At 39.3% G+C, this 69,972-nt stretch overlaps 4 protein-coding genes across 7 annotated transcripts in view; 3 read left to right on the forward strand and 1 right to left on the reverse strand.

Annotated features, from left to right (window-relative positions):
* Positions 1-39,856: 39,856 nt before the first annotated feature.
* Positions 39,857-43,982, forward strand: LOC133463690 (catechol O-methyltransferase domain-containing protein 1-like). The gene is made up of 7 exons (XM_061745371.1): positions 39,857-39,996; positions 40,096-40,214; positions 42,141-42,246; positions 42,854-42,972; positions 43,359-43,413; positions 43,489-43,622; positions 43,701-43,982. The coding sequence occupies exons 1-7, from the start codon at positions 39,942-39,944 to the stop codon at positions 43,851-43,853; spliced, it is 741 nt and encodes a 246-aa protein (XP_061601355.1). The 5' UTR covers positions 39,857-39,941; the 3' UTR covers positions 43,854-43,982.
* A 3,605-nt stretch (positions 43,983-47,587) lies between these two features.
* Positions 47,588-52,316, forward strand: LOC133463515 (neurofilament medium polypeptide-like). Its single transcript, XM_061745083.1, has 4 exons — positions 47,588-48,475; positions 49,223-49,543; positions 50,117-50,241; positions 50,642-52,316. Exons 1-4 carry the CDS (start codon positions 47,849-47,851, stop codon positions 51,891-51,893), a joined length of 2,325 nt encoding a protein of 774 aa, XP_061601067.1. The 5' UTR covers positions 47,588-47,848; the 3' UTR covers positions 51,894-52,316.
* Positions 52,317-55,030: 2,714 nt separating this feature from the next.
* Positions 55,031-60,543, reverse strand: vdac2 (voltage-dependent anion channel 2). The gene is made up of 9 exons (XM_061745932.1): positions 60,391-60,543; positions 59,028-59,099; positions 58,854-58,903; positions 58,200-58,352; positions 58,030-58,082; positions 57,016-57,243; positions 56,447-56,597; positions 56,305-56,362; positions 55,031-56,057 (listed from the first exon to the last, which is right to left on the reverse strand). The coding sequence occupies exons 2-9, from the start codon at positions 59,092-59,094 to the stop codon at positions 55,966-55,968; spliced, it is 852 nt and encodes a 283-aa protein (XP_061601916.1). The 5' UTR covers positions 59,095-59,099; positions 60,391-60,543; the 3' UTR covers positions 55,031-55,965.
* Positions 60,544-65,232: 4,689 nt separating this feature from the next.
* Positions 65,233-69,972, forward strand: part of LOC133464015 (histone-lysine N-methyltransferase SETDB1-B-like) — a 16,499-nt gene continuing 11,759 nt past the window's right edge. For all 4 annotated transcript variants that reach the window (XM_061745928.1, XM_061745931.1, XM_061745929.1 and 1 more), the window contains exon 1: positions 65,233-65,371. The gene's annotated coding sequence lies outside the window, so the exon portion shown is untranslated. The remainder of the gene's footprint in view (positions 65,372-69,972) is intronic.

Below are 69,972 nucleotides of genomic sequence, written 5' to 3' on the forward strand. Positions count from 1 at the left end.
CAGAATTGCATTTTCTCTCCAGTCAAGAAAGGGAACATTTAGCTTTTCAGCTTTCAGCTATTCTGATAAGAAGTACTCCTTTAAGTCACTAGCTGATTCAAATAAATCAAACAAGAAATGTCAGTAACCTGATTTGGATTTCAGGCTCTTAATTATTGTGTCACATTCTCACAATCTCAAGTCTCAAATCTCAAATCAAACTTTATTCATATAGCACTTTGTTCATCAATAAAATGCAGCACGGAGTGCCTAACAGTAAACACAAAGTCAATTCAACCCATCCATCCACCCTTTCCCATCAACCTTAATCCCTATTAATGATAAAACATGATCAAAGAGTAAAAGAAATAATAATGTGTAAAACAAATGGAATCTCTTGGGATTTGTAAAATGTCCTGAGATAAATTATGTTGTAAACCAAAAATCATCACATTTGAAGACGATTACAAACTCTAGCACAGAGTTTGTAATCGTCTTCAATATGGAGGTAGATTTGTGTCTAAATTATTCAATAAAAAATAAATAAATTCTTCAATCAAAAAATATATTTTCAATCCAAAAAAAAGTGTTCAAATGCAATTTTTTGGGTCTCAAATAATTTTTTGCATTCAAACACTTTTTCTTTGATTGAAAAGTTTTTTTTTATTGAAGTGATTTTTTTTCATTGAAAATATTTTTTTTTCTTTTTGAAGCAACTTCTTTTTTGATTGAATAATTAAGACACAAATCTACCTACTTCAACTGTAATACCATGACGAGCTGCAACATCAGCTTTACCAACACCATGTTGTTACTGTTTGCTTTAAAATCACCTCAACACCTCAAATCCAACCACATGCCTATTTGTTTGAGTCAGAGTTGGATTCAGAATATGGACGATACAATGAACTGCAACAACAAAAATTACAGCTGGAGTTCACTCTTCAATAAACTCAAATTCTATTCACCTGCTGCTGTATAAAAGTACAGACTATGCTGTCTTTCAGTCTCTCACGATGTGTACAGTTTACAGTTTGTAGGTTTTTCTGCATATCCCCCAATGTTAATGGGTTTAGATGGAGGAGGTCCAGTCACAAAGCTCAGTGACTCAGAACAGAGGCCAAATATCTGCAGCCAGGAAACAGAAAAGCTAAGAATGTCTCCACAGTTGTCAAAACCATAGAGACACATGATGACATGATAATGAAATCAAATGTGTGACAATGACGATTGTTTTTGTTTTATTTTCATGAAATTTATTGGAATGAATAGATTATTTTTCCTTGCTAGTTTGAGGCAGAGCGGAGAAGTGTTAAATGTCTACTACTATGGTCAGTGCACTGCAAATCTTCAACTATTTTTGCACTAAAATGGCCAGACATGTTGTTGCCAGCACAGCACAGAGGGTTTGCTTACCACTTGCAGGTAAAACGTGCAAGCTTCTAGAGCAGCAGTGGTCGTAGTCTTGGAATTACATACAACTTTTAGCTTTAGTCTACCTGAAAGTCCAGGGGCATACCAAGGCGTTGGTCATTAAACAGCCCTCCACGAAGTGTCAAGAAAAGAACAAATATGTTCACTCTGCTGCTGGCCTGGAAAAACAAACTGCTTCCACTTAGCCATGGTTGGCCAACTTCCCAAGCAAAAACACATTTCTTTGGACATTTCTTGGACGCAAAAGCAAAAACCCTTGAGAAGAAGTAAGAGTATTTTGTGTATAGAAATATGACAACATACTTATCCCTTTTTTGAGCCAACGTTCACTTTTAAGATAATTCAACACTGCAGGAAAGTAAAAAAAAAAACATGGTCCCATTTATAACATGACATTTGTTTAATAAATGGTGAATAATCACCAAAAAGAGATAATCACTTGCAACAGCAAGAAGTATGGTCATTTTTCAAAACAAATAAATAATTACATAACTAAAGAACAGAAAAAAATACAACCTCACATTTTATTTTCATATTTCATCTCATCCATCACTACTTTATATTTTTATGCACGTTCATTATAGGGAGTTGAAATGCAGTGTAATAAATAGTTTTAAAGTCCTATCACAGTCCTGCTGATACGTACTGTATGAAGCAAATAAATCTCTGGTCTAGTATGTGTAGCAGTGACTGTTATCCCATTATTCCCCATCTAATGATCTACCAGAACCACTATGGGTGATGTAAAGCCATACATCAAAGCAGCAATAAAACGAAGCGCTTCACAGGTCTTTTAATTTCAAAGTGCAAACCTGCATTTGGAAAAAGGAAGCAGGAGTCCAACACACACACATACCCACCTAGTCGTTTTAGGGCAGCTATTTGTTAGTCGTGTACATATCGATAAGAAAACTCGGTGTGAAGAGGATAGTTAGTATTCTGGAAAGTGCTCTTGGAAAAATTGGCTTTTTCTTTCTTTCTTTTTTGTTTTTTATCCCTCCCATGAAACACCACGGCCCACACCATTGCCACGACTCCAGTTAACTTCTACACCTCATTCATATTACTCTCCTATGTAAGTGCAACATTTTCTAATTGTATTCATCACGGAAAGCCTCACTTTAGGTTCCCTGAGTATATTTATTATCACGCTAACTGGGTCTAAATTATTAAACCTTAACGCTGTGGGCTCTGAAAATATGTTGTCCTTTATTTTCCCCATAGAGAATCAATGTTATACATTAGCAGTATAAATTAAGTAATACTTTACCTAGGCATGTTGCTGCCTATACTATTCCCTCTCACTAAAATGTATTGTCACACTCCAATGGCTTGAGGGTGCCTCTGGGGAGGGGATGATATAGCTCATTCTAATGAAAGAGCTAGGTGCTGCTAATGGTTTAAATGATGCATTTGTGCAAGAACAGCAGAGAAAATACATATAAGAGATCTGGCGAAAACAAGATAATTCACACTCCCGTGGGGATATGATGTCATCGGACGGAGAGTGCATGCTGGGGCTCCTAGGAGGCCCTGCATACAAGGAGTGTCTGCATATTCTGCTTTGATATATGTGGGTCAGTAATAGAAATGGGAAATATACGATGAAGTCCATCATACTTAAAGGTTAATTACAATAGCTATAGTAGTCCTACCTCTTTATGATGAAATTGGTTGTTATTAATCAATTTTAGAGTGCCTTGAACAAAGAGAGGCATAATAGTCTGACATAATGTAATCTAAGTCTTTTTTTTAGGAGACTCAGATAAGTAATTTATTTGAAATTATTGCAGAGAAAGTGCCAATTAGCCAGCGACGGAAAAAAACCTCAAATAAGCTGCTAAAGTCATTTTGTATTCCTTTGAATAATCAGCACAGTTAAAAGTGATTGAACCGAAATGTCATTTGAAATCAGTCTCCATGTCTTTCATTTAAACCCTTCTTTATTATTATCTTTTCAACAAACCTGAATGGATTTCTTTGATACCGCTCCTTTTCAGGGTGGGAAGTAGCTTCAAGATAAACGGAGATTAGGGTGCATTGTCTCATTGCAACAGCATCATCCATAACACCTTCCCTCAGAGTGACTTCAATTACATTAACAAGCTAAATGGAACTGTGAGGGGGCATTTAGAGGTAAAAACACAGAGAGCCACTACAAAGGTAAAGCCTGTGACTGATGACCCACGAGCCGAGGATACGCAGAAGAGAGAGCACCTCTGATCGAGGTAGCCTTGATATTTGCCAGGCAGAGAAAAGGACTAAGCTCCTCCTGCCTTCTGTCTCTTGCTACCAGGATAAATCCCCAATGATCGCTAATTGTGTGATTCTTCTTGTCTACATCAACTTCAGCCCGACAGCTTATTTCAGCTTGTTATCGGGAAAACATTTATCCACTTGAAATTATTACTGTGCCGGGGCCTCTGGTGAAACACAAACAGTAGTGAATCTTTTAGAGTTATGGTAAGGCCTCTCCTCATTAGATGGCCAATCGACTGGCGGAGTGGAGGGCCCAATCCAGGCCCTTTATTGAGTGTTAAGGAGACACAGACTGACATTTACATCTCTTGCTTCTTCATGACTGGCTAGAGCGAAAATGGCTGCCATAGATCCTAGCTCTGAAGAGCGGCACATAAGGTCAGAGAGTGAGATGCATCTTCATCTCTGTGCAATGCTTCATGGACGAGATGGCACATTTGGCTTACAGAAGAAAATAGGATGAAGGCAGAGAACAGAATAGAGCCGATGCTGGAAAAGTAATATGTCATTTTTTTATGAGTTCACAAGTTGGTTTCACAGAAAAAACTCTGTACTCTCAGGGCGACCGAACTCCTAAGAAAAAGCGAAAAACAAATTTAAAGGATGTAAACAAGACATGTCGCCCAATTTCATCTCCCGTGAATTGACTTATTGAGCAAAAACAAAGGAAAACAGAGTTGTGGATAGAGCACCCTGGTATCCATAATAAACCCACTATGTTCCTCCACTTCTGAGGTGCTCTTTTCATTCAGTGGCAATTACTACCCACACCTGGCAACACAGAAGACATCCCAGTGCCTAACAATGTCGCAGAGGAACTCTCTTCCAAACTACCTCCCCAAATTGGCTCTGTAGCTTCGACCCAATTAGGACTGAAATATGGTAACTGCATCAGCCATTAAAGAGCTGTAGAGACTGTATAGGGAGAACTCTTGAAGGTTAGGAGGAGGTATGCTTCAGCAGTGATGTGCAGTGTGGACTTGTGCTTACACAGCAGAAAAGAGCACCGTGATGAGGGGACGGCTGAAAGAAACGGGTGAAGGAGGGCTGGTAAATAAACACCAGCAGATAGATACTGCATATACATATATAGTAGGAATATTAGTTTATTGTTGGTCTCATATTTGTTCATGCAAACATTTCCACTATTGGTAATTCAATTTACAGAGACCTTAGTTAAAACCTAATACCGTCTGCACTTTGCCTAATGTAATGATCTATAGAGTTAACATGAGGATACTATAGTTGCAATATAACCTGCAATTGCCAATTTATAATGAAGGATTTTGGTCTTAAATTTTCATGCCTATTATGGTTACTTTATGTAAAAAAAAGAAAAAAGAAGCCAGGGCTTTAGTTACTGTTTGGTTTATATTATCTCATTAATATCTCTATACATTTTAGGTGACCTGTGCAGAATAACAAACCACCCTCTTCTTTTCCTGGATGGCTGGCTGTGGCCTACATGTGCTCTAGACGCCAGAGTAACTAATGTTCTCTGTGCTAGCAGAGGATCCTGATTTGATATAAGCATTCAAACCTGTCTGCCTTGAGATATGGCGTCTGTCATTCGTCGCTACGATTGATCACCCCTTGCCCTTAAATGCAGTGCTTGCAATGCACGCCAAGGACACTCGCCTGCCTGGTCAAGTAATGACAATCGTCTTTAAGGAATAATGGCCCAAATGCTGCTTTTGAAAAGTTACCAGGCTGCATCCAATAATGAATTCCCAGGCAATGACACCTTGATAGATTCCAATGCTTCAAATGGGACACTGTGGCTGCACTTTAATTGACAAGAAATGAATTCAGCAGGTTGGGAAGGAAATGTAGAGACAATATGACAGTAGGGAGGAAGTAAGAGGGGGACTAAATTCTGTGTGATCAGCAAGGTTTCAAACAATCATTGGCGAAGTGAAGTCTCGCCATATCTATAAGTCATCATGTTTTATAGGCCATTAGGATCTCCAGAGAAGGGCCGTGCGGAGACCGTGGCTTTTTGTCGGAATTAAAATGTCAGAGAGGAAAGAAATAGAACAAAACAGGGAATCTGCAATTAATTACCTGGCCATAAAAATTCAATAATCGGGAGGCAATGCTGTTTTCTGTACAGCACTATTCCCGATCACAGCAAAATGGAATAGAATACATTTATGCCTTCAAACTACATACCTAATCTAAAAGGGCAAAAAAAAATATGAGGGCCTAATGTGGACAAACCTGTGCATAAATCCAAAATACACGCAGAACTGCAATACCAGGTGTGGTGTATTAACATGTACTGTATGCAATATACTTTATCTATCTATCTATCTATCTATCTATCTATCTATCTATCTATCTATCTATCTATCTATCTATCTATCTATCTATCTATCTATCTATCTATCTATCTATCTATCTATCTATCTATCTATCTATCTATCTATCTATCTATCTATCTATCTATCTATCTATCTATCTATCTATCTATCTATATATATATATATACATATACACATACACATAAGCATAAGATCAAACCATTGGTTTAGGTTCAGATATTTTCAAATATCTCAGTTCTCAGTATGACCGGTATGTATATGGGTGAATAAAATATGAAAGACATTAGCCTTAGGAAATTCCTCTAATGATTTTCCAAATGGTACATGCCATCAGAATATGCCAATGGAAAGTCAATATTACAAGTGATGTTAATGTGAGCAGAGATACAACGTAATGAAAGTTTCATTGGTTTATTTGTGAACTGAAATGCTTAGAAAACTACGGCTACCATGATTCTCAAACAGGGCAGTACACTGTAAAAAAATGCAAATTGAAAAAATAAATATATTTTTATACTTGTTTTGAACTTATGTTAATACTACATATTACAGACCGTATGGACCTAACATATTTCATGTTTTTTCTCTTTCATGCCATATCACTTTTCAATATACTTTCATGCATGACTTTTATGTATTTGTACTCCTGTTTTGTGGCTTGCCTTATTTCCGTTTTTTATTTTGAAAACACTTTCCCTGATTTGTGACTTCATCTGTGCTCCCCTGTTGTAATTGTCTACACCTGCGTTTCATTATCCCTTGAGTGTTTGTCAGTATCTATAATATATTCTCTTGTTTCTCATTTCTCCCTCGCTGGATCATCACCATGTTGTCAGTCTGGCTCCCCTTGTAGTGTCTCCTGTGTTCCTTATGTTTTTTTATATCCTGTCACCAGATTCTTTTTTATTTTCACTTTGACTTCTTAAAGTTGTATAAACTATTTGCATGAAAATGTTCAACTTACAAACTAACTTTAAATCTAATAATTTAGAAGACAAGGTGAAGGGAACATAAGTGGTCTACAAGCATGCAGCAGCAACACCATATTTCTGGTTTGTTTGGTTCTTGAGGTGAAAACTTACCATACAGAGGCAGTATAGTGTAAAAAGGTGAACTATGGCAGTGAGACAATATACCAATACCAATACTATACCAATTGTAACTGAAGGTAACGCTGCACTTAAACATGAACAGTTTTAGTAATATTGTAATCTAACATGTTATATAGACTATGGGTTAAAAAAAACTCAGTATAGGTTAATTAAAATGATACAGAACCATTTATTTCTTGAATTATTAGGAATTTTAGACCATGTAACACAGATGTGACTATTCTTTTGGATTAAATATTTACATTCAAAGAAGAAAGAATATTTTGGACTGAATGCCTTCCACTGTTGTCTTTTCTTCTTTAAGTCCCGTACTTCTTTAACTATTTTATGGGGAATTCTGTCATACTATCACCTATAGCCATCAGGTCTTTAAACTCAGTAGTGGAAACACAAACAACAAGATTTACTATTCCAAATAGTACCAGCAATAACAAAGCTGCATAAGTCAGTGGAAATTACACTTTAAAGTTGATTTCTAGGTTTTGTTAAGTTTTAAGTAAGATCTAACTTACTAATTGTGCAGCTGTGATGAAAAATGAACAATAATAGATGCTTCAGATATATTATCTATCAGCATTTTGTCCCTTTTCAAAAGTTCATTATGCATCAAGGTGACAGAAGGGTGAGGACACAGTCTTAAGGGCTCCTTGTCGACATAAAACACAGCTGCCACAGCAGAGGGTGGTCTGATGAGGAGGAGGGGTGGTTTTAATTTAAGCAATGCAGTGGTGCTATATTTCATTCTCTGCTGTTGTCTCACATTATCTTGGTAAACATCCCAGGTACTAATATGATATATTTTCAAGCAGGCAGTGTTTCATCCTGCTCTCTGCATGATTGATGAATGATGAAGGGATGAAACAGGGACAAAGATTTATGGCACCCTGGCGCACAGAATATGTATGATTATCAGCTACGTGGTGGTGAGAGCAGCTCAGTTTGAATGATAGGACAGAAATCTTCTAAATGACTCCATTTTGCCTGAAAAAGTCGCAGGAGGAAGGTTTTTCTCTGTTTCTGTCGCTTTCTTAGATATTGATAGGCATGCTTTAAAAAGAATGCTGCAACTCAAAATCTAGACAATGGTGCAGAACATATATAATCGTGTGCATGTTATGCAATATAGTTCAGGTGTGACATGAATAATATGCTTTTTTTTTTTATTTGGAGACATAGATTGTGTATTTAAAAACAGATGTTACATAAAAAGATGCTCTTTGTTGAGACAAAAACAAAATGACTGTGTATCAGCATAAGGTGCCAGATCTGACTGCATTTACCTACAGTTATCGTCCTGTAAAAAAGGTGTGATAGTTACTGTCAGAGTGAAAATCCATAGTTTATCCTCTGTTATGCAGCAATTCTGTCTAACGTCTGATTTAGTTATGATACCTATTGGCATCTCTGAGTGCCTCAAACAGTCAGCCACTAAATGATCAATAGGATGTCATCATAAATCCCAAATCCTATGCACTTTATTGATCCTTGCAGAGCACATGCTGCTTCTCTGCATATGCGATTGTCGCAGCCCACACACATGCCAAGTAACAGCCATATTTTATCCTCAGGAAGCATTATCATATGCAGACTGCATTGTCTTCTGCATTGAGAATTACTGCTTGCCAGCATGACTTAAATGACACCCTTGAGAGGGCTTCATTTTCTATTCACCTCAATTTATATTTGCAAGAGGGTCATAAATAACCCAAATGCACTGAGGCAGTTCGGTCAGAGCAATTGTTTATTTGCTTCCTACCATACTTGCTTGACAATATTGCTAATGAACGCTAGAATATTGTATTTAGCCCTGGAATATGACACTAAGAAGTCGACTGAGACCTTCTGATATTCAACCTTTTATTCATTGCCTGTGGGATTATAGTTTTCTTCTCCCAATTTGTCAAGATTATTTTCCATCCATCGATCCATCATTTATACCAGTTCAGGTTCATCAGCTGTCGCATATCCCAGTTCTATTTGGGCAGCATATAAAATTGGAGAGATTTTATTGTCACTGTAGCAACGAAACATTGTATGACAAAATTAGGGTCCTGACTTATTAAATAAAAATAAATCCTAAAGATTTAAAGAGTGAAAAAGTCACACTATTATAAAGATAAAATTAAAGCTGCAAGCAGCGATGAATGGGCCCTCCCACCCTTGTGCACGTTCAGGCTGCAGTGGAAGCGCTTGTATGACTTGCATGTAGATTCTTCAGGCCTGGACATTTAGCGGATGAAACCACCCACGACTCTCTATATCAAACCATTCAAAAGTTATGGCAGAAAGTAGGAACTATCAGATATCGACCAATCAGAAGAAGGGGCGGGGCTAATTCATGCCAATGAAGGTCAAGTACTTAAAACCGAGTCAGATGACACCACCCACTCAAGATACTTAAACTCCTCCACTTGAGGCAGCACCTTATTCTCAACTCGGAAAGAAAGAATTCCACCTTTTTTCTGACTGAAAACCATGGTCATAGATTTGGAGGTGATGATTCTCATCCCTGTTGCTTCAGACTCTGCTGTGGAACGAGATCGTGACCCAATAGCATCTGCAATAACATCCTCTGCAAAAACCAAAGATGCAATCCTGAGGTCACAAAACCAGACCCCCTGTGATCCTTGGTTGTGCCTAGAAATTCTGTCCATAAAAGTTATGAAGAGAATCGATGACAAAAGGCAGCCTTGACAGAGTCCAACCCTCACTGGAAATGAGTCAACTTACGACCAGAAATGTGAAACAAACTCTCACTCCCCTTGTGCAGGGACGGAGTAGCCGGTAACAAGGCACCCAGTTACCCATGCTCCCAGAGGAACCCCCAAAGGACATCCCGAGGAACACAGTCAAATGCTTTCTCCAAGTCCACAAAGCACATTGGGCAAACTTTCAAAGTCTCCAGGGAGGGTGTCGACCTGGATAGAAACTGCACTGTTCTTCCTTTTTTTTTTAAATATATTTTTAACCCGATTATTTCCCCATTATATCACTCAGTACTCCTACCTAAGTGACGGTCCTGGGCATTGCCATCCTCTGCCAACCCAGGGAGGGCCCTGCACTGAGCTCAGGTCTCGTTCTTAACCTGAGGAGTGAGCAGGCCGCTTCTTTTCACCAGACAGGGTGGGGTTGGGGCTTCTCTGGCCGGACTTAGCGCGTGGAAGGATCACGTTATTCCGGCCAGATCCTCCCCACCCCATCTGGCGCCCCGGTTGGCCAGAGGGGGCATGTATAGCCCAGGACTGTTGCATGTTTTTGTGAGGGTAGCTCACATTGCTACCCAAGGGAACATGGGGAGAACATGCAAACTCCACACAGAAAGGCCCTTTCGCCAACCCCACCCAGGGTGTGGGCGCTAGTCATGGGGGAACCGTGCCCCCTTAAATTGGATGTTTGTCAATCAGTCAGACTCTTCTCTCCAATACTCCTGCTTAGACCTTACCAAGGAAGCTGAGCAGAGTGATTCCCCTGTACTTGGAGCATACCCTCCGGTCCCCCTTCTTAAAAGGGGAACCACAACCCCAGTTTGCAAAGCCAGAGATACATTTCACATGTAAGTGAACCAGTTGTGGCGAAAAAAATGTAAAGTCCCTGATGCTCTACACAAAATGGCATTCAGAATAGTGAACACAATCTATTTAATCAAAAAACATTACAGTCAGGAACCTATATATGGCCTTTTTCTTTTGTCACATCTTTAAAGCAGCAGTTTGTAACTTTTCCACCTTAATATCATATTTCCAGAGACATTGTGATGGTACATCAACTTACAACAGGTTTAATGACACCTCTGTCATGGTCTGAGGGGGTCTGTGTCACCTTCACTGGCACTATGTAACTTCGAGGTGCATTGTAGGAACCCTTCCACACTAAAAAACTACACATTTTTACGGCTTTGACTGCTTTACGGCATACGGCTTACGGTATACTTATTTATTGAAACACATGGCGAGTCAAACATTTACCAAAGCAGCTGCCAAACAATCCTAAACAAGGTAGCCTAAGACGTGGGTTGTGCAGAACTGCGGCAGTAAGTCCTCATCGGAGCTCCACTCTTTGATAGGGATTTCATATGAACCCAAACCGTTAATAATCATTATTTTCTCCATATACCGCTCCCTGGCTTTTTTTGCGTTCCGTCTGTTCACTTGGTGAAACAGAAAAGTAGTTTTGAAAGTCCGTCCCGTCTTCATTCGCTATCAAAACAAATGCACGCGACGGGGACAGGAGTTTTCCGGCAGTACGCGGTGGTGCTCATGGGAAATGTAGTGTTCTTTCTGGTAAAGCACTACCGCTTTTGTCCAAAGGAGCCGCCAAACTCAACAAAAGCTGAAAGTTACATTGTGCTGCTTTAAGCCAAGCTGTGAAGATACCTTTCTTTTGATAGGAAACAATATAAATACATTGACGTGTCTTTCTTCACCATGATCCTGAAGAGGGGTTCAAAGGACATTGGAGAGACCCAATGACACTGACATTGCCCTTTGGCTCGGTTGTAGAAAAGAAAACCAGTTCTTGAAACACTGAACCAGCTCTGAACTGTCTTCTAGTACTAACCCAGAATCAGCACCTGGTTCAAGTTGTTCAAAAATGAGTGTATGTTGATTTGCAATGCCAAGGGATAGGGATCCTGACAAAAATATTCTCTCTCTCTCTCTATGTATGTGTATATATATATATATACATATATATATATATATATATATATATATATATATATATATATATATATATATATATATATACATACATACATACATACATTGTAGCCTATGTATATTCCTGCTATATCAAGTCAAAAAAAGTTGATGATGATGATGTGAAAGTCAAACACACACTAACATGAACAAAAATGTTTGATAAAATTGACTCATATTCAACATTGCATGAACTCTTAATGATTTCCACCTGGTCTTTGTTGCTATGGAAAACAGGATTCTTGGGCTGTAAAGGCCCATTTTTGAGAAGTGAGTCAATCGGTATTCATGTGACAGTGGCACATATCCAAGCACATATAGGCTGAATAAAAAAAAAAAGGAATTTTCATGTCATACACGTAATTTAATGAGGATGTCGTGCGGTGTCACACAGCCTGGCGGCCTGTGCTTGTTGATGCAGTTGTTCTGGAAAGTTAGGTGACAGGTAGCAGACCTCATGGATGCTTCCCAAAAAGCTCAGACAAGGCCTGGATATGGACCAGGAAACGCCTTCCCTTGTGGTTTTGTTGTCTGGTTGAAAGTCATACTTATAGCATCCAAGTAAGAGATATGATTCAAAGGGAGGATTTACGGATTTGATTTTGTGGAGGGCTATCAGGCAGTCTGGGTTTGTTTACACTCATACTCAAGTTACTGAGAAGCATCGCAGTCTCATTAAAAATTATACACAAAAGATAAGTAAGTCTAGATAATTGTGATCTATTCTATATACAAAAAAAAATATGAGGTGTTGACAATTTGATAGGAACGATTTCCAAAATGGACGCTCTTGAGGATTAAACAATGCGTTTTCCTGACACTGACTACTCCACCTTCCCTCTGCTGCTTGTGTTTCAACTCCCTTTCAGCGCTGATGTATGGATAATGTGTGACAGGGTGAGCTCCAGTAAAACCTTGCATACATGCCAAAATACATTTTACAAGTACTGCTGTAATCAGGCTGCAGCCAGAGGCTCATAAATTACCTCAGTATGTCTGGTTCTGGGGAACAAACACAGCTTACTGGTCACTGCTGAGGGCTGGAGAGACAGCAGGCCACGATCCTTGAGCTGAACCAACTGTGAGTGGCTCTCGTGATGTTTGTGAATCAGTTTAACAGAGAAAGGAACAACCAGAGATGTGTTTTATATATATATATATATATATATATATATATATATATATATATATATATAAATAATTTTTTTTTTATATATTTTTATATATCTTTTTTTTCTTTTTTTTATGATAGGAAAATTATGATAGAAATAATTCATGCACCTGTTTCATCAGCTGAATGCATGAAGGCAAATACTTGCATCCTACTGCATGTTTTAAGTTTAAGTGTCTGCATATGCCTTGATGCTCCAACTCTCCTGGCAAGTATATAACATGTTTAATGCTGACATTATACATATTTAGGATACACTGAAGGATTCATCAAGGTTTCAAACACTCCTGCTCCTGTGAATTATCCAAATGATTTGGAGTGCTCCAGCAGGTCTCATCATTCAAGTCAGGAGCCTGTTTTGTTCTTTTTAATCTCAGCCATAACCTTCAGTGTCGTCCTCTAGCAGGAAATGCAGTTTATCAACTGGGGATGTCACTGGTGGAGATGATACATGTGGACTGCACTTCCCCAGATAATTCTAATAACGTGAAGCCCTGTTCCTGCTCTGTTTCTTGTTTTCAAACTAACAAGGAAATTCCTGAACTGAGAGAGGTTGATCAAATGAGATAACATTTTGAAGTGTGCAGTTGAATCCCTGGGTGACAGACCAGTATTGAATAAAAGCACCTTGTAATTTCAGTCAGGGAGAGGAGAGGCAGCTTTTGTCTCTTTTCGTTGTTTTCTTTTTTTAAATATGATGTCTATTTTGCACACACTTGCTGGGTAAACATGGACTGAAATAATATGTGAGTGCTGTTTCATAAACATTAAGCCACGGTGTGGGTTATAAGTGTTGTGCAGAGAGGGTGAGAACATGATGGCAGCATATATTACTGTAAATATATGTAAATTTCAAAGTACAGTGCCATTTGTTTTTGTTTTTTCATTTACAGACACATTTAATCTAAGGTCCATGGGATGGCAGCACTGAGCATGACCTAAATGTTGAGACAATTCCACAAAACAAGTACTTGCAAAAGAAGTGTTTGGTTTTCACAAATCAAATCTGAAAGGGAAGGAATTTAGGTTCTAAGTAGCCCCCAGCTTGCCCCGACAAGGAATGAAAAGTCAACAGTTTTCTGTCATGCATGATGCAATTTCAATTCTGCCTGTAGCCGAACACTGAAACAAAGCAGATTTTGTGTTTAACAATGTGCAGAACACACACTCTTTTGATGATAAATTTACAACAGTCCTCACCTTCAACATCTTCTCATTTTTTACATAGCTGTCAAATAAAACCTCTGCAGAGGAAAGCTCATAACTGCTTTTAGAGTGCAGCCTGTATCTATGAAATCCAAGATATGTTGCTTTTTGTTCTGGGAGAGAATGAAGTTGAGTTTATACAGTGTATACACACAAACACAAAGACACCATCGCCTGCTTGTGAAGCCAATAAGCAGGCTGTGGCTTTGGCAGTGCTCTATCTTATTAACAGGGCGTTTGTTGCACTTGACATTTATTGTGGCTCCAGGGCCGTGAACTTCATGCAAACGCCATCGAAGCATTCAATGCCAAGGGCTTAGGGCCTCCTGTTCCGGCGTCATCACAAGTCTTTTCACGCTAAGATAAATCACTTCCACTGGACCCCAAGCACAGGGAGTAATAGCATTGGAGGAGGGGGATGAGAGAACAGAGATGAACGAAGCATGAGGATGGGCATTCAGAAGAAAAAGATGAGGTTCAAGGAGAGGGGTGTTAACATCCACAGAATACCCAGAGGTTAATGCCAGCCCCATTTCTCCCTTGTTAATTGTTGGGTGCATTTACAGAAATATCACTAACCATTATGAGGGGGGCGTATGGTTTGGTTAAATGCATTTTACATCTCAGGGGGATCTAAATGCTGTCACTACATGACATGATGACAGCTTTACTCATTGCTTCAGGACATTAGAGTTCCAGTTCTTTACCAAGCGCTCTTGGCCTATAGGCTTTCATGGGGAAGTGGGTTCTCTGCCTGTGGAAATTGTCTGTATCGCTGTCAAGGTAGACAGCACAGATTACTGAACATGTTCATCTAACTCGTGGATGGGTATTTACAGTGGTTTTGGATAAGTTGTATAAAATGGATGGATGGATGGATGGATGGATGGATGGATGGATGGATGGATGGATGGATGGATGGATCAGAAAAAAGTAGGCATTCCATGTTTCTGTTTTTGCATATAACCAATTCACTACAATTCAATATAACTTCCAACTTGAAAGCAAAACTCATCTTTTTCTGAATATTTCCAGGACCATGAAAGGTTTTAAGCTACACCTTAAAAAAAATAACTTTGGTTCATAAACCCAATGAAAGAGCAAAGAGTGACTGAGAACTAAACTAAAAATAAACAAGGGAATGGTCTCACCTGGGACTCAAGACTTGAAAGTGGTGTCCAAATGAAAAACTAACTCTAAAAATGGACCAAAACTTAATTTTGCTGGGCAATTATCACAACAACTCTCTTGAGGATGCTGTTTTTTGTTTTTCTTTTTTTCCTTTTTGAGAAATTATGACAACTGCATTAAATAGACAAGAATGTCTGAGTTGGCTCAGAAACATGTGTGAATTGTAGAAATAGTTCTGATGTTCTGATATCACAACAGCAGAATACTACTATCTGTAGTCCTGTCTGACTTCAGAAACCACGCAGACTGACAGAAAGCAATTCAATTTCAAACAAATATACAGGAATGAAATTGATGTTCACAAAAAGAAGAAAGAAATTCTATATTTTAGATTTTTTTCTCAGTATTTCATTTTTACATATACAAAGTAATAGGCTTACATTAAAGTCTAATTAACCAATACCACAGAGTGTTTATCATGTAAAAATATTAGTTTCACTTACATGTGAAGGAATATTGGATTATTTGGTAGATGTGCTATCTAGCTCCTGAGGTCTCCCGTCCCTGCTATTGGAAAAACTATCCAACCTCAGTCTCCTGTCCTGGTTGTCTCTTATGACAAATGCATTACACTTTACAGCAGTCTACCATGTATCAACAATGATGGAGCGAGCTCACAGAGCTACAGTGGGCATCGTGGCAGAGGAGACTGAGAGACTTAAAGAGTAATTAAAGCTGCAAGCAGCGATGAACGGGCCCTCGCACTCATGGCCACCGCCCCCCATAAGCATATCAGAAATGACACCACCCACGACTTCCTATGTCAAAACATTCAAAAGTTATAGCAGAATAAGGGACAACCAATCAGAAGAAGGGCGGGGCTAATTCAAGCCAATGAAGGTCAAGGACTCCATACAAAGTCTGATGACACCACCCACGACTCTCTATGTCAAACCATTCAAAAGTTATAGCAGGAAATAGGGACAACCAATCAAAAGAAGGGGCGGGGCTAATTTTCACTAATTATGGTTAAGGACTCAATACCGAGTCCCATGACACCACCCACAACTCTTTATGTCAAACCATTCAAAAGTTATGGCAGAGAAAAGTATTCTAGGGGGCGCTGTTGAGCCATTTTGCCACGCCCATTAATGCAAACCATGAAATATCAAATTTATCGCCAGGCCTGGCTTGCATGCCAAATTTGGTGACTTTTGGGGAACTATCAAATATGGACCAATCAGATGAAGGGGGGGGCGCGCTTTTTGGCGTCTAGCGTCGCCACGGTAACAGTTTTGAAAGAGAAAAGTAATGCGCGTAGTCGCAGAATGGAGACGCATATTTTGATGTATAACACACCTGGGTGCACGTTACGGTTCGGGCCGTATTAATTCTCGAAGGAATGGCATATATTGCTCCAAAATTACGTGATTAATGCAGAATGTTCAAAATGGCCGACTTCCTGTTCGGTTTCGGCCATGGCGCCAAGAGACTTTTCTTTAAGTTGCGACATGATACAGGTGTGTACCGATTTTTGTTCATGTACGTCAAAGCGTATTATGGGGCTTGAGGCACAAAGTTTTTTCTGTCTGAACCAATCAGATGAAGGGTGGGCGCGCTTTTTGGCGTCTAGCGTCGCCACGGTAACGCTTTTGAAAGAGAAAAGTAATGCGTGGTGTCGGAGGATGTAGACGCACATTTTGATGTATAACACACTTGGGGGCACGTTACGGTTCGGGCCGTATTAACTGCCGAAGGAATGGCATGAATTTCGCCAAAATGACACGATTAATTCAAAATGGCCGACATCCTGTTCGGTTTCGGGCATGACCCCAAGAGGCTTTTCTTTAAGTTGTGCCATGATACAGGTGTGTACCGATTTTCGTGCATGTACGTCAAACCGTATTGTGGGGCTAGAGGCACAAAGTTTTCCAGGGGGCGCTGTTGAGCCATTTTGCCACGCCCATTAATGCAAACCATAAAATATCAAATTTTTCGCCAGGCCTGGTTTGCATGCCAAATTTGGTGACTTTTTGGGCACGTTTAGGGGGGCAAAAAGGCCCTCCTTTCGTCAGAAGAAAAAAGAAAGAAAGAAAGAAAAAAAATTCCTACAGATACAATAGGGCCTTCGCACTGCAAGTGCTCGGGCCCTAACTACAGAAGCAGAAACAAGGGAGTGACCAACAATACTGTAAACGTAATTTAACTTCCACGCCTGTTGGGGGCATATTACTTTGAATAAAGTTCCAAATATGCACTGTTACAATTAAGCTTGAGTTTCAAAACTTAATCATATTTAAACCACTGATTTTATCTGATTTTATCTATTGTTCTTTTTTCTTTCTTTTTTGTTTAAACTTTAAATCATGCTTTTTTCCCTACTATGTGATGTTTTAATATCTCTGTAAAGCAATTTGAATCACCTTGTTGTGCTATATTGTGCTATACAAATAAACTTGCCTTGGCTTGCCTTATAGCCTCAAGTATAATGGTAGGTGAGATGACTCAGTCTGAGGGTTGCAAGCTTCTGTTGTGCTTTCAGACTTCAACAAATGACATCCTGTCTTCTAACTGACACGACAGCCATTAATGGATAAGCTGCAGAAAACTTTGATGACAGTAATGGGAGGAACATGTCAACACACAGTGCATTGTGCACCACTATTTATGGGGCTTTGCAACAAACTGGATAGCTCCTGCTTACTGTTACTTGTCAACAAAAGAGGTGTGCAGACTGTAGAAGTCCCATGTCCTTCACAAACAGAAAAACTATGACTATGTATCTTGTCTTATAGGGAAACAAGAACAAACTGGAAAAAGCCTTGATAGGCTGCAAATCTGGGCATATGTAACTGGCAAACAGTATCTGAAAAGTATAGAAACTAAAGAGAGAGTCTGAAATTCACAAGCTAGTGTATGGTCTTATTATGAGTATAACAGAACAAGCCCTAATAGTGGTACGCATTAAAAATGGCTCCAGTGCAGAATGATGAATGTTCCCATGGAGCCCACCACATCCTCCCAGCAGCTTTCAGGGACAATTCATCTACACGCAGTCAGCCCTGAATTGTAAATCAAACTTCTTGCAGATCCAAATGATTCACTGCAATTTATTGACAATAATTTACGCAAGTGTTTTTCAGATGCTTTTAACTCTGCTCTGGCAGTAATTTACAAACCCAGAAAGAAAAAAAAAAGAAAAGAAAAACAAGGCCGCTGTATTTCTTCTGCTTGACTGGCAGAGCAGTTGCTAAGTGATATGGAAAAAAAAAGGCTGATAAAAGCTCATGAATTTAAAAAAGCTGATGTTCTTGGAAAGGCAAAAGGAGGATACTGAAGAATTTTCTTTGGGCTACCTTCTGACCATTGTGCAGTGTGTTTTCATAGGTTTGACTCAGACCCGAAACAAAAATGCTGCTAATCATTTGAACAAAAATATACCAAAGGTGAAATGCTAACAGACAGTGGAATGCACACAACCTTATTCGGGGTGTTTTCTATCATTATTTAAACCAAAAAACATATTTTTTTATTGTGTCACATAGGAACAATCGTGAAAGTTATAATTGAGTGATATACTATGATATATGCTTTATTGATTGCCATGCCATATAAAGTCGATGTCGCTGATGTTTGACCTGTTATGTGGATTTTCCATCACAACTTGCACCTTTTGTAAGGGATCATTATGTGCTGTTCTTACAAAGGTAACACTGATCTCATCAGATGCTGTGTGACACTGACAATGCTGACAGCAATCACCTTCCCACATCCCGCCACCTCAAAGGTCATCGCAAATGAGGGAGATGTGTGAGGAAGGTCCGTTCTCCTGCCACAACCTGATGTGGCCTCTGGCACACTGGCTGATGAGACCTAAACATCATCATACGGTCATTATTTCAACGAGAGAGGCTTCTCTACTCACTGTCTCTGCGGATGTGGCTGCAGCCAGGTGGATATGAGAGAGAGAGAGAGAGAGAGAGAGAGAGAGAGAGAGAGAGAGAGAGAGAGAGAGAGAGAGAGAGAGAGAGAGAGAGAGAGAGAGAGAGAGAGAGAGAGAGAGAGAGAGAGAGAGAGAGAGAGAGAGAGACAGAGAGAGAGAGAGAGAGTTTTCTCCCCGAAGTATGAAGTACTACTTTTTTTTTCTTCCTCTCTTGTCTCATGGTGAATGTAATTACCGCACACACTGGGTGAATTAATTAATTACAAAGCTGGCTGGGTATCAAAGGTAAATGATTTAATTACATTTCCTGCATCTTTGTTAAGAAGCCAACAGTCAGGCAGTCGTAAGCAGGGCTGTGGCCCTCTGCGGCGCCTGAGGGCTGAGTAGATGGAGGTGTGTATGTTTGGTTCTGTGTGTGTCCTTTTGCATGAAAAAGGTAAATGAAAAAGAAAGGCAAGCGTTTGCCAAAGTACACATCCTTGGACTAATACAAACACAAATATTACTTTAACCTCAACAGGAAAGCTACAGAATCACTTATTTTGATGTAATACGACTAAATATTTTTATTATATTAATTATATCAAAGATGGTATATAATCTATTACTAATAAAGATCATAATTTTTACACTAAAACTCACCAAGTAGTTAGACTAGCAGCTATTACTGTCGGAGTAAAAGTTAGTGTAAGTGGATGTTTTAATTGTGATGAAATGGAGATATATTGTTTATTTAAAACAATTATTGGGGAATTGTCCTGATCTTGAAAGCATCAATCAAAGACACTCTTCTTGAATGTTGAATTTCTGGCTGAGCTTACATGGAATGATGATTGGAGCATTGAGAGGCCAATTTAGCTAAATAATCAGAGCAGACTAGGCTTTATGGGAGGAGGGCAGCAAATGCCTGCCATCCCTGGGACACATGCCACCCTCTGGAAGAATCAACTACTACAAATCTGACCATTTTATTCAGCCAGTTGCTTATTGGTCCCTGTAATCAATAGTTTTGCAAAATGTATTTTAGTTGTAATGCTAGTAGTTGTAATATTTACTTTTAAGTTGTAAATATGGTAGAGTTCATTTAAAAAGTACGATTTTGTAACCGTCCTGTGAATTGCTTTGGACGGTATTGCCGAATTATTTTATGATAGAGTTGGTGAGCCCTGTCCACTTACAGCATGGACTGAGCTGTGCTTGTGTGTGGTGTTTGCATATTGTCCTGTGCAAGCATATGCTGGGGTTTTCTTTCAAATGCATGTTAAATTAACTAATGATTCTAAACTCAAGCAGATATCATAGATACCCAGAGACTCTATTACTGTTTGTCTGTTAGCCCCGACCATCCTGGCTAGGCTTTTTTAAATTCACATTAAATGTTGCTTGTGGAAATGTTTCTAATACCCCTCCCAATCATAACCATTGTAACCTATACAGAATCTACTCAATAGCAATGGGGGGGGGCGGGCTCTATGCAATGACTCATACAGGAGTGTCCGAGAGCTCAAACTGCCTTTAATCTTCTTCAGAATAAATCAAGCATAGCTCATGGATTGATGCATTGTTCTTACACTAGCGTTAGCAATAATAGTAGGGGTATTACAGCAACATGTTTTTCTATAAATTACCAGTATTGGTTTCAGCACTGCAAGAATAGTGTAATAGAATCCACATTTATTTCTTGTCTTATGCCTCATTCACATGGGATTCAAATTATCTGGGGACCTGTGGTGATTTGTAAAAATCAGAGGATGTCTGTAACTGTAATCCATGTCTGTGATTTGTAAAGTAAAAATTCCACTGTAAATTACCTCCCTTATTTCATCAAACCAGGGTCATGATGTAATTTTAATTCCATCCGAATGCACATATTAGTCATTCACTGATGTGCAGGCAGGAATATTTTTTTTTTTATTCTTCCTGTCGCCTTTTCTGCCTCTTTCCCAGCATAATTTTGACAATTGGAACCAGCCTTTAGGGGCCAGTCGAGGAACTGCAACAAAATTGAGTTCTGTATGAGTGTCAATGAGGGAGTACTGATTGGTGCTGGATTTTGAAGCCCATTTTTCATTGTACAGGGAGCACAACCATGTCGCTCAGCAAGCCAATGGGAACAGGCCCACCGCATGTCAATCAAAGTTAGCTTTGCTCCTAGGTCCTTCAGCTGAATCCCCCAAGATATCTGCAGAGGTGCCATCAGACGTTTCCAGCGCAATATAGTGTTTAACATGTCGACTCAAAAATAACCATTGCGTTGAGCCAGAAAACTTGGCTGTCTTATGTTTGCAACAGAAGTTGTATGTTTGGAAACGTTTGCATACTCAGGTAACTTTCTTACCTTTAGAAAAAATGCATTTGTTGTCATTTGTTGAGTTTTTCATATATAGCATGAAATCTTTTGTTATGTCAAGCTTTGCTTACTATTTAACTCTACAACAAAAATGTTAGTTTAAATGTAAATACTGTTTTTTATGATATATGCTTACAGATTCATATAAATACAGTACATTGTGCTATTTTTTACCAACATAATTTCTAAATATACTGATACCTCCTCTGAAGCTGTTGAATTCTTTTCTTCTACTTCAAAGAAGTTGTTTTCCGCAAAAGATAAATACAGATGACCCACTGCTTCAAATGCCTCATGGAAGCAACTTCATACACAAGAAGTTTCTCATGGAAAAGCATCTGTAAACACACACAGCAGAACAAGTTTACATTCTGTGTTGTGACCAACACATTACAGGACAGATAAACCTTTGATAATATGAGGATACACTCTCATACATACTATTTGAGCTTGATCTGTATGGAACAGTAATGCTTTTGTGATGTCACAGATCATTTTATTGAGGAAAAGATTATGAAAAGAAGCCATGTTCTTGATGAAGAACATGGGGTGAAAAAAAAAATCCTCTTCCCCACATGCCTGAGTAATTGCTGAAGAAGCAGGCCTTGATCCAAGATAAATAGAGCCTTTTTCTGGGGTTTTGTCACTGCACAAAGAAGCTGTTTATAGCACAGAGGCCTTGGATAAACCATTTTCTGGCCAAACTAGGTAAATGAAGCACAATTGGAAGCCCATTACAAAATTGAAAAACGGGTGCCTTTTGTTTTAACTGTGTTAGAATCGAACTGAGGGCGCCTCTTCTACTCTGTAAACCTGCATTAAACTACAGGACTCAATAATTATAATGTTCAGGATCCTTCTGAGGGGCGAAGAAAATCAATGGACTAAGGACAAAGAACCTATAGCCATCACTTAATTCTCTTATCAGTGTGATTTAGGGGAAGAGGAGGATGTTAAATAACTGTAAATCTTTAGCTATGACTTTGAGGGTGCTTTATGGCAGTTCTTACAGCGTCTCCCAGACAGAATGTCCATACCTTCCGCAGACCACACAATTTATAGCTTTATTACCCTTTGTCTTAAAGAGCAGAGAGACATAGCAGGGAAAAAGGAGATAACAGCCCTGCACAGGGGCAGCTGAGAAAAAAAAGTCAGATGCCATCATCAACAGAGACGTATCTGTGACAGGTTCACAGCTCGGGAGCAAAGCTTCTATACAGGGATGGGATGTGAGAAAGCGTGGATGACCACCTTCTACTAAACTAGTCCCCCATAAACTTGCACTGTGAGTCACAACATATACCCAAAAGGCAGCACATCAAGATACTGCCCCCTGTGGAAGGAGCAAAACTCAATTTCTGCCTTATCTCCTGATGATCAGATTAACTTGGCTGTACCGACCCTCCCCTGCCACCGCACCTTCCAAGAGGTCACAGGGAGGCCTGACAAAGGGGAGGGATGAGGGGAGAGGGGGCAGACAGTGGGAGGGAGCTTTTTTCTCCACAGAGTCATGAGTTCCTCTAGTCCGGGCAGATGCTTCCTCATATTTTCTTGCAGCACTGACAAGTAGCTTATTGTTTCCCTTGATAAGGGTACAGTGTTCCCGGTAATGGGAATTAGAGGGAGGCGTAAGTCACTGAGACGCAGGGTGAGACTGAATCAATAGATAATGGGAGATTTCTCATGGATGCAAAAGGCAAGGATATTATCAGCACTATTTGAAAGAGCAAGGCCTTTTATTTGTCTTCGAGCTACATTTGTGGGTATAGTCTGAAGGCTAGAAATAAAAGTTACACTCTGCTTGAACTTTGAAGAGGCAGTTTAATAGTGTCTCCAGACAAACGCCCCAGACAGCATGTTCTGAACTTTGTCAACTCATGATGACTGAGGGTTCAACAGCTTGATAAACAAAACATTATTCATGGTAGTTGAAAGGAAAAAGGTCTTGTGGAATAGCTGATGATGGTGCTTGGTATTCAGCAACTTTTTTTTTTACTGATTTCAGATGTAATTTTTGACAGCTTTTCAAGAAAATTGAACAAAATTTCAGTTACATCACAGGTGACAAATGATTTGTTTCTTGGGTTTCTTGGGCATTTTAACAAAAAAAGAATAGCTTGATAATGACGTGCTCCAAGTTGTAGTTTCAGACCCTAATAAATGGTGTTTTCCATGTCCAACAGTGGTCCAGCTAGACTCTCTCTTTGCGTTCCCACAAATATTTTGACATGAAAACGCATGTTCTTCAGATCTTTTAATAAATCATTTGGTTGCTAAATGGTTAATACAACAAGAAGGCCAAATGTATAAAAGTATTATTCATTTATTTATCCTGTCCTTCGGGCCATGTGTGTCTTCTGTGCAATAACTAGTTAGCTTAGAAGCACATGTCTATCTGCAGGGTGCGCTTTGTTTTAAGATCACAAGTCAGCTTTGGGCTAACATTGGAAATTTAAATTTGTACACGAATAACACTATAGCTGTCATGGCACATTATATTGTTAAAGAGTGCATAGCGTACAGTCTGAGAGCTTGTACTCTCATGCACAAAAAACTGAGCCTGCATTACTACACACCAAATTGACAAAGAAAATATTTGACAATTGTATTTGTAATTCAATTTCTGATAAGATAATGCAGTTTTCCCTGCGGTAATTCTGGCCGTGACAGGGACACTAAAGCACAGTTAACAGACCATGCTGGTAGGAAGAACTACACAATTTACATTCTCAATTAGTATGCTGACTTGGCTAAAAGCCAAAGAATCGCAGACATGAATTATTTCCCAAACACACTTCCTTCATCTACAGTTTGACCACAGTTCTGGAGTTGTATTGGACTAAGCCAGGTTGGTAAAACATGCTTGCAAAAAGTAGATGGCACAAACAAGCACGTTTTTTCTAACCCTTGCAGAAATATTGACCTCAAAGCTAAAGTCTGTCTACGTGGCCCCTTGACCTTGGTGACAATGGGAGCAGCTGGCTCGACAAACTCACTTGGCTTTATCTCATTTTTAGCAGGTCTAATGGTTGCACTGAAATAAAAATAGATTAAGGGAAAAAAAATCAAATGGTAGAGGACTGATGTCAAACCGTGCGTGGAGACAAAGATGAGGACCAGTTATTTCTAATTTGAACCCCTGCTCTGATGTCTGAGACAAGGAAAATCTGACGACATGTTTTCAGACCTAGGCAGCATCAAACTAAGGGAAGCAGTTGTGTTATTTTGCAGCTTTTGAGGTGTTACTCATTATAGTTTCTGACTGTTTCAAAAGTTTAATGGCTGTACTTAATTATGTTAAGGCCACTTAAAAATGACAGTAAACTCCCCCTTCATTTGTCTATACAGTACACAGGAAGTCAACAGAACAATGGTTTTCTTGGTAAATGCAAATATTTTAGCTTAATGGCATACCTCACTTTAAAAGAACTTCTGCCTCTGATACCATTAACAAAGTTTGGCCCGGTTACTGCACCTCAAACAATACTAAGATCAAAGTGAAGGTTTGTGTCCTCTTGCTTGATAAATTATTGTTCACAGCTGCCTTACATTCATTGACCAGGAGCCAAAAAATCATGCTGTATAGCAGACAGGAAGTCAACAAAACAATGGTTTTCAAATGTTCTAAACACATATCTGTTATAGCTAAGACTTCAAACAGCAAACCTAAAACAACTTCCTCCTCTGAAAAAGCAGCTGAAACGAAACAGAGTTTCTCTAATTTGTATTTTATCTCCTACACTTCACGTTGTAAAGCTGTCCAACAATTGTTTTGTTAGTGAGAAACGTTAGCAACGATATCGCACACAAGATAAAATCTTGACCTTAATGGTTCTGCAGAGCTGCAAAAAAATTAAGAACCAGGGAGGAGAGTAAGCATAATATTCCATACCCTCGGAGAAAGATTTGTGGTCGTGTATTAAGAATATTGAATCCTGAGCCATCCAACATGGTCAGTGATCAGAGCAGCAGAGTTGGTGTCCTCTTCCTGACAGCTCCCCCTAGGGCCCTGGAATACATTAACCACTGGGGTCCACAGGGGCGTTGGGAATAATTACTCATTCCTGCCATGTGACATCCTCAATAAATTAAACTCCCCCCATAAGTTTTAAAGGCAAATGCATATTGTGGCTATCACTTAAAGGCTGGCCTGTCCGTGCTTGTGCATAATTTCTTGTAAGAATTTGTTACCGCAACTTAGTAACTGGACCCAGCAGCTGACTACAGATGAGTGAGCAATGTGCCATTGAAGTTGGAGGGAATGGAGTGAGTGTGGAGCAAAATGCATTAAAGGCTTTGTATATGTGCTTTCATCATTAATAAATCTTACTCCATTAAGCTTTAATCTCATTATAAATCACGCTCTCATCTGCCATGAATCATCTCCACACTTTGTTAGCTAAATTAGGGGAAGAATTCAGACACATTATTGAGATTTTAATGATTTTTTTTTTCTTTTAACTATCTGAAAAGCAAAGAAAAGTTATTGGCCTAACACAAAATGATTGTATAAGCCCCCATAACTAATGGCTCGAAGGAAATGTAATTATGATTTAATAATTGACATATAAAGCCTAGGGAGATTTAATTTTTTTTTTTTGGCAATGGACTTGATGCATAAAAATCGCTTCCTCTAACAGTAATGTGTCCAAAAATGGTAATTACATATAAAACCTGAGCAAACACGCCCAGCAGCAGATTAAAGGGTGAGACGGAGATGTTATCAAATCCCAGCATTGGCAGATAAGTTTGAAAAATAGAGCTGGTGATACATTCTTTCAATAAATAATTTTCTACTGTTCAGGAGTGACAACAGCAGTGACAGCTCAAAGATAAAATACGCTGAGGAACATCAACACCCCTACTCGAAAACTAATTAAGTGTCACATTGAGCTTATAGTGAAATCATTTACTTGCTTCAGTGTATCATTTGTTTTTTATTGAGCACACAAAGAAATATCTTGAAGATAATTCTTGTACAAAGCTTAAAACGAGTCACTTACTCCAGTGTTGTCACAGAAACTACTCTGGACTGTTGTGTTTTTGTTTTGTTTTGTTTTTCTTCTACAGAGCAGACTCCCCTGAGATAATTTTCTCCTACAAAGAGACCACTAGGGTCAAGTTTGGTGAAATTTTATATTCATCCTCTGTCTGCGCTCTTTTCAACAAGCGCTAATGGTCTATGAGCAGCACCAGTGGCACAGGCCATCATTGGTAATAAGTCAGATATGTAATGTGATTAGTAAAGTCCCTAACAAAGGCCCTCAGTCAAAAGCGGCAACAGCAAAGATCATAAGACACATTAAGCAAAACTCCATCATGATGTGAAGGAACATCTGAGCTCTCAGCTGCCACCATCCATTTTCATAATGACAGTAAATGCAGCTGAAAGCAGTTGGTCCTCTGAATGGTATTAAGATCTCTTCTTTCAGTTTTGATTAGGGGGCTTGCAGAAGATGAAGAGAAATCATTTAGAGGAGAGTAAGTGTGTCAGGAGATAATGGCTCCACAGGTTCAGCACGATTAAGAAACACCGACTCAAACTGAGGCTGATGAAACCCAGCAACAACCTGAGAAATTCAGGCGTGTGTGCGCGCAGGTGCAGGCATTTGTTTAGGCATCGCATTTACCCGATTGCCACGAATGCTTGTTTCTGTGCGTGAGTGTGTGCATGGATGTGCATATCTGCCTGGCGAAGATCTGGAGCTCTTTGTGTTTCATGTCAGGGATTTCGGTCTCAGTGACAACATTTCACATTGATGTGACAGCTCCAGGTAAATTCAACTAAGAGGGTTAAGTGTCTGCTGTAAATACTTTGTCTTAGCATATTTAGCCAAATTAAGGTCAAAAATTAATTTCTGACTGATTGCTTACATGGATGAGGTCATAAGCATTCTTTTTTTAAGCAAATTGCATTTTCCTTTTGTCATCATTGCTTTTGCTGAAGCTCATGCTCCGATTTATATAAACTAGTGCGAGGGACCATGTAAATCACCTGGAGATTCAAACTGGAGCTTTGAGAGAACTAAATTCTTCAAAAATCTCTTTTAAAACTTTACGAATGTTCCATATGCTCTGACCAAAACAAAACACCCTGACAGGTGCCAGTTTACGATATCGCTCTCTTTATCTCCTCAATTTCCCCCGACAGAAAGAAAAAAAGACAGGTAGAGAGGAGGGGAGAAAAGAGGGAAGGGGGGAGCGCAGGGGACCTGAAGTGTGTTTAGGAGGAAGATGGCTGTCAGTAGCTGTCAATCGTTGGCTTTTTGATGCCATCGTCTTGGAGCAGGCCTGTCTGTCTCATAGTGCACCAGCTATCAAACACTCACTCACAGCAGAGACAGACACTGGGGTAGAAACATGAAGGGATTCTCTCTCTTACACCTGGAGTGTAAACTTTGTGAAATCTAGGTCTGTGAATTAGGGTGGAGCTGATCATCCTCACCTGGCTTCAAAACAATGAGCAAGTTGAAGAAGCAGTGAATGGTTGGCAAAATATTGTGACTCTGTTGAGTTTTCTTTAATTCTTCATGTTGTAATGCATGGCTTTACTAATGAATAATAAATCGTTTAATAATGGCTTATAAAGAATTACTAGGTAACTTAACATAACTTTTATTACCAAGTTTAAAATTCAAACTTCCTTATACATATATATGTATATATATATATATGTATGTGTGTATATATATATATATACACTTACATTAGGGCTGTGCGATTAATCAATTTTAAATCTAAATCTGATTTATTAATCACAATCAATGTTAAAAAAAGGAAAATCGGAAAATCGATGTTCCTTTTTTGCAGCTGGCTGCATTACAGACAGAGCTCGTCTAGTCATCTTTGTTTGGTCAAGAAAATTGTAAATGTTGTCACTTTACTAAACTCAAGGAGGATTTACAGTATCTTTCAATTGCACTTCCCAATAGGTACATTTGTTTGCTATTTTTCTTTAAAAATAAAGATAAAATATTTGAAACAATTTATTCCATTGTCTTTTGTAGTTTTACCAAAAAAATCGAAATCGAAATCATAAATCGGGTTTTCAGAGAAAAAAATCGGGATTTTATTTTTGTCCAAAATCGCCCAGCCCTAACTTACATACATACATACACACACATACAATATTTCCATACTGGCAATTGCTTCTGTGGTTTTGCTGTTTTCATGTCAATGGGCTGCTTATGAGCAGCGGGGATTAGTTGTTGCACACACGTATTTTTCCTCGCGCCAGTGATGCCATCTTATGTGTATCATGTTTGATTGTATTGCCAGTATCACCTCAATGAAACAACGCCGACAGACGGTGTTTGTCCGGTCCATCCCCGTTATACTGCAATGGGAAACCAAAGTCCCTTAAGCGGATAAGTTGTTGCACAAACGTCTTTTTCCTATCGTACATTGTCGTTTGCTTCCAACTTACCGTGCGTCGTACAGAGGCCAAAATTATCATACAAACAGGATAATTATCGCACAACTGGCAACAATGCTGCTGCAAAAAAAAACCTCCACTCCTATAAAGCCAACCAAACAAACGAAGAGAATGAACTGACCAGGAGTATAAACAGATGGACCAGCTAGGAGGAAGAGAAAGATGAGACAAGATTTACTCACAGGGCTGACAAGACACCGGTGCAAACAATCGGGGAGAGGCCAAGGAATGTAAAACAGAAAATAACGAGACAAAGACAGACCTTCAAAGTAAAACAAGAAATAAAGATACCAGAAACAGCAGAGGACAAAGGCAAGAAAACAAGACAAGACCCAAGAACACTGAACTGAATAGAACCCAGATCCTAACAGAAAGAACAAAACAAAAGAAGCAAGTATAATACAAGAAATTAAAAGGTTAAGAGTTCATTAAAGTGACTCAGTACTTTACTATTTTTATACAAAACAGGCAAATGTTAGAAAAAAAGGCCATCAACTCGTGAGACTTTTCTGCTGGTAAGAGAGGAAAACATTTGACCACTCAGGGCAAAGTTCAGGGAAATGATCGACAGTTACATGAAAAAAAGCACAAAGGAAATAGTGAAATAATGACCCAAGAGTCAATTGTGGGGTGAAAAGAGAATAGGAGCACATTTTTGGAAGGTAAACAAATGTCATCCAGTTGTCTTTATGTTTAACTCATCACCTTAGGTGATTATTTTGGTATGAATTTGTGTAACCTGGACAACTGTGTTGAGTCTAATGTGAATATTAATATGGTGTTTATTTTGTCAAGTGTTTTTCTTTCTGTTACATTTATGTTTACTTGTGCTACATTGTTTAAATCCTACTGCTATGGCTTGTTTGATCAGGTTTTGAAGCTCCAAGTGACCCAATCCTACTACAGTATGTGTTTGATTGGTTAGTCTTGCAGCCCAAGTCCCTCAGCAGGTCAGAATTGTCAGCAGAAAGCAGTCTAGTCATTTATTTCCAATGGTCGATATTTTGATCGATTAGCCTGTGATCTATTGAAAAAACATCCATTGTTCTTTGCCTTTATTTTCTTATTATTGGCTGCTATAGAGCATTTTGAAGACAGTGTGTCATTGCTCAGTGCTGTGGTGATAAAATCAATCTGTTCTGCTGTCCTTGGCGAGTTGTCTGCTTTTAATTTTGCCTCAGACGGATCAAATACATGGCTTCCACACTACATCACTTTATTGGTCCACGACAACAACTGGGCGGCTGTGTCCAGATGTCCAGACCGCAGATGGACACGGAATTTGGGGGTGAAATGGTGGTTTTGGCAGCCAGAGCAAAAAAAAACGAAAAAAAAAAACAGGATAAGATCCCCACTCAAGCACACAGCTAAATCCCCTGTTTCTGTAGCGGCCTTTGAGAAGTTCTGTCAGCACTTACCATTTGGCCTTGAACCTGTGCTAAACTATTGAATTCATCATGCATAAAACATCTAAGATGTACATCCAAAAGGCTGCCTGTTTATTGGCACTCACTGCTCCATAAACCATTTTCATTCCTTGCAGGATGCGACACACATGCTCCTCAGTCCTATTGGTGGCGTTTAACACAGAATATAAACCATAAAACACAATAATAAACATAAGCGGAGCAAATAAATCAGATTCATAATAACCCTGAGGTGGGATTTATGTAAGCAAAGATAGAGTCTTTGTGCAAATTGATGGTACATCCTCTATCAAAGCGCCAGTGAGACACTAATATAGTTTTATAAACACACCAGCAACACTCTAAAGTAGCTTCATCTCTCCTCTTTGGCTGGCCTAAGTGCTTAAGTAATGTATTGCTTTCATAAGTGTGCAACTTAGTGGTACTTTCTTTGCTGGAAATGTACATCCATCCTCTGGGTAGTATGATTAAGAATAAAATACAAAGACTATTACTGTGGAATAAATTCAAACTGTGAGCTGAGCAGCAGTTCTCTTCCTGAAAGGCCCCTGTGACAACGGCGGAGAGCTCTAGAGAAATCCATCAGCAGCACACTCTGTCCCCATGGCACCCAAGCTAATGTATCACCTCTGGATTGCAGTAATATCTGTCTGATAGATGTTTTCGGAGCGGAGAGGGCCATGTGCACCCCAGACAAGAGCCTCAGTCACTGGGTATAGCTCTAAAGAGGTGGGGCTCCAGCTCCTGGAGGTCCATTATACTTCTTTTTCCCTCCTCTCCTGAGTCTTGAATCCTATTCCTCTTCCGGGTCCATTCATTCTGTCCTCGTCCCCCATTCTTCAGCTATTTGTGTGCATGCATTCCTGCTCGCATGCGTTAGTCACAGGTCTCCACTGAGAGGCTGACAGCTATCCTGGGGCGATGCCTGGGTTACTCCAGTCAACTTTACTGCCTTCATCTGTCCTGATGAATGGCTGGCTGCCTTATCAGTCCCTCTGCCTGCAATCTCGAGTGGTTCCCTGGAGCCTCACACTGCCTGCGGCTTTGGTCACACTCTTCCGCAAGTAGTCCTTCTGGCTCACACAACACACCCAAAGACATATCAAGCAGAGGCGCACAATTACTTCCAGATAAAACTATTTCATTTGATGTACAGTTCAGAAAGGACATGTACATAAACGAAGCGCATCAGTTGTAGCAGTCGAAACGTACCCTCTCAAAAAGCCTCACAAGCATGCATGCAAATCAACTATCCAATCCAATCTTCTTTATTTACTCAAATTTTTGTGTGTTCAAAGAAATATTCATTTGTGCAGGGGGGGGGGTTCTTCTTCCTGGAGAAAATACAAAAGAAATCACACCTCTTTTTCTCCCTGGCTCATGCCAAAATAATCAATGCTTTCTGGATAGGGACTTGTGGTGCGACATGCATGGAGGGAAGGCAAAAAGATGCAGACATAGCTCCAGGGCTCAGGTTGTAGATAATAAGTGAGGAGAAGTCCTTGGGTATGTTTTACAGCTATCAAGACTCATCATATTTGACATGCATTCTGGTGTTTACACAGTCTCTTCCGTAAAATCCTCTCCAGCTATAGAAAGGAATGGGGTGCAGGGAGCAAACACAACTCAACATGCACACAGAAGTGCTTCAAAAAAGAGGAGCAGTTGTTGCCTTTGCTTTTTTTTTTTGCTCTGCCTCTTTTCTCCGTGTCCCATCTCTTATCCACGCCACAATTGGCGGTGTTAGCACCTGTCAGCTGACTGACTTCTTGTTCCCGGTGGCTTATGAAAAAAATCATAGCTGCAGGGCTTCCGAGGCTGCTTTCCCATCAATATGAATTCACCATGGTCTTCATGCAACATTAGGCCAGGTCCTGTTTTCATACAGCAAGCCACACGCTCCTTCGCCTGTTATATACAAGAGGAAATGAAAAGAGTAAATAGTCCTTTTAGAATGTTGCATTCGATCATGGGTGGAACCAAGTTGCCTATGAAAGGAACCAGTATACTTGGCTCTCAAAAGCACATTTTCTTTCTATCCCCAGATATAACGGTGCAGTGCCCCATGCCTGTTATTAGTGTGTCCTGTTCTCTGGTAAATAAAACAGTGCAATTCTCAGAGCAGGCTTGCTCTTACAAATGTGCAGTTTATGTACTTTTGGTTTCCGTGGTAAAGCGGGACTGCAGATTAACCTCGGAGGATTACACTTAAATTCTGCAGAACTACAAAATGTCAAGACACCTCCAGCCAAACCATTTTCTATACCGCTTCACCCATCTTAGTGTCGTGGGAGGGCTGGAGCCTATCGCAGCTGTCACTGTGCGAGAAGCAAGGTGCAGGCTGGACAGGCTGCTGGTCCATCACAGGACCACAGAGATACACAATTCATGCTCACTCCAACAGACAATTAAGAATCAGCAATCAACCTCACATGCATGTTTTAGGACTGTGGAAAGAAGCTTGACTACCTGTGCAGACACCGCTGTTTTTCCGCATGATAAAACACCCAGCTTTTCCAAGACATCATCAAAACCGTGTTTAGGAAAAATAAGGAAACTTTTTAAAAGTTAAATGTAACTGTAGAATAAATCAAATAAAGTAACTTTTTTTTAAATCCAGAAATCTGTTATGTGTCAATATGTGAAGGTGATAAGAAATGTGACATTTGCTGGTAGATGTTGGTCTCTGTTAATTACTTATGAGTTCAAAATGACTCATAGCTTTGACTAACTTGCAGCAATTCAGTTATAGTCAGTTGTTGATTTCCACCTGCTAATGAAATAAGGCATTTTATTTCTCATCTGTTTCCCCAGACCTTGAGACAAATCCCCTGCTTTTCCTCTATTTCTCCATCTCTCTTAGCCTTTTAATCATTCAGAAAGTCAATTATCTACACCACTTGTCCCTGACATCATCGTGTTAATACAAGCTGCTCTTGACCTTATGTTTGTGTGTCTTGAGCGGATGAGAGCGCCATGCTACTCCCTGATTGGATTAACTTCAGATGTGGTGTGTGTCTGGGTCTATTACACAGGCCGTGTTGTGATTTCGAACCCTGAGCCCAAACCCCCCCACTGTCACCACCCCCCGACCCTCCCACCATCACAACACTCTTCCTCAGCTACAATCCCACCCCTCTCCTCTTTTACATCTCCCCGAAGGCTCGCCCCCCCTGCACGCCATCCCCCAACACCCCACACATGCAGCATTGTCATATGCGCACTCACACATGCACATATGCCTCCGCTCATGCCTCCAAACAGTCATATCCCATGTGTCTATTGTGCAGTGATGGAATGCCTGAGGAAAACCTTTCCTCCATCCACACCCTCCGTCCCCTTTCTGCTCAGCTTTTCTGAGCGTGAAGGGGTCATCTCAAACAGGGAGCTTATAATCAACTCAATTAAGTAAGTCGGATTGCCATGGCAAATTGGTCTGGGTTATAACATTATCATTAGTGCCTCAAGTGCGGTCACAATGGGACACGGAAATCAGATGAAAATAAAACTGATAGGAAGGGAGGGTGCAGTGACTCTGGATGGAAACTGAGGCCGAGACTGAGTTAACTTTTGTGGAAACAGGTGTGAAGCATATTAGGGGATTGTGAAATGGGGAAATTCAAATATTAGCGTTGAGTGCTGCAGCACGAAGCGGTATCCTCCCTTCTACGATGAAACCTGACAAAAACAGTGAGTTGTTGCTGGAGAAGCTTCACTGTACACAGAATGAAGCTGGAAGAAGTGCTGGCTTTAAACCACGGGATCACCCCATAATTGTTTCTTAGGATTTGACATTCGCCTCTTTTTGTGGCTTGCTGAAGATGTCAACACCTTTCATATACCCAAGATTCTTCTTTTTTTTTTTCACTGGAGCTCATGTGCCCCAGAGCAGCCTGTTTGATCTTCTTGAGGACTGTCAACTTATGGCGGGACTCCATGGAAATTGAATTCTGTATTTATTTACACGGTAGGTTAATACAATAGATGCCTCAGTGATTTGAAAGTCAAACAACCACACCTGCCATTCATTTCAGCTTTTTCCTTTCTTTTTTTTTCCACAGAGCCAGATCCCCTGCTTTATTCTGTATGGCTTCAATAAATACAGAAAAGATAATAATGAACTTACTGGCTTATCCTCAACATCCTTTCTCCAAAATACACTGTAGTTGATACCGGAGCATTAAATCCTGATCTTCATAATTGACAAAAAGAAAGAAATACATTTTCATTTACATCCTGTGACCCTCACAATGGCCTACTGATTATTCTCTGCACATGCATGCTTACAAACACTAACCTAGGTCTTATACACACACACACACACACACACACACACACACACACACACACACACACACACACACACACACACACACACACACACAGTGGCCCAGTTTGAACAAAATCAGTGTCAGTGCATGTCTAATCGTTTGCGTCGGTGCATGTGTGTGAGCTTTAAACAGACTTGTCATGTTGGGAGACGCTGCCGTCAAACAGAGGACGAATCTGAGGATGTCAATTGAATGCTGAGAACTGTCTGTCAGCTGTCTTCACGTCGGTCCCTCCACTGTGATTAGCATCACTTAATATTCATGCGCGCTTATCTGACTGCTGAGACGGTGCCAAGCTGAGTCTTGCTGTGGGAGCACAGAAGAAGCCCCTCTGTCTCAGTGATAAACACGTGGATGATGTAACAGCCGTGCGGCGTTACAGGCGTGTCAACACGTTGCACCTGTGTAGTCTCTGATGGTGTCACGGGTCAATTCAACAAAAGGAGAGTGATATTGTTTTACAAACAGAGGAGTGAGGAGGGCCTGAGTCCCTGAGCTGGAGTTTTGCCTGTGCACAGAAAAGGCTGGATTTCCTAAACAACACTGCCACTTGCTGGTCAGAGTCAGGTACTAAACCCATACAGGTCATTCTGTGCACACTTACAAGCAGTACTCGAGTTGTAAAAATAAATCAGGGGGGATGGTGGATTTTATCATATGGGGACAGATAATTTGTACTGATTACAAATAATATAATATATTACAAATAATAGCACTGACCAAAACACCTGCAGAAATACTGCAGGAATGACATAGCAGCAGTTAAATGCAGCCTTCTGTAAGCTTTAAATATCCACTGGGCTTACATCAAATACATCAAAACAAAACAATAAAAAATAGTTTTCTGAACTTATCAATATGACTCTGTCCTTCACAGGATAAGTAAAATGGATCACTGCAAAAACTCAAAATCTTAACAAGAATATTTGTCTTATTTCTAGTTAAAATGTCTCATTTTAGTAGAGAAATCTCATTACACTTAAAACAAGACTCATCACTGGAAAAAATAGCAATTTTCACCTGTTTCAAGTAGATTTTCACTCAAAATAAGTAGAAAAATCTGCATCAGTGGAACAAGATTTTTTTTGCTTGTAATAAGAAGATAAATCTTGTCCCACTGGCAGATTTTCCTACTTATTTCAAGTGAAAATTTACTTGAAACAGGTGAAAATTGTCAAATAAGTTATTTTTCTGGTGATGACTCTAAATGTTGAAATAGCAGTAAAACCACATTCATTGATGAAATTACATAAGGGATGGAAAGGGGGGGTGGCAGTTTTACAGGGGGGATGATTTTGACTGTTTTTATTTCAGGGGGGATGCCATCCCCCTTCATCCCCCCTCAACTCCAGTACTGCATACAGGTCAGTCTGTGCACACTTGTATCAAGAGTTCTCCCTACAGTCTGATGCATAGTAATCACATACAGACCAGTGCATACATTAAGATAAGCCTGCTTTTTGAACCCTTGGAAATCCTATATTTACACTCGTGGGTGCTTTACAATATTCAAAAGCACTTTTCTTCCATACATGTACACAATCCTCCTTCTTCCCGTGTGCTAAATGCATCAAAACAGGAACCTCTTGAATTATTTTGTTTCATATTAGCAGTTGTATGTGTCAGTTTTGCTTTCTTGCTTCTCGAGCACACACTTCCCCCCCTCTACCTTAGAGAGAGCAGCGTGGATCATGGCGCTGCTGTGACAGTCGCGGCCGGGAGGGGGAACGACGGCGCGCTCGCCGCAGATGGCAAGGCGCATTTTTTCATTCCTTAAACAGACACAAAAAGCAGCCGAGGGACCGGGGCCTGTCTGTAGGATGTGCTGGGGAAGAGTAGGTACTTGGCACAAGGAGCAGAAACAATTAGCGTCACGCAAGGAGAGGCCTGGAGCAGCGGGAGACGGAGAGGGAGAGAGGATGCTGCAAAAGAAACACGGCGTCTCGTTTTCACCGAGAGGACTTTACGCAGAGCTATACGCGCACACTTTGAGACATCCTCTTCCTTTCCTCAGCACAACTCAAACATGTCTTTCCCTTTTTTTTTCCAGAGACAGTTCGTGTCACGCCTCATTTAAGTGATGTGTCCTCGTCGGTAGTATGTTGTTGTTTGTATCTGTGCATTGTTAATTAGGGAAAAGACAGAGGAAGCTCTGTGTCCTTGGAGAGACATTGTATCCCACTCGCTTCCCCAAAATTCCTTTTTGAACATTCCTGGCTACCATCTTCTCTTCTCTGCTCCCATCCAAAAGTTGCAAGTGAGGATGATCTGTAAGCTGTGGTTTGTGAAAACACCCTTCAGTCTTCTTCTAAGAAATGCAGGTCATTAAACTTTGAATGCTTTACAGATAAACTCAAAGAAAGCATTAAAAATTAAAGATGAAATGAAAGACTTTCTGTAAAGCCCCTAGTTTGAGATTCTTCAACTGTATCTCATCACCCCTCTAGATAACGGTCATGAAATGCTCTTCTTTTAACTCTTAATATGTTGTGCAGGTGAACATACATCAGTGTACAGCTTCCTTTTTTTAACACTTTCATTCACCGTTGAGCAAGAAATGAATGCCTCCCTTGTGATTTCCTCTGTCACATTAAAAGTGTCTTACAAAAACAGTTTAAAAAGTTAAATGTAAGAAAACCAACTGGGACATAAATGGCTCTGACTCCTGTCATCTTCTCCCAACGGGAGCCCAACTTGCTGTAAAATACGACTCATTAAAAATGGGATTGGGTGAAAAAGCCCAAACATTTGACTAGTACTTTTTATGCTGTGATTGCAAATACAGAAGTGTTAAATCCCTTTGTGTAAATGAACCTTTAAATCTGTATACAGCTACACTTTCCGTTGTTTATGATCTCTGACATTCGAAAGAAGGTACTTCCAGCTGCGTGGCCTATATCGATATTCTTGACATGGATATCAACATTTGTCACCTAATTTCAAGGTATCTACCATTTCTACTTCCTTTTGGGCAAAAGGACAGATGTAAGTCTTTTTACTCTTTGAATCCCTTAGCAAGATGCAAGATGACTGCTGTTAAAGGGAAACGGCAGGTGGAGCTACATGTGGGGTTTCCAGAAAACCTGCCAAATGATGTCAGCTGTCAGTCAACCAAAACAGATACAAACTTCAGTATTTTTGATAGAAAGTTCTTATTTTGTAACATGCTTTCTATTCCAAGGAGATATGAAGTTAAAGGTGTAACGGTGACTCGTATTTAAGAGCAAGTTGTATGTATCAAGTTGTATGTATGTATTTGGTCTTATGTTGCAATATAAATATGTATTTGTTTTTTATTGAACTTTTATTACTCCAAATTCCCATTGAGATTAAAAAGGAAATATGTTATTCAAGAAAGTCAAGGCAGGAAAGCAAAAAGAAGACCCAGCACACCATAGTACAGGGCAACGCAAGTTTAATTGAAGAGCACATTTCATGTACAAATCACAGTGCTTAGAAAATTCAAATAAAACTCAGATATATTTAAGATAATAATGACCTTTAAGGAAGAACAATACATTTTTCTCATATTTTTTAAAGTACCCCTAAAGCCACTTTATGTAGCAGTATCACTTCTGACCACATGGGGGCCCATAGATTTGCTGTGTGGACAAAAGATCCACTGACAATACTGTTCTCATGAGTGAGGGGGGGTCTGGCATATCTCGTAAAAGCACAATGTCCCACGAGATGTTCACTTTGTTGCAGTTTACACCAGAGGCTGACACAACAATATTCTTGTGCTCTGCTGCCCCTGTGTGGTCATAGAGTGACTTTTAATATCAACAGATACAGTCAATGTTAACCATGTTTTTGAGCATCATTCAACAACACAGACTGAGAGTTGTGTGTCAGACCATGTTTATCTATTTATGACCACCTTGTATCCATCTTCTGACAGCTACTCAAATAATCTCTAACTGGTTTCTTGAACATGACAGTGTCTGCACTCAAGTGGCTTTCAAAGCCACTGGACCTTTAGTCAATAAAGCACCTTTGGGTTGTGGTGGAATGAGAGAGTTGTGTCATGGATGCACATGTGACAATTCTGCATTACATATTACATCCATATGGCCCAAGCTCTGAGGAATGTTTCCTACACCTTGTTGAAACTATGCCACGAGGAATCAAGGCCGTTCTAAAGGCAAAACAGGGTCCACCCAGCACTAGGATACTGCAGGTAAATGGGTTTGTTTGCAAATATGTACTTTATATATTCTTATATTATCCATCACTTTTGAGCTTTGCCCACTTTATATTTCTCTTCCTCAACAGATGTCAAAAGTATAGCAGAAGCCCTGCGTTGAGTCTTGACAAAGCTTCAGTAGTACTGCTCTTTCTTTCACTGTTGCTTTCATCACTCTTCCTGATAGCGTGACATTTGTTGACCTATTCCTCTGTAGATGTTTGACTAAATCAGTGGTGCAAAGTACATAAAAGTACAAGCCAGCCAGCCACCCACCCATCTATCATCTACTTATTCCCAGAGTCGGGGGGATCTGTTGGAGCTGCATTGACTGCAGAGAAAAGACAAAATCATTAAAGATTATCCTTTTCGTTTGCAAAGCATCTTATAAGTAACATCTTAATTTTTCAAATTTTCAATGTGAATAAATGTGAAATAATTTGCTTTGAACTCAGAATTGCATTTTAACAAGATCTGTTTGGGATTGCTGTCATATCTATTTTTGGATGTGTCCTAAAGCTTTTGTGAAAATAAAACCCATATTTATTCAAATGGAGAAAAAAGTTGTTTTTTTTGTTCTTTTCCCAAAAGCTAGGCTTCAGGTGTTTAAATGTGTTTATAAAAAGATTCTGTTGCAGTCTTTGGAATTTTATTCAACTGCAACCTCTTTAAAAACCAAAGCATCTAAAACAAATGTCACTGTTTACATTCACAGGACTTTCCTCCCTTTCAGGTAATTTGGTTTCCCTAAATTAAGCAACCTCAGCACAAAAATTATCTAACTTTTTAAATATACATAAAAAAAAAATCAATAAGTTCGGTTTCAAGCTCAAAAGGTAAACTAAAACAAATACAAATACAAACGATGCTGCAATAAAAGGAGCAAGACAGAAAGAGTCAGAGGATTTAAAGCAGGCTGCTGAGTTTTTTCCAGGACAAACTCCCAAACCCACATAATGGGTGCAGACATTAAAATCCTCCTCTGTATTGGACTTGCAGTTGTACTAACAGGTATGACATAACTAAAACAGAAACGTGCTATTGATGAGCAATCAAAATCTCTTGAATATTTGATCATTTCAGCTGCTGATTCACAATTCTCTTGATCAGGTGTGGGAAAGTCGGCTTTTATCGGGAAAAGCCACAGCGGAGGAAGGGATGATCCTGTGCTGCAGTATGTGGTTAACAATTCACTGAGGGAGAATCCAGTTCTCACCAAACTCAGACTGGTAAGGAAAAGAGGCAACCATCGCTCACTGCTTGGCAACGCTTTACAATAAGGGACGTTAAACCTTTGGGGGATTATTCTGGGAACAAAGGAGCGATGACTTAAGAACTTGTTGCAACTTAACAAGGAGTAAATGAGTAACTTCTCCTTATGTCAGAAAATGTAGTTCAGAAGGGCTGCTTAACTAATAAAGGACTGAACTACAAATCAAGAAGATTTTAGTGATTGATAAAATGTTAATGATTTTCTCTACCGATTCCTAATGGAGGGGTGCGTAGCAAGTAACGATGCGTCACCAGGGCACAGAAAGGGAGATCCTATATTCATGAATCATTATCAGACTTTAGATTTCAGTGAATTAATCATTCTGACCACTTAATTCTCGAATTAACTCTATAGCAGCTGGTGAACAGTACAAACTGTTTAAACATGTATTAATATATTAACATAAACATTAGATACTCTTTCATAAATTGTCCTTTTTCTTTCCAAAATACCCCTCGTGCCATGTTCCAGGACTCATTTGGAGTTCAATTTTCAGTTGATAGGTTCTGATATAATACACAAATATACAGCAGTCAACCATACCATCTTTGCCACTTGTAGATAGAAAGAGTTGTTTATCTTGTTACAATGCACTATTCTATTTGGAAAACCTACATGCTGTCAATCATGTCAATGCTGCATTTTCATGCTGCTTACACACACTTTTCAACACTTTTCAAACCAATTGCACACCCCTTATGACAATATCCTCTCCACCAGTGGAGAATACGATTTCAGCTGAGCTTAAAACACATCATAAATAAATGTTGATGCCATCCGTGGGACAAAAGCCTTGTCCACAGACACCCAAATCCCACATTCCTACACAGTCCAAAGGATGTATTGCTCCAAGTACATCCAGTCCAAAGAATGGACACACCAGATAGTCTTTGTCTGTCTTTGTGCCCTGACTGATCAAGGCTGTTTTGGTGCCAAATAGTGGACTTATTTTGTGATCAGTCAACTTTACACAGTCATGCTGTTGGACAAAAAGTCAGTAAAAAAAGATTGTTTTTCAATCAAACATCTGTCAAGTAGAAATTATCTTGTAAATAAAAGTATATTTTGTCTTTAACCTTAAATTAAAATGTTTGCACATGCTAATCTTTAAATCATATAAGTATAGCTAAACAGTGAAAAAAAAGAGAAAAAAAATCTCTTGGCCCATGGCTGTGATTTCTTTGCCAAACTCAAATGAAACTAGACACATTTATTTCAATATTTTTCAGGTTTCCTCGCACAGGTGAGAAGGTGTTTGGTTATCTGGTAACTAAACTGCCCGCAGGTGTGCATGTGAACATTGGTGGCAGTCCGTCCTCACACGTGGCCTCTGTAATTGACTAGTATCCCATCAAATGGAAATGCCTGTGGCCTCCGTCACGCTGACCCCCTAGGATAAACGGATATAGCACAGGGAAGGATTGGGATTCTCTTCAGCACATTTCATTAAACATGGGTAGGCCGGCACCTGAAAAAGTAAATCTCTATGCTGAAGGCATCAGCAGGTTATTTGAGTTAGATGAAGTCTGGCTGGCCGTGTCGCCCTTCAGGGTAAAAACTGAAGAAGATTGACGCTTTGAAGTCGTGGCTTCTAAACTTTGGAGGACAGTGCTACTCAAAACTCAATCAATACAGGGTGGTATTAAAAATCTATATGATTGAAATCCAATTTGTTTAATTTCTTTTTGTTTTTGCATCATACTTTTATACGATTCAATCTGGGCTTCAAAAGTATAACTGACTGTATAAAAATACAGGATAAAGGTAATGTGGGTTTTTTTCACTAGGGGGAAACAGAGAGCCGGAAAACACCTACATGCAGTTAAGAGGAGGGATGGACTAGTAGTGTGATACACTTTTAATGATTTTGTTTTTATTTCAGAGAACACTTGAAGACACGTGGAGTAGAATGATGGTGGCCAGTGAACAAGCTCAGTTTATGGCAAATCTCATTAGACTGATTAATGCAACAAAAGCGATTGAAATTGGTAAGATTGCATAGAGAACTAAGAAGAAGACAAAAGGATGCATTTTTGAAAATAACTTAACACCTCATGTACAAATACTAGCAAATACATCATGTTAAAATATAATTGTCACCATAATTAAATAATGTACTTTTGAAAAACAAGTTTTGTTTTAGATACTTTGACTAAAATGTTCATACATTTTTAGTATTTGGTTTTATCTGTTCAGCTTTCATTGCTTTGCCATTTTTCTTATTTTAACATTGACTTTAACTTATACAATTCAAGTGAACCGATTAAAATGCCTGAAGTAAATTTTTAGATGAATAAAATGATAATTATCTGCATGTGGAATGCAGTGTTTATACTGAATACTGAAGTATTATAATCCAGTTTCAATTGCTTTTAATTTTAGCCTTTATATGGTACTGGAAATTTAAGAACCTGGTAGTTATCACATGAATGTAGATAACGCTATTGTTCAAATTATATTTATTGTGCAACAGATTATTCAGTATATATCAAATTTCAAAGTCCTCTGCTTGTAAAAACCATATTATTCATCCTGTTTATAGACTTGTTTATCCAATGATTATTCTGAAACAATTAAAAGTATTCCATGTTGCAGGGATGTACACAGGGTACAATGCTCTGAGCATGGCTTTGGCGATGCCTGAGAATGGACGCGTGGTAGCTTGTGAAATAGAAGACACGTACGTGGAGATTGCCAAACCCTTTTTTAAAGAGGTATGAATCACTCTAAAGAATGGCTTGTAGTCCTTTATACAGTATATAAAGATATTGTTTGTGCAAGGCTATACAAAGTCTTTACTTTCCAGGTTGTACAGGTTCAGTCCAGTTCCTCACAGTTGCACTTGCAACATCAAATTTGGGATTTTGTAGCTTTTGTAAGATTGACTGTAAACTCTGTCAAAGTAAAAGCATTTCTGCAGCAGACAGCATTCTGTTCATCTACGCACTGAGTGTGTCCACTCAAAGCTGCAGACTGCACAGATAAAAGGTGTCTGCTCATGAAACTGTCTCACATCGAGATTGAAAGCTAAACCGTCAAATCAATTCCTATTTAAATGTTCCTAAACTGTCCAATTCAAACAGTTCTATCTTTTCTGCAGGCTGGAGTCGAAGACAAAATAGACATAAAGTTTCAAACAGCTATGAAGACTCTGAGTAAGTTCCTTTATAATTTTTGGATGAGATTTATTTAAAAGATCCAAGTTTACATTTTGATTTATTTTTCATCAGATGAACTGATAGCAGCTGGTGAAGCGGAAACATATGACTTCGTGTTCATAGATGCAGATAAATTCAACTATGACGGTTACTATGAGAAGTCCCTCGAGCTCATACGAAAAGGAGGTATCATCGCAATTGACAATGTAAGTAAACCTCAAAAAAACAATTCCTGTTTTGCCTATGAATATAATGAAACAGCTCTGTTGTTACTGTACTTTTAGGTGCTGTGGAGTGGAAAAGTTGTGAACCCTGACCTTAATGACCTCACATCTCAGGCTCTGGATGCTCTCAATAAGAAACTACACAAGGACCAGAGGATTGAACTGAGCATGCTCACTGTCGGGGACGGCCTGACCATTGCCATTAAACGCTAACTCTGAATATCAACATGCATGTTTTTCTTAAAAATGCCCTATGTTGTTGCCTTGAAAATTGTAAGTTACAGTGTTTTTGAGAAAAAAAATCCGACAGCATGTGATTAAACATTACAACTTCCCCTCTAAGGTTCCCATCTTTATATGTATACAGCAATGTAAAGCTCCCAACGAAACAAATACACATATTCAAGCATTAAAATTACTAATGCTCTGCATCTGTTTAACATTAAAAATAGTAGTTTGTTCTTCAATGAACAGGTGGATAATATCAATGTCTTCAGGGATACATTAAACTGTACTAAAAACAGATGGAACATCAAAATCACTGAATGATGTAAGTGGAATAAAGCCAGGGTTTGAGTTTTAAGTTTCTATATAGAGAGAAACATCTTTTCTTTTGGAATTTACTGGTACATATTTTGCAAATGCAAATCTTGTGATCTTAATTAAATTGGATTTTATGTTTTTCAAGTGATATTCATATATCTAATGAGGGAGTGTCACTTGCATACCTCATATCATTTTGTGTACACTTATGCAGAAGGCTTATTTCAATGAAAACATCTAAAATAATTTAAAACCATTAAAAAATAAAAAAAAGAGTCCTGAAAAGTCAAAAGTCGAAAGTTCCCTTTCACTCAAGAGCTCATTAAATTATTCAGGTAAACCCCCTGACACTAAGGTTTTGTTGTGACACGTACAGCGTTCTGGAAAAGGGATCAAGAAGAAAAAAACATGGAACATGAACATCAAGATTTCAGATACTCATTGTGTTCTGCGGTCATCTTATTTAAAAGATGAAAACCACCCTGAGTACCCTGAATGTGCCTGAATACCCCTGCAGGTGGATCACAAACTTCCTGACAGACACATGGCAGTTTGTGACGCCAGGGAAGCATGTCTCTGACTGCCACCCCATTAGCACTGGATCCCCCAAGGCTGCGTCCTTTCTCCTCCTCTGTCTCATGTTTATTCTCCCCGTACACCAACAGCTGCAAATATGGACACCAGTCTCTCCACTACTGAAGTTTGCGAATGACACCACCCTTATCAGCCTCATCTCTCATGGAGATGAGTCAGCCTACAGCCGTGAAACAGACTGTCTGGTGTCTTGGTGCAGCACGAAGCAACAACCTGAAGCTCAACACTCTCAAGACAGTGGAGATGATAGTGAACTTCAGAAAGGACCCGCCTCCCCTCCCCCAGTGACCTCTGTTGAGTCCATCTAGTTCCTGGGCACCATCACCCAGGAGCTCAAAGGGGAGAACATCAGCTCCCTCACTTAAGGTAGCTTAAGAAGTTTCATGTCCCAGTGATGGTGACCTCCTACACTGAATCCATCCTCACATCCTCCATCATGGCGTGGTTTCCTGCAGCCACGGTAACAGACAAGGCCAAGCTGCAGCACGTTAGTGATTCTGCTGAGAAGGTGATCGGCTGCAACCTCCCATCTCTCCAGGAGCTGAACATCTCCAGGACCCAAGAGACGTGCTGCCAGGATTGCGGCCGGCCCTTTTCATCCTGGACATAAACTTTTTCACTACCTCTCATCTGGCAAGAGGCTCCAGTCCATCAGGACCAGGACCCCACGCAGCAAACAAATTTCTTCCCCACTGCAGTCAGTATGCTGATTCTAAATGGGAATGGAATTCAAAAGTTCAAATTTGAAAAACAGGATCAAGAAATATGTTTCTGTGAAGAACTTTAAATTCTCCCTGTGATGGACTGCCCTTGCATGTTTTTGTTTTATTTTTTTTACATAATTTCTTTTTCGATTTAGGGCAAAGAATTATGACATACATTTTGACTGAGTTCAAAAGGCAAGTTTGTTCCAGCAAGATCACATTATTATTTTCTTCGGTGACATTAAATGTTTTAGTTGTTACATTATGTACAGTAATACCATCAGGTGAAAATCATCCCTATTTTAAGATATTTTTCCACCTGTAGACAGGAATTTTAGCCCATTCCTCATGAGCAAACTGCTCCAGCTGTCTCAGGTTTGAAGAGTGTCATCATAGCGCTGCATATGTTTAAGATCTTTCCAAAGATGTTCAGAATGAGATCAAGCTTTCTTACACTGGGCAGCACATTTGGCTCCAGAATGCTTTAATAGTCTTGAGATTTCCTTGTATTTCACACAGATTCAAAACTCCCTGTTCCAGATGCAGCAAATGAGCACCAGCACCACTGAGCCTCTTCTATGTTTCACATTAGGTACAGTGTTTTTTTCCCTGAATGTTTCATTTTTGCCACATAGAGCTGACATATATTACTGAAAGTTGGTGGGTCGTGTCTTTTCTTTCAACAACAAAGTAATTCTTGGTTGTTTGTCCACTTTGGCTCAAACAGTGACAGGTGTTGCGACAATGATGTACCTTTACCTGAGAGTTCATCATTAAAACTGTTTAGAAGTTTTTCTGTGCTCCTTGGTTACCATTTGTATTACCGTTCTTTTCAGTTTGTCATCAATTTTCCTCTAGCAGCCACATCCAGATAGGTTCGCTACGGTCCTGCGGGCCCTAAATTTCCTAATGAAATTTGCAGCTGTAGTCACAGTAACATAAAGTTGTTTGGGGATGGTCTTAGCCTTTACCTTTAACATGCTTGTCTATAAATGTATTTCTGATCTCCTCAGATAACTCTCATTTGCCTTCTCTGGTCCATGTGGTGAACACCATGATACCAAACAGAGTAAGGACTTTTCATCACTTAAAATAGTAACGACTTTTGATCCCTGCAGTCTGACTGCAGGATTGAAGACAGTTGACATAATGCTAATTACAGTACACATTTTATTTTAATGTCATTATGGTGACTATTATTTTTTAATCTTTTCTCTGGATTTTATTTTTATTTGTTTGTTTGTTTGCTGTTTGAAACAATTCTGTTAACCCACAACTCAAAATCAATGTTTTCTTAGTCCGTTTTTTAATACTTTTAATTACTTTTGTAATTATACACACACACACACACACACACACACACACACACACACACACACACACACACACACACACACACATATATATATATATATATATATATATATATATATATATATATATATACATATATACACACATATATATATATATACATATATACATATACATATATATACATATATATATATATATATATATATATATATATATATATATATATATATATATATATATATATATATATATATATATATATATATATATATATATATATATATATATATACTGTATATAAGTAAGTTGTTCAAGTTGTTCAAAAAGGAGTGTATGTTGATTTTCAATGCCAAGGGATAGGGATCCTGACAAAAATATTCTCTCTCTCTCTCTCTCTCTCTCTCTCTCTCTATTTGTATGTATGTATGTATGTATGTATGTATGTATGTATGTATGTATGTATGTATGTATGTATGTATGTATGTATGTATGTATGTATGTATGTATGTATGTATGTATGTATGTATGTATGTATGTATGTATGTATGTATGTATGTATGTATGTATATATATATATACACATGTGTGTATATGTATATACAGTATATGTGTATGTGTATGTATATATATATATATATATGTGTATATATATGTGTGTATGTGTATGTGTGTATATATATATATATATATATATATATATATATATATATATATATATATATATATATATATATATATATATATATATATATATATATATAGACATAGGGATATAGATGGATACAGTATATGAAGAATGAATGGAGAGAGGAAGACGGAGGATGACATCGATGCACCTACAGTCAATTATTCCAGCATTGAGAGAGTCAGCGCACCCACGTCTTCCCTGTGTGTTAAACTGCAGAGTCGGAGCTCATTAGAGCATCAGCTGACGCTTCACCTCTTCAGCACCGCGGACAGCTCCCGGCTCACCGGGCACATGTCCGCGCGTATAAGAGCCCGACCGGAGCCTGACGGCTGCAGACCCGCACCGACACCACGACCCGCACCATGGATCATCACGGCAGACCCAGCTCCGGGAACAGATCCAGCTCCGGGCACAGACCCGCTCCTAACGCACATCCGCAACAACACAAGCCCGCGCCATCTCCATCAGACACCCGCTTCTTCGCCATGAGAGGAGGCTCGTTCACGGACGCAAATTCGGTAAAGTTTAACGAGAAAGAACTGATGCGTGGCTTGAACGGCCGTCTTGCGGGGTTCATAGAGAACGTGCGCCAGCTGGAGCACCAGAACCAGCTTTTGGAGAGAGAAATAGCTGAGATCAGAGGGAAAACAAAGCCCGCATCCCGTCTGGATGGCGAGTACGGAGCGGAGCTGCAGAGACTGAGGCAGCTGGTGAGGGACATCACCCATCACAAGCACCAGGTTGAAATTGAGCACCAGAATTTAGAGGACGAGCTCTCCAGCGTGAAAAGACAACATGCCACGGAGACAAGAAGCAGATCAGAGGCCGAGAGCAGCATTGTGGTCCTGAAGAAGGAGATGAACGACGCGTACCGGGCTAAACTGCAGCTGGACCAGAGAGCGCAGTCCCTGCTGGAGGAAATTACCCTCCTGAAGGGAAACCACGAAGCCGAGGTGTCGGGGATGCTGGTCCAGATCCAGGACGCGCAGGTGAAGGCAGGGGCGAAAATCCCGGGGGGGACAGGGGGGACAAGTCCCCCCCATTAGTAAAGCTGTCCCCCCCTAGAATAATTTGAGACAGAATTAATAATTTTGGAACAATGCAGTAGTATTTAGTAGTGATACACCAAAATGAAAATTTGTGGCCGAAACCGAAATCGAAAATAATAATAAACAGTAAAATCCCATTACACTTAAAACAAGAGTCATCACCAGAAAAATAACTTATTATTTGACAATTTTCACCTGTTTCAAGTAGATTTTCACTTAAAATAAGTAGAAAAATCTGCCAGTGGAACAAGATTTATCTTCTTATTACAAGCAAAAAAATCTTGTTCCACTGGCAGATTTTTCTACTTATTTTAAGTGAAAATCTACTTGAAACAGGTGAAAATTGTTGTTTTTTCCAGTGATGAGTCTTGTTTTAAGTGTAATGAGATTTTTTTTTAACTAAAAATGAGACATTTTAACTAGAAATTAGACAAATATTCTTGTTAAGATTTTGGGTTTTTGCAGTGTATTATGTCAGATGTGCTGTATTATTGCCACCTTCCACCTATACCATTGTTTTGTATTACTCTAAGAAAGGTCTTCTGCCTGTTTGCGAGATAGAGTTGAAAATGTCAAAATGCTGTATTAAAGGAAGGCTAAAACTTTTTTTCCTTGTCCCCCCCTGGATTTATTCTCAAAAATTTTACTGTTTATTGTCCCCCCCAACTATGAAACGGGATTTTGAAGGTGAAGGTAAAAGCCCAGGGATGTGAGCAGCCTGGGGTCACTGCGGCCCTCCGGGACATCAGGGCTCAGCTGGAAGGTCACGTCGGGGCCGACGGGCAGCAAATCGCTGAAAGTTTCCGATCTCAGTTTGCGAGATTAACGCAGGACGCAGAGGTCAAGAGAGAGGCTTTGAAAGCGACTCAGCAGGAGATTCAAGAGTACAGGAAGCGTTTGCAGGCCAAAAGCATCGAGCTGGACTGCGCTAAAGGGACCAGAGAGGCACTGGAGAAGCAGCTTCACGATATCGAGGATCTCCACAAGGAGGAACTTCTTCAGTACCAGGTAAAAGCCTGAATTAATGCCGCGTTCCATTTGTCCTCGGAAGTGGGGATTTCCCAGTTCCCAGTTGGATTTTTCAACTGGAACGCCCCTCGAAGTGGGATTTCCCACTGGGAAAGTGGGCAAGTCTTCACCACCCCCGAGTTCACATTCCAAGATGGCTGCCCTGGTTGTAAACAGTAGAAGAGAGCTCTGTAAAAATTCGTAGCACTTCATTCTAGTTTTGGTCACATTAAATCAGTCATATACAAGTATTGTGCGGCATATATATGCTGCTATAGTGTAATTTACATTTTTCATGTGGTATATGCGAACTACAAACTTGTTTTCCTACTTTGTAACTGGAACGCTGATAACTCGGCTGTGACGTCATTCCCAGTTCCCAGTTCCGACTTCCGAGGTAAATGGAACGCAGTATAAATTCCGCGTTAAATCGACGCAAAGGGTACGGCGTAGGCTCTGCGTTGTTGTAACGCGGGACCATAAATCAGCCTTAATAAGACGTGCTGATCAAGTTTGGTGTACTTTTCTTGGGGACCCAATTTGCAGTGACTAATGTTCTCCACTCTCTTGCAGAACACGGTCAAAGAGCTTGAAAATGAGCTGATAAATTGTAAATTTGACATGTCTGGTTACCTGCGTGAGTACCAGGATCTCCTAAATGTGAAGATGGCCTTGGATGTAGAGATAATGTCCTACAGGTATTGCAGTCTTGTTACATTACTTTACTTTTTAAAGATTTTAGTCTATTTTATTAAAATCATTAGTTTTCTGTAAGTTTCTTAATTGCACGTCCTGTATTCTCCTGTACTCCTTAAGTTTGATTGAAAAACAAACAAACAAATACAGATTTAAATGAAGTATCCAGGGAAAAACAACCACTGTGTTGCAGTACTGGAGTTTTATAGAATGATATTGCCTTCAACTGGATAGGTTTGACAGGGCAAATATTAATCCATGATGTAATATTTTAGACATTTCTAGTTTTGTTGGGAATAATACCTCTGTAAAGGGTTTTACGCTAGTTATTGCACCAGTATCAAGTCATAGAGATGTGTGAGTCAGTCTTCATACGCGTAATCTGTCGTTTCTGTCCCGCAGAAAACTTCTTTGTGGTGAGGAAGCCCGACTCTCTACAATGTCTGACTCCCACATCTCCTTTCCCCACATCTACCATCAGTCCCCCGTTTACACCCTCCCTTGCTTCAACCGACCTGGAGGCCCACACAGACGACTGGAGCCCCAATACAAGTTTGTGGAGGAGATTATAACGGAGACCACCAGAGAAATAGAGATGTCAGAATTTGAGGAGACAGGATCAGAGGAGACAGAAGCTGGGAAAGATGAGCAGGAGTGCACCAACAGTGATAGAGACGACAGTAAGGAAGATGATAATAATAAAGATAGTCGAGAGGAAGAAGGAGACCAGTTGTCTGATAGTCACCAGAATCAGGTAGCATCAGATGGAAAGTCAGGAAAGGAAGGTGAAGAAAGTGATGGAGAAAGGCCTGGTGAGATGGAGAGTGGCGAAAAGATTCTGCAGGGCAAAGAAGAGTCAGAGGAAACTGAAGGGGATGGACATAACAAACACAATGAAAAAGATACAAATATGCAAAACAGCATTTCATTGAGTGAGAGCCTTGATGAGGAAAGAAATGAACTTCATAAAACAGCTAAAAATACCATGGAGAAAGAAACTACCGTAATGCTGGTAACAGATCAGACAGAGCTGGCTTCAGAACTGCAAGATTTAAAGCTGGAGGTCCCTGTGGAGGGAGGATCTGAAGAGGGTAAGCAAGAATCTGCTGAGAAAGAAAGTTCTATCTTAGCTCCAGTCAAATCTGAGGAAACCTTAACCCCAGTATCCAAAGAATCTGATAAAACTCAAGAGCGTGAAGTTAAAGATAAGGCAGATCATTTGGTTTTAGAATTAGCTGAGAAAACCACAGAACTCACACCAGAAACCAAAATCACGGTTTCTATGGAGGCAGAAGGATCTTTAGAAAAACCCAAAGGCTTTTCGAGTACAACCGCCAAGAATGAGGATGATGAAAAATGTCATACAGAGCCAGAAAAAACAAGTCAAGTTGATATTACAAAAGGTCAAGAAGATGAAGTGACAAAACATGTCAAAGATACCACACATGAGAGCAATTCAGACAAAGAGAAGGTGAAATCTCTCCAATCCATAGAGAAAAGTATTCCTGAAGTGGAGCCTCAGCAGGCAAGCAGTGGAGATAAAACAGTCCCAACTACACTGCCAGAAGAAAAGACAATCAAAGAGTTGCATCAGGGGGCACCGGAAATCAGTCAGATTCAGAAACCAAATCTATCAGAGGATTCAAAAAATTGAAGGCTACTCCAGGTAAAACTGAGGTGGAAAGTTGGAGAAGTTTGAAGAAAATGCACCCAAAGCAAAACTGAAAAGCGCGTTCGTATCTGCTTTAAAAAAGGTGATTCCATCTTTCATTTCAAGAGATGGTAAATGATACAGGATGAAGAAAGGAACAGAAATAAACGAAGGGGCTTATAATGCAGATGCAAAAAATAACAGCACAAGCTGAAGCAAGCAGTAAGAGGCAAAAATCTGAAATTTCTCCTCCGCATGACCGTTTTAGGAGAGAAAACAGATCTGATCTTAGCTGCTTCTTTGCCTTTGAACTGTAAATCTTCCTGGGAAGCAGATTTGATTCACCACCGACATAATACAAATGTAAATGCAGTTGAATTTGACTTTTTGCTGCTTTGGTATGTGCTGACAAATAAATGCAAAATCAAGTGATTCTGTGAGCCTGGTTTGTTTGTCACGGAGCATGTCTGAAGCGTGAACAGATGTTTACACCGACAAAGCCTTTCTGACAGATTATGCTTAGCAAATGTTTCATTTTATGATCTTTATAAGTCCCCTACTCTTAAGTTTGGAAGCACTCCTGTGTACAACTCTACCTACTGTACATTACATTACTCAAGCAGTCTCTTGTGCACAGGACCAAGACTAATATTAACTTTATAGTCCTAGAAAATGAACGCAAAGAGAAGTAAGTCTGTCAGTCTTTCAGTATGAACATAAAGAGGTACAACCCAAAACTGTTGAGACTTCCACACCATTCATGTTAGTCTCTTAGTCCGTAACAGGTATCTTTCTTCAGTGTAGGAGTGTGAAGGTGCCAGTAGAGGAGCTGGACCAAGAAGCAGCCCTCCTCATTTGCATAATAAGGCAGAAATGCATATGGTAAAGTAAAAAGGAGACGAGGGAATGTAAAAACAAGGAATGCATGTATAAGGAAAGGAAAAACTAAATATATACATTTCTTCACGGATGTATGAGGAAAAGGAAAAACAATATTAATTAATTAATTAATTATTAATTAATAATATTTTTCTGCTTTTATTTTTAATTATGTCAGTTTTGGTCCTTCATAAGTATCTGCTTTCTCTTCATTTCTGATAAAAGACTAAGACACAGCAGATAAGAAAAATCCCCAAATAGTTTTTCCTGCTTAAAAAAAAAAGAAAGAAGGTACCTTAATATATAACAGATTTCCTGTAAATTGCTTAGAACATTGGAAAACCTATCAAGTATTGTACATTAGTGCATGCATGCAAGTTTAGTGGGATTATAAAGGAAGTCTCCCAATCTTAGTTGGTTTCCATTTAAACCTCTCAAATTCAGAAAAGTAGCGGACGTGTATCGTATTTATAGAAGTTTCTTCACTTTCACTTCACTTTGTAAATCTCAAATTCTCCAAACATATTGTTTTTCCCTTTCCTTTCTGTATCATTTATCTAATATTTGATTTTTCCAAAGAAAATGTATCTCTTGTTAGTGTACTCTATACCCCCCCCCCCCCACAAAAAAAATAAATATATAATTTGTTACGCTGCCTACCTTTGAAAGGGGGCGAGTAACTTACATCTACCCGCTGGAAAGGCCCTCAATTTGTTCAAACTTCATATTTATGGTTTTAAAATAACAGTTTTGAGTCTCCAAATGAAGATGTTAGATACTGCTACACAGGTTTGCATTTGCAACAACTGCAATTGAAAAGGTGCCTCCAAAAGACGGTAACTTTGAATATATATGTAAATAATTAATAATTATAAATCCTCAGGAAGGATGCTCTTCTCAATTCCTGTTTTCCAGAACCTGAACTCCTCCAGCCAGTGACTGGCACCTGGAATCAAGACATACTTGCTTTCAGACCGTGGCATACAAAACAACTGTCTTAACTGATCATTCATTTCTGGGATTAAATGTCTTTGGGCCAGTTGTTCAAAAATTTTAATCTGGATCAAAGTGATCCAGATTTGGAAATCCCATTTTATGCTATCCAGGATCAGGTAATCCATCTTAGTTTCATGCCGGTTTTTCAAAGCAACATTGGATTGGATCACCCTGATCCAGATACAGTTTTCAAGATTACCAAATCCAGATTACCAGTGCTCTAAATGGGACAATATATCACAATGTGGCCTACCAGCTATGTAAAGAACAACAGGTAGAAGAGCCAACATGGGGTCACTTTAAGTGTATTGTCTTGGACAACATCGCTACCAGGCGCAATGCCCCTCTCTGTGATGACGTTTCTGATGCACCTGAGCCTGTTGAAGAACCAGACCAACCTCTGGCGTTCTGTCAGAATGAGGGACTGACTAGACATGTAAGGGATGCAATAGTTAAAAATTATTTTTGACAGGTTCATCTCTGATATTAATATACAGTGATGAATTACAGAAAAATGTAATATATTATTTTTGTTTGTTATTGAAATCTGCTTGGGGGATTATTTCATGGTGACAAGATCATTTTTATTTTATTTTTACTTTACTTTATTGGTAGCCTATGTTGACTTTATCTACTTTATCACTGTAACGGTTAAACAAGTCAAGTGCAAAATATAAATAAAAGTATTTACACTAAATTATACAAATGTTGTATTATTTGACCAATTTTAAAGTTTTGACATTTTCCTCCTGAAATCCACCTTGAAATCCTACCCCCTGTTGGGATCAGGATAATCCTGTTTTTTTGGATCAAAGTTATCCAAACAACACAAACTGAAGGTTTGATCCAGATTAAAACTAAATTTGGATTACGTGATCTAATCCAATTTCAGAGTCCTTCTTTCCCTTTTGAACAACCCATTTTCAAACTTTGATCCAATCCGATAACCAAAATCCGATCAGATTACCTTTGAACAACTGGCCCCTTGTGACAAGACACTTCTAATTTGCTTGATAATGTTTAACCTAGGTACAAAAATAAAATTCCCTTTCCTCAGTTGTCTTGTTCTTATTTTCTCTCCAGCATGTGTTTTAGGAATTAAGACACCATTCAAAATATTTCAGATTTCCAGGTGACGTGTGAGAATTAACACATTTCAGGTAGACATGAACAACTGATCACATCCAAGTCCGTATTAAAGGACTTCACAGTTCAATTTTAACCCAACCTGCACGTCAGTGACACTTCAATACCAAAAAAACAAATTTGTGAAGTTCAAAGACTTTATTGAAAATGTATTCACACACACACACACGCACACACAAGGACTTTCAAGACTTCCTGTGGGCTCTCCTTCTCCGCCCAGAACAGGAAAGTATCTTTTGAGAGTGCATATGTGCAGCTTTATGGTACACCTCATCCAGAGAATAATAGTTTGGCATTACTATGAACAATATCGTTGTGTCCCCCAGTTGTCTGTTATCAACAGAATAAACATAATCAATTTCTGTGGTTGACTATGAGTGCAGGTTTCTCTCAAGCTTTTAGATCCAACTTATAGCAACCCAAAAACTACCAAGTTTAAGGGAAGATGCCCACGTGTAGCTTTCAGTAGAATTACCTGAACCCCAACAGTCGACGCAAAACCACTTCAGTGTGTCCCGGTGTGCACAAGCAGGGAAGATGCAGCAGTATCTAAGTGTTAGCAGACAAAAGAGGAGGCCTAGTGTACTTCAGAAGGTTTGTAAGTGAGATCTGTTGGATGGTAAGGAAAATCAGATTCTTCTAAATGTGGTGCGGGGGGGTATGGAGGATGACAATGATCAAATCCATGAAATATTGCCACACATGGAAAGAAACAAGTGTTTGGGATTATCACAATAAAGCCAGACAGAGTTGGTGACATACGGAGGGTTGTATTGATCAAATTATTATGGCAGTGCTGGACAGGAATAATGACATGATTTATAAATAATATACCAACGACTGTCTCCTGAATTGATGCAACTACAAAGTAAAAAGCAACAAAGAGGTAAAATATACCAATGACAAAAGCACCAACTTGAAGTGGTACTCAAGAGTTTGTTGCAGTAGCCTTTGAACCAATCTCTCATGATATCCTCTTGCTGGTTTGAGTTGGACATACATTTAAGGCCAGATTCTTCAGATATTCCCTAGTCCCTTGCGGTATGAGGAAAGCTTAGGCTTCCAGTTCCAAGCCCAGGCCCAGCTTGTGGCCTCCTGAATTGATGTTCTTTCCATCAACTAGGCCAGAGAGGGTGAGTTTCACACCTGCGCACACACAAGAACAGACTTCAACTTTTGCATGGGCAAATCCAAGTTAACATGCAACATGACCTGGAACTGCAAGCGTTAAGTATCGCTATGAACGCCTCTGCAGCATATCAATTCATTAATATAAAACTACACAAACTTAAATACAAATTGCAAACACTTTCCATTAAACAAAAATGTGATGCAGAATTGTTGATAAAAATAGAGGTAAATAACTGCTTTATTCTCCTGGTAAGCAACTTACCGTGTCTAAGAGTTTGAGTGTACCCAACACCAACAAGGCTATTGTTGCCCACTTTAGCCTATTAAAAAAATAAAAGAAAAGAGAAGTGAGCGTTTTGGTGAACTATCCACATTATTCTCAAATCTTTTGCTTTACTACTTACACTGATGGAGGCATCTTTGTCCAGCTGGTATTTGGCTGCGATACCAAAGCGTGTGCTGTTGCTGCCAGCAGTCCATGCCAGGTTGACCCCCGTCTCCAGCTTGGGACTCACCTTCTGGTAGATGGAGCCACCAAACTCAGCTCCATCATTCCTATAAAGAGGTCAGAACATTGAGATGCCATAACACTGGAATTTAAACGTGTACAAAGAAGAGCAGAACATCCTGCCATCAGCTCATGGATATTCTCTCTGCTTCCCTTATTTTCTTGGTCAGTTTCAGACTTCTACAGAGATGGTGCACGTCTTTGTTTGTCACCACAGAACAAATAAGCATAGTGACCGAAGACTTCTTGAATTAGAAAGTTGATTCTTAGCACACACAAATAAAAAGTAAAATGTATATATAAAAAAAAAGGAAGAAAGACTCCTTTGCAATGTCTTATTCAATGCTTCTAAAAGGATCAGGTGTTTTGAGTGATACCCATCACATCTACAGATTGCTCATTTGTTCAGGATTTATTCTGCATCTTAAAAACAATTCTTAATAAAAAAAAAAGAACTTTACTTACACATTAGTGTGCAGCTGGAAGTCTCCGGTCTTGTAGCCAACAGCAAAGTTATTCTGGGTCATTTTGGATTTGGCAGTGTCAAAACTCATCTGGTAACCGGCAAGCCATCCCTCGTAACCGACCACAGCAGCTCCGTGGATGGTGGGGCCAGCGAAGTCGAAGTCAACATCACAGCCCAAGTTAACATATTCACGTTTGTAAGCAGTCTTAACTTTGCCGCTCTTCTTGCTGTTGATGACAAAAGAAAATTTTATGAATACAAAATCAAAATCTATTCTAGTCAAATTTGTAATAAATCAAATAAATAAAGTAGATTCTCAGGAAAAACAAATCCAGGGGGGTTACAGCACCCACCTATGTGCGATTTTGCTTTATAAAATACCGTGTATATATAATGTACACATTATATTGTATAAATTAAAAAGTTGACACTGACTATGCAGGCTACAAACTTCAGTAGTATGCAGTGAGTGTTTATCGTTTAATTTGGACATCATCTGTTCTCGTACTTGTGTTTTTGCCCAACATTTGGTCCAGTACCGCTGTTTATTTCCCCATTCTGAACATGACACTGCAGCCTTGAACATGCTGTCTAAACGTAGCCACATGACTTTGGCTTCACCACACTCAATATGAAAGACGACACGCTTATTCTGGGCTGTGTGCCCTGTTCCCCACATGATTTATGGCTCAGGAGAAAGAAAAAAAAAACATTTGGGACTGCCTGATCATTTTAGTATCACAGTAAAACTCTGTGTCTCAACAGTTTTGGGAAAAAAAAAAAAAAGAAGCCCAAAGATGTAAAATCGACAACCAACTACAGTGAAGTGTTACAGCATACTAGTTCCATACTTGGACCTGGATCACATGGCTGGCAAAAACACTTGTCAGAAAGTATGTGCAGCAAAGATCAGGTTGCCATAATTACTCGTGGAGAGAGGCAGCGGGCAGCACAGACTACATCTGTTGAGTCCTTGAGTAAAGCACACATAGAACTAATTTGAATCATCTTACCCAGTATTTGGTGAGAAGGTTGTGTCAAAAGTCAACTTCAGTCCTTTTGCAATCTGTGAAAAAAAACATTTCACATTAAAAACCAATGAATGCTGCCAATCCCCCCATCTACTTCTTTTCTTTCTGATGACTACTCTTAAATAAATGAAATATTTGAATAGATTCCTGACCTGATCCTCGACAGTGATTTCAGTTCCCAAGGTGTTGTCGGTGTTCCACTTCTCAGTGAAGGTCAGGCCATATTCAGCCCTCTTGTATTTAGTTTCCAAGGTGCCGGCAACTTTGCTAGTGTCAGTGTTGGAGGAGCCAGATGTTTTAAATTCCTTCAGGAGACAATTTTAAAGAATTGGTAAACCACATTAGGAAAAAAAAAAAAAAAAAAAGAATCAAATAGCCATAAATGAAAGTAAACTAAAAGGTAATTCCCACTTAAATCCAAATAAAAAAATGTTTTGCCCGAAAACTTTTGTTACTTTAACTTTGAAATGAGAAGAGTCATGTCGTAACAGGTTCCAGCAATTAAGATTTTGTTGGGTTTTTACATGGACAACTTTTGGGGTTTCTGAGAATAGGGAAAACAAAAGCAAGCAGCTGCGAATTATCAGATTGGGTTCTGGGAAATTTTTGAGACAAAAATACTGGAAAAATAAAGCAAATGTAAAGTCTACTGTACATGACTCAGTGCTAGATGTAGCTTATTCATTCTCTCTTTCTTAATGGGAAAACCTTACTGCATTTGTGGTTGGTAAAATAAGGCAGGCCATAAAGTATTAAATTATTTCCAGTTTGTTTATACTTGGATGGAAATTAAGAAAATATCTTACCACTCCACTTGCTGACTTTGTCTTGACATCAAGTTTCACCTGGCCAAAACCTGCACAGTAAAGAATAAAATGTCTTGCCCACATTAGTCTTAAAATATCCATTTGCTGCCAGATTTGGCAACACATCTGTCTTAAAATTGTATAACTACATGATCAAATTGTAAGTAGTCGTACCAAAGCCTTTGTTGAAGATGTCCTTGGCAGACTTGCCCAGATCAGCATATGTAGGAGGCACGGCCATCGTGTCTGCAGACAGAGGTCAAACATGATAGTGATATTGGGCTCCTGCCTTTAGAGTGAAAGTGCATTTCCAAGATACCGTCCACATTAATGTAATAATATAAAATATAAAAAAGATTAATGTAATCGTTCAGATCAAAAATGAATTTAGTCCTGTAAATGTGGCCCATGCAAATTTAAAACTTAAGAAACCTTTCGATGAAACTGCCTGGCAAAAAAATAAATTCAACAGTGTATAATATCATAGGAGGAAAACCTTAAATTAAATGGAAACAACATTTAACATCTCAAGTGTACCACTCATTTATCAGTCATGATGCAAAGTGACTGTTGTTGGATTGATATATTTAGAATAAACAGAACATAATTTTTTTTTCTGTAGATTACACACCCTCTATTATGACCATGTGGGGCGTAGTTAACCTTTTATAAGCAATCTTTTGATAACCAGTCATACCTGCGTGACTGTTTAGAGCATAGATCATAGATCATGTCCCTGAAATGAAAGTGTGTGTGATCATAATTAGACTACTCTTTCATATAGTATGCCAGAAATATTAGTTTCACTTTTAAAACACATGAAGCTGTCATATTTTACACATTATAATAGAAATGCATATTGTACATAATGCATGAAAGAAAAGTGCGTGTGATCATTATAAGCCGTCCTTAAGCGTTGCAGTGGTTCAGGTAGTCCGACAAGGATACAGTCGGGGAGGAGCCATTTTGACATACTGGGACAATTTGTCCAGACGTAGTTTTATTAAATTAATACTCCACGTGAACTGGCAGACGCAGTTCGGCTTCACGGTGCAGATATCTGGCGGTGCTAATTATTAGCCTGCTCGCTCGCAATGGGTGGTGGCAAATTATACCAGCAGTGCTGACCAGGCCACAGGGACCCTACAGGCTGATTTATGGTCCCGCGTTACACCAACGCAGAGCCTACGCCGTAGAGTACGCGGCGATGCGCGTCGCCTACGCCGTATCCTACGGCGAAGGCTCTGCGTTGGTGTAACGCGGAACCATAATTTAGGCTTAACTTTCCCGTTTTCACGAAAGTAGCTTAGGAAAAAATAAAGAGGGGGGGCTTTTCGATCATAATATGAAAGAAAAACTAAGAAAGAACCCGCCCGACGTTTATCTCGACATGAGGCAGACGCAGCTTTGCTAAACACCGGCTGTGACAGCGACATCTGCAAGCACGGCAAAGAGTGCAAAAGACACTGAAACACGCTCGCTGCGGAGAACACAGACAGATGTAATACTGTAATAACACTGCAGCGTAATAATTTACCGCTGGGAGGTGGAGAGCTGGTCAGGTAGAGCTACTTTATCGGAGTTGTTTCCTCGCACCACGGCGGAGCGGGCGTCACCGGTTGGAGGGCGAGCTGAAGGAGACTGCTGCAACCCAAGCCAGCCTATCATAGCCCGCCGGAGGACCCCGGGCTGCCCGAGGAGGTGCCTGCCTAGAAAAGGCTTTACGTCACGATGGTCAGCGTTTTTCTTACCGTACTGCCGGTGTCCTGCCAATTTCTGCTACCTGCCGAGAAATTCAATTCAATTCAATTCAATTTTATTTATATAGCGTCTAATACAACAGATGTTATCTCTAGACGCTTTCCAGAGATCCAGAACATGAACATAAACATAAACATAAACATAAACATAAACATAAACCCCGAGCAATTATTACATAAACAATGGCAGGTAAAAACTCCCATACTGGGAGAAAAGCCTTAAGCCAAACAGTGGCAAGGAAAAACTCCCCTTTAGGAGGGAAGAAACCTTGAGCAGGACCAGGCTCATAAGGGGGGACCCTCCTGCCAAAGGCCAGACTGGGGGAGTCAGGAACGTCAGCAGCACACAGCAGGCAGGTGGAAGCAGCAGCGGGATGACCAGAGGTGGGGGGGGGCGTCAGCAGCACACAACAGTCATGTAGAAGCAGCAGCGGGATGACCGGGGGGGGGGGGGGGCTGCAGGCAGGCGGAAGCAGCAACAGCAGACATCCACGTAGGCAGGTGGAAGCAGCAATGGGATGACCGGGGATGGGGGGGGGGGCTGGGAACACAGGCCAGAACGCAGCTCCCGAGGCTCCAGCCTGCAAACATGCACAAAAGAGAGGGCCGGCACAAGAAACTACAGGAACGATGGACAAAAATGATAGCTATGAGATATTTATAATAAATAAAAATGGTAATGGAGAAGAGAGGCAGGGAAAAGGAGAGGAGAAGAAGGGTGAGAGGCACCGCGCAGCGGATCATGTCGGTGCCCCCCTGCAGCATAGGCCTATAGCAGCATATCTACCGCGAAGCTATATTTGAGAAATGCTACCTTCCTTGTGGTTCTGCGCATGCGCAGTCGATTTTCAAAGTTTGATTGCCACGCTAAATTGATAATATGGGATGTTGAATATTTGATCCTTCAAAAATACACTACCCATGACATGAATTGCATTACACTTTGTTAACATTATACGATAAAGAGAAGAAAAAAAAACAATTCTATGGCTTTATTTGATATTCATTCAGTCATCCACCTTTATTTAACCAGGCAGGTTATTAAGAACACATTCTTATTTACAATGACGGTCTGGCAAGTGACAAGGACCACTTTGAGGGAAAGGAAGTGGGCTAGGGAGTCTGCTGCGTTCCATTTACCTCGGAAGTCGGAACTGGGAACTGGGAATGACGTCACAGCCGAGTTATCAGCGTTCCAGTTACAAAGTAGGTAAACAAGTTTGTAGTTCGCATATACCACAGGAAAAATGTAAATTACACTATAGCAGCATATATATGCCAAACAATACTTGCATACGACTGATTTAGTGTGACCAAAACTAGAATGAAGTGCTACGAATTTTTACGGAGCTCTCTTCTACTGTTTATGTCGCGTTCCATTTGTCCTCGGAAGTGGGGATTTACCAGTTCCCAGTCGGATTTTTCAACTGGAACGCCCCTCGAAGTGGGATTTCCCACTGGGAAAGTGGGAGAGTCTTCACCACCCCCGAGTTCACATTCCAAGATGGCTGCCCCGGTTGTAAACAAATCCAACTGGGAACTGGGAAATCCCCACTTCCGAGGACAAATGGAACGCGGCATCAAACACAGTAAAATTGTAGCTCTACAAAAGGTAGAAAACCATTAGGGAGCATTTTTTGGCAAAGGAGCAGAAATTGGCAGAACACCGGTCTGAAGCATCCCCAGTGGCGGATATACAGGGGGGTAAGAGTCTTGCATATGTGGTTTCTTATTGGAATAACTTTGTTAACAATCTTGACTGGAAAAAGATTTGGTCGTTGCCTGCAAAATACTTAATCACTAATAAAAAGAAAGAAGTATCTTTTAAAATAATTCACAGAGTCTACCCATGTAAAGTTTTTCTTCAACGCTTCAAAAGCTGCGTCCGAAATTGCATACTTCCGCCCTAATGAGTATGCAAAATGAGTATGCAAGATTTTTTAGTGCGTCCGAAACATTAGAACGTATTAAATAGTATGCGCTATCCATACTCATTCCGGAGAAATGTTTGTGGATTGATGGACACTAGCTAAGCAGAAACTTCCCACAATGCAATACAGCAGTGTTTGGTTGCTAAGTGATACGTATATGTCATAAGTATAATATGAAGTATAATAATATTATTATATAATATTCATATTTATAATATTCGCATATAATATTATTATATAAAGTAATCTTGTTTCGGCCAGGATAAATGGGAAATAGCGGAGCGGAGCACTGCTACCGCTGCTGTGACACGTTACTTCCTCTCAACGGCAGGAAGTGACGTGTGCGCTCTTAATAGTACGTCCGAATTAATGCATACTACTGATATTTACTCAAAAGTGTGCCGAATTTAAGTATACTTTTTAGTATATACTTTTTAGTATGGCATTTCGGACGCACCGATAGACACTGTCTGTTGTTTTTGTGAAGGATCCCCTGAAGATGTTTTTCATTTATTTTGGAGTTGCTCTTTCACTACCAACTTATGGGACTATATCTGTAATTTGATTTGTGTTTGTGTTGAACCACATTTCTCACTTTGCTTTGAACATGTATTGTTTGGCTTCATTGACTATCCATCTGTTAAAAAAAAAAAAAAAAAAAAAAAAAAAAAATATATATATATATATATATATATATATATATATTATTATATATATTGCTATATATATATATATATATATATATATATAGCATTAATCTTATTATACTATTGGCAAAATGGTTTATTCACAAATCTCGTTACATTAATAAAAAGCCTCTATTTTGTATTTTTGAAAATGAGGTCAAACAATACATTAAATCCGTTAGTCTCTCCACCAATGCAAATGCCATCAAGGCCTAAGTTTGTGTGCTCTTTTTAATGTATTTCTGTAGTTCATTGTGTCCTGATTTCCCGCCGCTGAGTGTGTGTCTCCCCCTGGTGGTTGGATTGTGCTGTTTGCATTTTGTCTTTCAATAATAAAAAAAAAAAAACAATAAAAAACGTATGACACGAGATGCTACGGAAACGTAATGCTGCCACCCTGGAAAAAGAAAAAAATATCAGTATCACGTGAAAAGTTTATTGTTCCAACAATAAACAGTGGCCACTCACTAGCAGGTCATAAAAGCTCTCTGTCATAAAACATTTCCTGCAACTTATTACCATCTCAATTGCAGGAAATGTTTTATGACAGAGAGGGGGGGTATAATTTAAGGGGTACTCTAAATTTTAAGACTCGTAGAACACGAAAAAGATTTTCTATATCAGTCAGTGGAGTTAAACTATGGAACAGAATGGATTCAGAATTAAAACAATGTCCAAACATTAACCAGTTTAAAAACAAATATAAAAACATGATTTTCACGAGGTACAAAGAGGAAGGGGTTTAGCGGCTTTTAGGGGCCTATAGATAACACTATTGGGTGAATGGATAGATGAGATCTGTGTATATTTATGTACAGAAATGGGCAACAAAGTTTATGTATATATATATATATATATATATATATATATATATATATATATATATATATATATATATATATATATATATATATATAGTGTAAATAAGTATATTTATATAAATATCTATATGAGCATATGTGTAAAAATATATAGAAATATGCAACTATGTGTATGTGTGTATGTATTCATGTATAAGTGTGTGAGTATAATTACAGTATATAATAGTAATAGTAATAATAATAATAATACTGTTACTTAGCAGTGTGAGTACAGTGTGTGAATATGTATAAATACAGGTTAAATGATCAGTGAATGGGGGTAGGACTAAATAAGTTTACACTTCTTCCTACTCCTTTTTTGGCACATGTAAATCAAGTTAGCAAGTTTTAAAGGATGACATTCTTTGTTTTGGTTTGTTGTTGTTTTCTTAAACTTCTCATGCAAATAAAATAAATCAAAAAATCACTGTGCAGTTTCAGTGGGTTAGGGCCTTCTTCAGCTCTTTTGTTCCCAAACTCCTACAACGTTTTTTATTGTTCTAACAATAAACATTTCACGTTATAACGTGATACTAATATTTTTTTCTTTTTCTGGGGTGGCAGCATTACGCGTAAGATGCTCAGATGATAGGATCATTTAGTTTCAGTACCTCACAGGATGGCTCCTGGTAGCAGACAGAGTATAGTTTCTTGCATTGATTTTGGTGTACAAGATACATTACTCCTCCAAAATACCCTTGTACTTTTTTGGCTTTGTTTTCTGCTTTTGTTTTGTATTACCTAGCTTATTCTATTTGTCTCATCACCTTTTTAGTCTCTCTCGGTGCAAAATAACAGCAATTCCCCCCTTTTCTTTTTTTTACAATCTTCCCTACAAAGTACTGCTTCTTACCTGTATGTCATTCAATGTTATATGAGTTTAAAAAAGGTCTCCATTGTAAACAAGTGTAATGCTTTCTTGGAATAATGCCTTTTAGTTGACTTTGTATCAGCGAATCTGTACTGTCATGAAACTGTACCTGATCCTATGCAATTCTTCTAATAAATTCTTCAATCAATCAATCAATCACTCTGAGTATAAAAGTAAAAGAAAAAAAAAAAAAAAAAAAAAATCCCACTCCAGTCCAGGTGGGGGCGCTAGTGTAACGTGTAATGTTTACTAGTTTCTAGCCGCAGCGCTGGAGCTAACGTGTCGGTAGCTCTGTAGAGAGGCAGCCTCGAGTTAGCTGCGATCACGCTCTTACATAGTTACCGTTTATGCTGCTTCAACGGTTACGTCGCTTGTTACATGTTGAGAATACAACCCAGGACGTCAAAAAGGTAAGCTCGTAGCGTTTGCGTTAGTGGTATTTGTAAGTTATGGCTCAAGTTGCACTACAAACGCCATCGTTACAAATGAGCTAATGCTACATTTGCCGCCAAACATATCACGTTAATAACAGTTGGAAAAGAACAGCTTTATGAGGACTTTCATGCAATAACATGATTTAAAGGGCGTCCCTTAAAACCGTGGTAGCTTGAATATTAATTAGAATACTTTATATTTGTTAGTTACTGCGCTTTTATTTTCGTCCTATTGGCATACACATGCTAATCCTCGACGCAAACAAGAGGGCCGCGCCGAAGTTTTACCAATACTTTTGTTTAGCAGACGCTTTTATCCAAAGCGACTTACATCTGAGAGAAACGCACAAGCAAGAATTTGCAAAAAAAAAAAAAAGCATGGTATTTCGTGTACAGCTGGATAGTGTATAAAATAAGTCATAACTAGACTGTAAATGCTGATGCAACGTGATGTGTGTGTGTGTGCTCAGCTTACTGTCAGTTTACCCTCATTTATCTTTCTGTACCAGAGAGATAAGAGGTTCTTCCTCGCACATTAACCCTCCTGTTGTCCTCATTTTCTGTATACACCCTGTGTGCTCCGGGTCAAAATGACCCGTCTTCACTAAACCCTCTATTATAAGCAGCTTAATTGAATTTTAAACACCACATTTCATTTGCTTGAAGAAACACCTTGTCCTTCACCACAAAATGTGTGAATACCTGAGTTTCCCCTCTTCACTTGTATTTCTATAGCTTAAGAAAAAGAAATGATTGACGTTTTGACCATGTTATTTTTCAAATTTTTTGAAAGGAAAGTCTCTCTTTCAGCTTCAGAGTTTTCTTCTTCTTCTTCTGAAGATTATTGATCATGCTCCGGGTTATATTCCTCCTAATCTTCTGAGACATCCTCCATTTCCTCTTCCAAATCAGAGTTGTCTTGATGGACATCTGCAAAAATGCACACACACTAAAACCTTAAAACACAGAGTACAAACAATTAGTAAAACCATGACTAGGGGTGTAACGCTACACTAATCTCACAATACGGTACGATACACAATATTGAGGTCACGATAACGATACGATATTATAGCAGTATTTTTTTAACAACCTTGCATGAGGAACATATGACTGGAACAAATGGTATTTTATTTGAAAGATACAAAACAATGCTGTGCATTTTCCCTATGGTTACAGTTTGTAATGCTTTATAACTGTTTAAGTTTTAAAGAGAAAGCCAGGCCAACCCTTTTCCACAAACTGAACTAAAAGTAAATGTCAGTTTTGCATTATGCATCTTCAGTTTCATACAAGTAAAAATATTTTGCCACAAACTGAATAGTTTCTCTCATGTATGATTTGACTTTTTTCTTTTCCAGAAATTTAACTAAAATTAAATAAATAAATAAAAGTAAATAAATACATACAATTTTTCATCATGAAAAAGATTGATTCATGCTCACCTTATAAGTGTAAGAGGAGATTAATTTTTATTAAGAAGGTTATTTTGGTAATTCAGGGTTCATTATTTTATAAATATATTCTTTATATTCTGATGTAAATCAGGGACTATAATTACACTAGTCAGTTAATCTGTAGTTGTTAATACTGTATGTTTTAGATTGGGCGGAGTGATACAGCACAAGCTGCTGTGTTGATGTTCTAAAATCCTACGCTGTTGAGCGGACATTAAAGTACACTCCAACTCGGAAGAAGTTTTCCCGTGTTTATCCTACTCACGACCCGAAAAGGGTTTAATTTAATGAGGTAAGGCTTAACTCTACACCAGATTTAAAAGTTCAGAGCTCAAAACCCCGCTAGAGTCCCGTGATTGGGACCGCAAAAAGGTACTACTTTCTTCTGAGCGGAGTAAGATTGTGGTCCGCGGGTCGAGGCGTGGTCGCCACGCGCGGTCGGATGCGCGTTACTAGTCAAAACAATAGATTAATATTAATAACCCAATATCGCGATACACTTTGTCACCTCCACGACACGTTTCGTGGCATTTTTGTATCGCGAAATTTCGTGGCACGATATATTGTTACACCCCTAACCATGACACTCCGAATAATGACAGACAACATAAAAGAATTATAGCACACAAACGCATTAGCTCACATATAAGCACATAAACACAAACAGGTATAAAAACAATAAACTGAGCCCTATACCAGATTATGACAGCATGTTTGATTGTCTAGTAACCACTGTTTTATGTTTTTAGAGAATGAATGAAGAGATGTGATGTTTCTTAGTTGTAGGGGTATAGTGTTCCAGGTACAAGCTGCTCGACAGGAAAAGGCCGACTGCCCAAAGGCACTTTTCCTATGTGCAGCTCTGGTAGATTAGTTTTGAATTTGTATAATAAACTCATTGAGTGGAGGGGGGGCCAGACCATGAAGAATTTTATAAACAAGTAAAATGTCTGCAAATTTAATCATATTTCCCCAGTTTAAAAAAACATATTTAGTTAAAATATTACAATGATATAAATTAGACTTTTTGTCCAATGTTTTCAAAGCCTGCTTATAGAGTTTTTCCACTGACTGTAACACGGTCAGTGGAAAACACGGTTTTCCCTCTTCACTTGTATTTCTATAGCTTAAAAAAAGAAATGTATGCCGTTTTGTGCTGCATGCCTGCCGTGTTGGTTATATGCTGCTGAGGACCATGTTATTTCTCAATTTTTTTGAAAGGAAAGTCTCTCTTTCAGCTTCAGAGTTTTCTTCTTCTGAAGATGATTGATCATGCTCCGGGTTATATTCCTCCTAATCTTCTGAGACATCCTCCATTTCCTCTTCCAAATCAGAGTTGTCTTGATGGACATCTGCAAAAATCAGCTCTAGAGCCTCTTCAGCGTTATATCGCACACTCATGGCGTCAGCACAGAGCCAATTCGGGGTCCTGTCATCTGCAGCACCTTTGTAACCCCTTGAAATCCACAAAAAAGAGCAATCTCCGAGAAGACCACCTGATTTGTCTTGTTTACTTCTGCTACTGATTGATCTGAGACACAACTAAAACATTGTAACATTCAGGGGATTTTTTATTTTTTGGTTTTTAACACAGTGGCGGGTCATTTTGACCCGAGGACAACAGGAGGGTTAAAAAAGCAATAAAGCCTAGTCTCTTACACAGAGGAGTCAGAACTCAGCGGAGCAGGCTGACGTCTCTTTCTGCAGAGGACTATTAAATTCTGTCCCAGTCTTCTGTCCTTCTTTAACTTGGGGGTGATCAGGTTCGATCACAACAATAAGTACTGGTCAGGTGCTGCCATGCTAGTGTTGGGATCTTTTTTTCCTTCCCACCCAACACAATAGTCCCTATATTCAGCAAAACTAGGTCTTTAATTCCTAGTTTTCTTTTTGTTTCAAAGGGGGTCGACTGAAGTGTAAGAGGTATCCCTTAGTTACAGCTTAAACTTGAATTATACCGCCCTTTAAATGTGTTGTGTGTGTGTGTGTGTGTATGTATGTATGTATGTATGTATATATGTATATATATATATATATATATATATATATATATATATATATATATATATATATATATACGTCCAGACAAATGTCCTGTTGATGAATGATCTCTATTTCTGCACAGAAACAGATCATATATCATACATGTCCCTGAAATGAAAGTATGTGTAAACATTATTAAAATATGTATTGGTTTACTATGCAAATCAATAATAATTCGCCAATAAAATTACAGATATGTCATGTCCGGTTTGTATGTTGTTCACACATTTTAGGTGTAGTTAAATCATTTATTTGATGTGAACAAAATTATGTTTGCATTACAGAAATATAGGAAGGTTTTCTTTTCCCTTTTGCTAAGATAACAATACTACTAATAATAATTGGTACGGAATTGAATTGGTGAAAGAAATAGTTTTTATAAAGTCAAGTTCAAAGACTACTCCTAAATGCCTGATCTCATTTGAGACATGCAGATCGAACAGCCTGGGGGTGAGGTCAGTTAAACAATATCTATCAATAGATTTAAGAAGAAAGAGAAATGCTAGAGAGAAAAACACTCAGTGAGGCTGAGACTTTCACACCTGTGGCCCGTTTGTTTTGTTCTGATTCAGGGGCTAAATCGATAGTTGTTTCCTTTCTCGTTTGTGGCGTTTGTGTTCACAAGGCAAACGTCTGTAGCGGTTCAAAGCTGTTCACAAATGCCATGCGCGAACCAACTGTTCTCTGATTGGTCAGAAATTAACGCGGAAGGAGTTCCCTCTTCCGCACCCCGGGAAAAACAACACGCCCCTTTCACAGAGAGGAAGCAAAGCGCAAGACCGCCACCGGCTTTCCCATTCATTTATGTGCGACCGCTCTCGTCGTAGAGCGGAGCTCGGCGGGGGGCGAGAGGCCGCCTGCTGCAGCATTAGCGCTGTGCAAACCCTGCCCGAATTGAGCATCCGAGCGCGATTGCTGTGTTCAGGTATACCAAACGATCCGATCTTTAGGGGGAAGCGCTCCCTGTTCCGGAACAACTGCTCCAAACGGGACAGGTGTGAAAGCTCCCTAAACTTATTTCTTGAAAGGGTAGCACACCAGCCGTAAAGTACGACCAGTCTGCCCCCAGGAGGGTTT

This window comes from Cololabis saira, chromosome 17 (assembly GCF_033807715.1).
Source record: "Cololabis saira isolate AMF1-May2022 chromosome 17, fColSai1.1, whole genome shotgun sequence".
In the NCBI taxonomy this organism is placed as follows: domain Eukaryota; kingdom Metazoa; phylum Chordata; class Actinopteri; order Beloniformes; family Belonidae; genus Cololabis; species Cololabis saira.

Coding starts and splice junctions, on each gene's coding strand:
- LOC133463690 (XM_061745371.1), top strand. CDS start 39,942: ATGGGTGCAGACATTAAAATCCTCCTCTGTATTGGACTTGCAGTTGTA. Junction 42,247..42,853: donor AACAAAAGCGATTGAAATTG/GTAAGATTGCAT, acceptor TCCATGTTGCAG/GGATGTACACAGGGTACAAT. Junction 43,623..43,700: donor GTATCATCGCAATTGACAAT/GTAAGTAAACCT, acceptor CTGTACTTTTAG/GTGCTGTGGAGTGGAAAAGT.
- LOC133463515 (XM_061745083.1), top strand. CDS start 47,849: ATGGATCATCACGGCAGACCCAGCTCCGGGAACAGATCCAGCTCCGGG. Junction 48,476..49,222: donor TCCAGATCCAGGACGCGCAG/GTGAAGGCAGGG, acceptor GGGATTTTGAAG/GTGAAGGTAAAAGCCCAGGG. Junction 50,242..50,641: donor GTAGAGATAATGTCCTACAG/GTATTGCAGTCT, acceptor TCTGTCCCGCAG/AAAACTTCTTTGTGGTGAGG.
- vdac2 (XM_061745932.1), bottom strand. CDS start 59,094: ATGGCCGTGCCTCCTACATATGCTGATCTGGGCAAGTCTGCCAAGGAC. Junction 57,244..58,029: donor ACCTTCTCACCAAATACTGG/GTAAGATGATTC, acceptor TGTCATCAACAG/CAAGAAGAGCGGCAAAGTTA. Junction 56,598..57,015: donor TTCCAGCTGCACACTAATGT/GTAAGTAAAGTT, acceptor ACCTCTTTATAG/GAATGATGGAGCTGAGTTTG.